Source organism: Hyperolius riggenbachi, chromosome 11 (genome assembly GCF_040937935.1).
Source record: "Hyperolius riggenbachi isolate aHypRig1 chromosome 11, aHypRig1.pri, whole genome shotgun sequence".
Classification (NCBI taxonomy): Eukaryota; Metazoa; Chordata; class Amphibia; order Anura; family Hyperoliidae; genus Hyperolius; species Hyperolius riggenbachi.
In genome coordinates this window covers 54,329,206-54,401,294 of record NC_090656.1, presented here as the reverse complement: position 1 = coordinate 54,401,294, position 72,089 = coordinate 54,329,206, and the positions used below count along the sequence as shown (strand labels likewise).

Below are 72,089 nucleotides of genomic sequence, written 5' to 3'. Positions count from 1 at the left end.
CATCTTTAGTGAATTTTTGGGATCTTTGCTGATAACTTGATGTAGTTTTCTGCACATTAATGTCAAAGCATGACCACAAGGTGGTGCTATTTACAGTTGTTTTTATATATATAAAAAAGTTTAACAAACAGTTTCTTGTGTTTGTTTATTTCTTGAGAGTTCTAAAGCTGTGTGCAAAATCTGTCCAGTTACCCTTAAGGTAGCCATACACTGGTCGATTTGCCATCAGATTCGACCAACAGATAGATCCCTCTCTGATCGAATCTGATCAGAGAGGGATCGTATGGCTGCCTTTACTGCAAACAGATTGTGAATCGATTTCAGCCTGAAACCGTTCACAATCTGTGGTGGTGGTGGTGGTGCTGCCACTGCCCCCACCCGCCCGCATATATTACCTGCTCCGACCAGCGCGACTCCCCCTCTGTCCCCGCAGCTTCTTCTCCGCGCTGGGTTCCGGACCGGCTGTTGCTTCATTGAACTCCCTGCCGGGTAAGTTTAAACAGTAGAAGCAGCAGCCGGTCCGGAACCCAGCGCGGAGAAGAAGCTGCGGGGACAGAGGGGGAGTCGCGCTGGCCGGAGCAGGTAATGTATTGCCGCTAGCGCCGGTCATCGGGCATTCGAATGCCGCTATCGACGCACTCCCGACCACCGCAATCGAGGGAAATCTTCCGCACGGACGGATCGACGGGAATCAGCGGGAACGATTGATTTCGGAAATCGATCGTTCTGTCAGCGTTTGCGTAACGATTTCATAGCAGATTCGATCACAGTGATCAAATATGCTGTATATCGGCGGGAAAATTATTAGGTGTATGGGCCCCTTTATGGACACTCAGGTTGAGCTCTTTGCAAAGCAAAATTTACTGTCTGGTAGAGATGGGCTGGGAAGGATGGGGTAGGAAGGGAGAGCTTAAAGAGAACCCGAGGTGGGTATTACAAATCCAATTAGCACACAAAGGCTGGTTTGCATATAACGCCCAGCCCTCTGTTGCTATATTATTTCCCCCCAGGCCCCCCCGTGCTCTGCTGTGCCCCCAAAGTAAATCACCATGCTAGTGACACACAGCGTGTTGCCAGCAGGCTGTTTACACGTACACTTGTCACTCTCGCTGCTCCCCCGCCTCCTCTGTCACCGCTCCCCGCCCACATCCCTTCCCTCCAATCAGCGGGGAGGGAAGGGACGCAGGCAGGGAGCGGCGACATAGAGGAGGCGGGGGAGCGGCGGAGAGTGACAGTGTATATGTAAACAGCCTGCTGGCGACAAGCGGTGTGTCACTAGCATGGCGATTTACTTTGGGGAGCACAGCAGAGCGCAGGGGGGGGGGGCTTGGGGGAGATAATATAGCAACAGAGGCTGGGCATTATATGCAGAACCAGCCTCTGTGTGCTAATTGGATATGTAAAACCCACCTCGGGTTCTCTTTAATGGCCAGTTAACACTAGAGCAGATGCAAAACGGAAATGGTAAGCGCATCTGCAAGGCGGATGCATTACGTCTGTTTTGCATCCACTTGCAACAATTTTTATCCATCCACGTCAGCCTGTACGCATCACTGCTCACCTGTCACACCGCCACTGTTTGGTCCATCTATTTAGCCTGGCGGACAGCAGAAGCCTGGGGCTCTCCATAGGCTGCATCAGGCCAATTCTCCCTAGCAACAAGGAGAATTTTCATTGGTCCAACATGAACCAATGAGAATTCTACCTGTTGCTAGGAATTCCCATTGGTCTTTTGCAGCCCAATGGAGATCCCCATGCTAATACTGGCCACCGGGCTGTGTAGGAGGGACCGGGCGGCGGCAATGGGCGGCGGGACACGTGAGTATCACATCATGGCGGCGATCTAAGCAGGCGACACAGATGCAGCGACTAGCTTTGAGAAAACCAACAGCGTCTGCTCTCATAGGCTTTTATTGGATACATTTTCCTGTCCGGCCTGGGAAAATGTGGCAAGTTGGGAATTCTGCATTCTGTCTACCGTTCCACAGCAAGCAGATATTTTTTTAACAGGTGGAAGCGTTTTTTTTATCCTAGGATCCACTTCCTGCGTTTAAGCTGAGCTTACAAAAAACGTCTCAAATGGGTATGTTTTAAGCAAGTGTGAACCGGCCCTAAGGGCCAATTTCCACTAGGATATATTATTTTGCATATGTTTTTCCATATGCGAATTTTCGTGTTTTAATGCAAATTTTCGTATGTGTCTAACAATCATTACATGAGAAACAGAATCGTGGTGCAGAAAGCTACAGCATGCCATCCATATTTTTTCAGCATCCTACCCCGTGAAAAAAATTTGCATTCAATGGAAATGACTCCACTGACATCAGCGGTTACATTTTTAATTCACATTGCGAATTTGCACTTAGTGGAAATGGAAGTGACTGAAGTGAGAGGTATATGGAGGCTGCCATTTTTATTTCCTGCTAAATAATACCAGTTGCCTTGCAGATCTATTTGGCTCCAGTAGTGTATGAATCACACCAGGAACAAGCATACAGCTAATAGACAAGTGAATGTACAGAGGCGCCAAAAGGATAAAATATGCTAAAAAGTTTAAAATATTCGAGTGGCGGTGGTGGACCGACCACTCAAAATAGACACAATGCTGTCACTTGAGATAAAGACAATTTATTCACATACTCCACGAAACAACTGCAACGTGTTTCACGGGCACAATCCCGCTTCATCAGGCATTAAACAAACGGAGTATCACACAGCTGAAGGTCCAATAGACGCTCGGCACCTCTGCATACAGCTAATCCAGTCAGATCTGACAATAATATCAGAAACACCTGATCTTTGCTCGTTCAGGGTCTATGGCTGAATGTATTAGAGGCAGAGGATCAGCAGGACTGCCAGGCAACTGGTATTGCTTAATAGGAAATAAATATGGCTGCCTCCATATCCCTCTCGATTCAGTTGTCCTTTAATGTTTATGCGGAGGAGAGGTTCAGTGCTAACTCATATGTGTAAAATCCCCAGCTTGTAATTGTCATAGGTAAGGCGTTTGCATCTTTATCTCCCCCGCTGCACTGCCATTCTGACACGAAGCTAAAGCTACAGACACACGCTGGTCTGAACTCACCATGGCAGATGATAATGACTTCCAAGGCTGAGAATCGGGCATCAGACCAGTGTGTGTACAGCGGCCGTGCAATGATCGCATCTTTAGTGATGCCCGGCTTTCAAACACGACCTGATCGCATTGTTGTCTAGGTTTCCTCGCCCTTCAAACGCCGTTCCGTCACACACTGCTCAGCGTCTCTCCGCCCCCCATTCTGTAGCAATAAATGTCTCGCCAGCCAATAGCTGCTGTCTGTACAGGGTCGTCAGTGCTCTGACCCGTAAGGGAACAGTAAATGATTTCTTCGGTGACAGAGATCCCAGAAGGATCATCTATATGTATTATCTAGGGATGGGACGAATCCACAATTTCTTCGAATCCGAATACAAATCCGAATCTAAAAAGGTTCTCGAATATCTCGAACCTTTCGAATCCTGAATCTAACAACCCTGCACATAAGAATTGTGCAATCTGTGGTATAATTGCCCGCAGTATAGGTACCCAGGCATAGGTACCCACAGTATAGGTAGCGAGGTAAAGGTGCCTTCAGTATAGCTAGCTAGGTATAGGTGCCTTCAATATTGGTAGCTTTCAGTATAGGTAACAAGGTATATGGGTCTTCAGTATAGGTAGCAGGGTATATGAGCCTTCAGTATAGGTAGCAAGGTACGTGTGCCTTCAGTATAGGTAGCAGGGTATAGGGCCTTCAGTATCGGTAGCAAGGTACGTGTGCCTTCAGTATCGGTAGCAAGGTACGTGTACCTTCAGTATCGGTAGCAAGGTAGGTGTACCTTCAGTATAGGTAGCAGGGAATAGGGGCCTTCAGTATAGGTAGCAAGGTGCATGTGCCTTCAGTATAGGTAGGTAGCTAGGTATAGGGGCCTTCAGTATAGGTAGCAAGGTACGTGTGCCTTCAGTATAGGTAGCAGGGTATAGGGCCTTCAGTATCGGTAGCAAGGTACGTGTGCCTTCAGTATCGGTAGCAAGGTACGTGTACCTTCAGTATTGGTAGCAAGGTACGTGTACCTTCAGTATAGGTAGCAAGGTACGTGTACCTTCAGTATAGGTAGCAGGGAATAGGGGCCTTCAGTATAGGTAGTAAGGTGCATGTGCCTTCAAGAGACACTGAAGCGAAAAAAAAATGATGATATTATGATTTGTATGTGTAGTACAACTAAGAAAAAAAACATTAAGATCAGATACATCAGTCTAATTGTTTCCAGTGCAGGAAGAGTTGAGAAACTCCAGTTGTTATCTCTATGCAAAAAAGCTATTAAGCTCTCCGACCAACTTGGTCCTGGAGAGGGCTGTTATCTGACTTTTATTATCTGAACTGTAATTGAACTGTTTACTTTTCCTCTAGCAGAGAAGAGTTTATTACTTCACAAACTGCTCTGAAAGACTCATTTTGAATGCTGAGTGTTGTGTAATCTGGACATATTATAGAGTGATGCAATGTTAGAAAAAACACTATATACCTGAAAATAAAAATATGAGAATATTTTCTTTGCTGCTAATCTTCTAGTAATTATTCATAGTACACAACCAATTCATTATATCATATATATTTTTTCGCTTCAGTGTCTCTTTCAGTATAGGTAGGTAGCTAGGTATAGGGGCCTTCAGTATAGGTAGCAAGGTACGTGTGCCTTCAGTATAGGTAGCAGGGTATAGGGCTTTCAGTATAGGTAGCAGGGTATAGGGCCTTCAGTATCGGTAGCAAGGTACGTGTGCCTTCAGTATAGGTAGCAGGGAATAGGGGCCTTCAGTATAGGTAGCAAGGTGCATGTGCCTTCAGTATAGGTAGGTAGCTAGGTATAGGGGCCTTCAGTATAGGAAGCAAGGTACATGTGCCTTCAATATAGGTAGGTAGGTATAGGGGCCTTCAGTATAGGTAGTAAGGTACATGTGCCTTCAGTATAGGTAGGTAGGTAAAGGGGCCTTCAGTATAGGTAGCAGGGTATAGGGCCTTAAGTATAGGTAGGTATGTAGGTAGGTATATGGGGCCTTCACGTTGGTAGGTAGGTATATGGGGCCTTCACGTAGGTAGGTAGGTAGGTAGGTATATGGGGCCTTCACGTAGGTAGGTAGGTAGGTATATTGGGCCTTCACGTAGGTAGGTAGGTAGGTATATTGGGCCTTCACATAGGTAGGTAGGTAGGTATATTGGGCCTTCACATAGGTAGGTAGGTAGGTATAGGGGCCTTCACAAAGGTAGATAGGTATAGGGGCCTTTAGGTAGGTAGGTACTTCCCTGTTCCCTCTCGTAGCCGCACCGGCTTTTACTGATGACGTAATAGTAAAAACCGGTCACTAGGGGGAACCAGGAGGTCGGCGAGAGGCCTGCCGCTTTGCACTCCGCTCTTGATAGGTGAGCGGATACTATTTTAACCATGCGGGGGGCGAGCGGAGGAGGCACGGGGGGGGGGGCATTTGGAGGAGGACGATGGCGAGCGGGGCGAGCGGCGGATGCGCGGGGACCAAGCGTCGGGATTCGGCGAATTCGGGGAGCGGTAAATGGCGTCGGGATTTGAATCCACGAATCTCGAATATTTCCAAATATTCGAGGGATTTGTGGATTTGCTGTCCCATCCCTAGAGTTATCTCTAGTCCTGCAATCACAGTCTAAATAGACTAGCATTAAAGAGAAACTCCAACCTAGAATTGAACTTTATCCCAATCAGTAGCTGATACCCCCTTTTACATGAGAAATATAATGATTTTCACAAACAGACCATCAGGGGGCGCTGTATGACTGATTTTGTGCTGAAATCCCTCCCACAAGAAGCTCTGAGTACCGCGGTACTCTGGGCAAACTGCCACAATGTAACAATGTTCACAGACAGGAAATAGCTGTTTACAGCTGTCTCTAACAGCCAAAACAGCTAGCAGCAGCTACATAACCTGCCCACAGTAAAAATGTCACCATGTAATAAACGTCAGAATGTAAATCGGGGAGAGTCAAGATTTTACAATGAGCAAACACTGACTAAATCATTTTTACATAATTATGGTAAAAATGAAGCACTTTTTTTACTACATTATTTTCACTGGAGTTCCTCTTTAAAGTAATAATGAAGTAGGAGGGATATGGAGGCTGACATATGTATTTCCTTTTTAAACAATACCAGTTGCCTGGCTGTCCTGCTGACCTTTCATGCATCTGTAGTGTCTGAATTACACACCTGAAACCAGGGGAGGACTGGGACCTTTAGACCTGGGGGGAAAACACAACCTAGAGGCCCTTTCACGACAGTCCCAGCCCCAATCCATATCTTTCTTGAGCCCAAATGTACAGTATATAGTGCTCGTACACTAATTGATTTTCCACAGCAGATTTGATCACTGTGATCACATCTGCTGGAGACTGATGCTCCATCATTGCCGCCACTCAATCATATTTTAAATCGATTTTTCAGTGAAATTAAAGTTATTGATCGATCCAGACGGAATATTTTGCTCAAAAAGGGTGGTGGACGGCGCTATGAAACTTGAGTTCCAAGGTCCCCAGAGCCAATGATGGATCCTCCAGATCTCCCCCTCCACAATATTTTTCTCCCTACTATTCCACCCCTGCAGAATGCTGGCAGCGGAGCACACTCACCTGTCTGGCCAGCATGCTCCCTCCTGTGTGCTCTCGTCTTTTTCTCCAGTGTATGGTCTCAGTGACCCCAGGGAAAGTGAGTATCGTATATGCCACCAGGTGATGGAAAACTGGCACTGGGGAGATTACAGCAGGGAGACTGATGTGTGCGCTTCACTGCCAGTACTCTGCAGGGGCCCTGAGGGAGAAATATTAATTATGGGAGACCTGGGGGGCCTGTCAGACAAATTTGGGACTACAGTGGGAACAAAGGGGATCAGTGGCCACAGTCCTATTGATTTTTAATAGATTTTATGCGGTTTTCAGTGAGTGACAGTATATGATCCCTCTCTGATCAGATTTTGATCAGAGGACAGTGTATGCCACCAGGAACGGGCTCATGAGTGCTTACTCGTGATTCAAATGAGCCTTAATTGCCGCAGCTGAGCGGCTGGATTACAAGGAGTTATTTACCCATAATTCCACTGTCCGCCCTGCGTTCCAAACAGCTTGCACATGTCCTATTGGTCATTTTGCAAGCCTCACCACGGCGCATTTCCTCCTTCAAGCCAGAAGAAGGAAGTGCGCCATGGTGAGGCTAGAAATGCGACCAATAGGACACGTGCAAGCTGTTTGGAAAGAAGGTCGGACAGTGGAATTATGGGTAAATAACCCCTTATCACCCAGCCGCTCAGCTGGGGCAATTAAGGCTCATTTGAATCACGAGTAAGCACTTGTGATTACTAGTGAGCTATGCCTGTATGCCACCTTTAAAGCCTCATCTACACGTTACAATTCTTTATACGATTCGATTACGATTCTATTTACGATTCAATTAAAGCGAACATGTCCGATCGGGATTCGATTCGATTCAGTTCGATTTGCCATTGTTTAGCAATGGCAAATTGAATTGAATCGAATCCCGATCGGACACGTTGGATTTAATCAGATCGTAAATAGAATCGTAATCGAATTGCATCGTGTAGATTGGGCTTTAGTCAGTGAAACAAACATATTAAACTTATGTCCTTCTTACTTTTCAAAAGCTGCAGTGCCAGCAGTAATGGCCCATACTCACGGGCAACATTTCTTTGGTACTGTCGCTAGCACACGGGAGCGCGTGCATGACAGTTCGGTGACAGCTCGTCGCCACGTCCCTCCGCGTACACACGCAGAAGAGGGATCAGCGGTGCGACGGAAGCTGTCGCCGACGTTCCTCCTCCTCCCGCCGGAAGCTCCGTGTTGAGGTTAGAGGTTGCTGTCGCTAGTCCGCATACTCACGCGGACTAGCGACAGTTGCAGCGAAGTTGTGGCGGCAACTGTCGCCAGGCGATTGACCGCGCCAATCGCCTGGCGACATCAGCGACGAGCGACGGTTCGGGGTGCGCGCCCGTGCAACGCCTCATACTCACGGGCGACAATTGTAGCCCGTGAGTATGGGCCATTAGACTGTGCTGTTACTTACTGGTGATGAGCCAGGTCAGATCCATATCACCAGTGCTGGGGGAGGGGTGCCTGGAAGTGTGGCACTGTGTGTCTGGCACTGAGTGACATTGTGCAGCCTCCAGTGTAGAGGATTTCCCTGTCTGTCTCCTCCATTCTGCATGTCTCTGCACTTCTATCAATGCTGGGCTGATCCTCAAAGCAACGAACAGCTTCTGTGCTGCTGGTCTGCCCTCAGCTGCAAATTGCAGCCTGCAATATGATCAAAACACACAGTGCCTGCTCCTCAAGCCACAGGATGCTTCAGCAGAGCCATTAGCCCAGCATTTCATTCTTCCCTCTTCTTCTCAGTCCTCAGCGTTACTGCCTCGCAGCCATCAGATGACTGCTGAGGCGGCTGCTGATTGGTTGTTGTGCTCTGAGGAGTAATGGGGAGGTGGAGCTGCATAAGACAAACAGGAGTTCCGAGGTGACAGCTCTGTTTTTCAATCTGTACCCCTAAAATGCATTTCTCTGCCACAACAATATATACAGCTCAGTTAATCATGGGGCCCCTGTGCTGCAACACAGCATCATAGCCTTATCCCTTATGTCCTCCACTGAACTGAGCCACAGCCAGAGTGCCCAGGTTCACTGCGGGGGGTGGGGCTTAACAGTACAGTGACCATATTTTGATTTCCAGAAAAGAGATCAATCACAACAGCATGTGGGCGTGGTCATGGGTGGGGCCAAATATACAAGACCTTAGCAGGGTGCTGTCCAACTTCGCGAGCATGGAGGGACGTTTTTTTTTCCAGACCAAATGGTGGAGGGCCGGCCGACCACAAAATGCAATCAGATTCGCAGAAGATTTCCCCACAAAATGCAATGAGATTGGCATCAGATTTCCCCACAAATGGAATCAGATTGACAGCATATTTCTCTACAAATGCAATAAGCTTGGCAGCAGATTTCCCCACAAATGCAATGAGATTGGCAGCACATTTCCCCACAAATGCAATGAGACTGGCAGCAGATTACCCCACAAATGCAATGAGATTGGCAGCAGATTACCCCACAAATGCTATGAGATTGGCAGCAGATTACCCCACAAATGCTATGAGATTGGCAGCAGATTACCCCACAAATGCTATGAGATTGGCAGCAGATTACCCCATAAATGCTATGAGATTGACAGCACATTACCCCACAAATGCTATGAGATTGGCAGCACATTTCCCCACAAATGCAATCTTATTGGCAGCACATTTCCCCACAAATGCAATCTTATTGGCAGCAGATTTCTCCACAAAGTGCAATTAGATTGTCGCCAGATTTCCCCACAAAATGCAGTATATGTAGCCAGGTCTATAGTGGGCTAACATTAATTACCTGGAGGGAGGGTGGTTGGGCAGGCTGGCACGCTATTTGCGGTGCAGGCACTGCACTGGGTAGACAGTTAGGAAGCTGGGTGGGAGGGTAGGCAGATAGGTAGACGGGTGGGAGGGTAGGCAGATAGGTAGACGGGTGGGAGGGTAGGCAGATAGGTAGACGGGTGGGAGGGTAGGCAGATAGGTAGCAGGGTAGGCAGATAGGTAGCTGGGTGGCAGGGTAGGCAGATAGGTAGCTGGGTGGCAGGGTAGGCAGATAGGTAGCTGGGTGGCAGGGTAAGCAGATAGGTAGCTGGGTGGCAGGGTAGGCAGATAGGTAGCTGGGTGGCAGGGTAGGCAGATAGGTAGCTGGGTGGCAGGGTAGGCAGATAGGTAGCTGGGTGGCAGGGTAGGCAGATAGGTAGCTGGGTGGCAGGGTAGGCAGATAGGTAGCTGGGTGGCAGGGTAGGCAGATAGGCAGCTGGGTGGCAGGGTAGGCAGATAGGCAGCTGGGTGGCAGGGTAGGCAGATAGGCAGCTGGGTGGCAGGGTAGGCAGATAGGCAGCTGGGTGGCAGGGTAGGCAGATAGGCAGCTGGGTGGCAGGGTAGGCAGATAGGCAGCTGGGTGGCAGGGTAGGCAGATAGGTAGCTGGGTGGCAGGTTAGGCAGTTAGGCAGCTGAGTGGGAGGATGAGCAGTTAGGTAGCCGGGTGGGAGGGTAGGTAGACGGGTAGGTTAGTGGGGTAGGGGCCCGACTCCTATCCTCCCTGCCTCACCTGGGGGTCCCCCTCTTTTTATGAGCGGCGGGAGAGCAGCATATACCGCAGGCTCCGGCGGGGTAGCTGGGTGGCAGGGTAGGCAGTTAGGTAGCTGGGTGGCAGGGTAGGCAGATAGGTAGCTGGGTGGCAGGGTGGGCAGTTAGGTAGCTGGGTGGCAGGGTAGGCAGTTAGGTAGCTGGGTGGCAGGGTAGGCAGTTAGGTAGCTGGGTGGCAGGGTAGGCAGATAGGTAGCTGGGTGGCAGGGTAGGCAGATAGACAACTGGGTGGCAGGGTAGGCAGCTGGGTGACAGGGTAGGCAGCTGGGTGGCAGGGTAGGCAGATAGGCAGCTGGGTGGCAGGGTAGGCAGATAGGCAGCTGGGTGGCAGGGTAGGCAGATAGGTCGCTGGGTGGCAGGGTAGGCAGTTAGGTAGCTGGGTGGCAGGGTAGGCAGATATGTAGCTGGGTGGCAGGGTAGGCAGATAGGTCGCTGGGTGGCAGGGTAGGCAGATAGGTAGCTGGGTGGCAGGGTAGGCAGATAGGTAGCTGGGTGGCAGGGTAGGCAGATAGGTAGCTGGGTGGCAGGGTAGGCAGATAGGTAGCTGGGTGGCAGGGTAGGCAGATAGGTAGCTGGGTGGCAGGGTAGGCAGATAGGTAGCTGGGTGGCAGGGTAGGCAGTTAGGTAGCTGGGTGGCAGGGTAGGCAAATAGGTCGCTGGGTGGCAGGGTAGGCAGTTAGGTAGCTGGGTGGCAGGGTAGGCAGATATGTAGCTGGGTGGCAGGGTAGGCAGATAGGTCGCTGGGTGGCAGGGTAGGCAGATAGGTAGCTGGGTGGCAGGGTAGGCAGATAGGTAGCTGGGTGGCAGGGTAGGCAGATAGGTAGCTGGGTGGCAGGGTAGGCAGATAGGTAGCTGGGTGGCAGGGTAGGCAGATAGGTAGCTGGGTGGCAGGGTAGACAGATAGGTAGCTGGGTGGCAGGGTAGACAGATAGGTAGCTGGGTGGCAGGGTAGGCAGTTAGGTAGCTGGGTGGCAGGGTAGGCAGATAGGTCGCTGGGTGGCAGGGTAGGCAGTTAGGTAGCTGGGTGGCAGGGTAGGCAGATAGGTAGTTGGGTGGCAGGGTAGGTAGATAGGTCGCTGGGTGGCAGGGTAGGCAGATAGGTCGCTGGGTGGCAGGGTAGGCAGTTAGGTAGCTGGGTGGCAGGGTAGGCAGATAGGTAGCTGGGTGGCAGGGTAGGCAGTTAGGTAGCTGGGTGGCAGGGTAGGCAGATAGGTAGCTGGGTGGCAGGGTAGGCAGTTAGGTAGCTGGGTGGCAGGGTAGGCAAATAGGTAGCTGGGTGGCAGGGTAGGCAAATAGGTCGCTGGGTGGCAGGGTAGGCAGTTAGGTAGCTGGGTGGCAGGGTAGGCAGATAGGTCGCTGGGTGGCAGGGTAGGCAGATAGGTAGCTGGGTGGCAGGGTAGGCAGATAGGTAGCTGGGTGGCAGGGTAGGCAGATAGGTAGCTGGGTGGCAGGGTAGGCAGATAGGTAGCTGGGTGGCAGGGTAGGCAGATATGTAGCTGGGTGGCAGGGTAGGCAGATAGGTCGCTGGGTGGCAGGGTAGGCAGATAGGTCGCTGGGTGGCAGGGTAGGCAGATAGGTCGCTGGGTGGCAGGGTAGGCAGATAGGTCGCTGGGTGGCAGGGTAGGCAGATAGGTCGCTGGGTGGCAGGGTAGGCAGATAGGTCGCTGGGTGGCAGGGTAGGCAGATAGGTCGCTGGGTGGCAGGGTAGGCAGTTAGGTAGCTGGGTGGCAGGGTAGGCAGTTAGGTAGCTGGGTGGCAGGGTAGGCAGATAGGTCGCTGGGTGGCAGGGTAGGCAGTTAGGTAGCTGGGTGGCAGGGTAGGCAGATAGGTCGCTGGGTGGCAGGGTAGGCAGATAGGTCGCTGGGTGGCAGGGTAGGCAGTTAGGTAGCTGGGTGGCAGGGTAGGCAGTTAGGTAGCTGGGTGGCAGGGTAGGCAGTTAGGTAGCTGGGTGGCAGGGTAGGCAGTTAGGTAGCTGGGTGGCAGGGTAGGCAGATAGGTCGCTGGGTGGCAGGGTAGGCAGTTAGGTAGCTGGGTGGCAGGGTAGGCAGTTAGGTAGCTGGGTGGCAGGGTAGGCAGATAGGTAGCTGGGTGGCGGGGTAGGCAGATAGGTAGCTGGGTGGCAGGGTAGGCAGTTAGGTAGCTGGTTGGCAGGGTAGGCAGTTAGGTAGCTGGGTGGCAGGGTAGGCAGATAGGTAGCTGGGTGGCAGGGTAGGCAGATAGGTAGCTGGGTGGCAGGGTAGGCAGTTAGGTAGCTGGGTGGCAGGGTAGGCAGTTAGGTAGCTGGGTGGCAGGGTAGGCAGATAGGTAGCTGGGTGGCAGGGTAGGCAGATAGGTAGCTGGGTGGCAGGGTAGGCAGTTAGGTAGATGGGTGCGAGGGTAGGCAGTTAGGTAGCTGGGTGGGAAGGTAGGCAGTTAGGTAGCTGGGTGGCAGGGTAGGCAGTTAGGTAGTTGGGTGGGCGGGTGGGTAGTTAGGTAGCCGGGTGGGAGGGTAGGTAGACGGGTAGGTTAGTGGGGTAGGGGCCCGACTCCTATCCTCCCTGCCTCACCTGGGGGTCCCCCTCCTTTTATGAGCGGCGGGAGAGCGGCATATACAGCAGGCTCCGGCGGGGTAATCAGTCGCTAGATGTCCAGCTGCCTCCCGGGCTACGGTGTCTCCTCTGTATGCTGCTCGCAATAAACCAGGAAGCAGTGCGAGCAGCATACAGAGGAGACAGCGTAGCCTGGGAGGCAGCTGGACATCTAGCGTCTGATTACCCCACCGGAGCCTGCTGTATATGCCACTCATAATAGCAGGGGGGCCCCCGAGGTGAGGGAGGGGGGGAAATCGGAGTCGGGCCCGGGGGTGAGCGGGGAGAAAAAAAAAAAAAAAAGGTGGTGGTCCGGCCCCGGACATTTCAAAAACTCGGGAGGACGGACCTGTCCGGGCAAAAGAGGACACCTGGTCAGCATACTTAACAGTATATCGAGTGGCTATGGAGAACTGGCTTGGCTGGCAGCTGTGATGACTAATGCTGCCCCACCGGCTCTCCTTGTGTGAGCAGGCGGCGGCCGGGGGGGCAGTGCCGGCGCTACCATATGAAAAAATGGGCAATTGCCCCAGGGCACCAGAGCCTGTAGGAGGCCCCCAGGTGTCCCTCCCCCATCTTAACTGTTGCTCCCCAGGGACTCTGCAGAGTCTTTGGCAGAATAGCGTCTCATCTGTGCTGGCGGGCAGGTGAGACACTACACTGACTTAGACGCTGCAGGGCCCCAGGGAGCGCAGTTAAGTTCGGAGGTGATTGGGGGAGGGTCGCTAGCCAGCTTAGGGGCCCAGGAGGGAAATGTGGCTGCAACAAAGGGCCCCTAATGATGCTTTTTGGTCGTGGGGCTGCACATGGATGCTGCACATGGATGGAACACATGGAAGAGGGGCTGCACATGGAATGGGAGGGGGCTACTGTACATGTATGGTACACATGGAAGAGGGGGCTGCACATGGAATGGGAGGGGCTACTGTACATGGATGGTACACATGGAAGAGGGGGCTGCACATGGAATGGGAGGTAGAAAGCGTATAGGAGGCTGGCACTTCCAAGCGTGAAAAAAGCTCTTTTATTGAAACATTAAAAAGTGGTAATACAGCGACAGCCCGCTGTTTCAGGTATCAGCCTTTCTTCAAGCTGTTTCAACTGGTTGAAACAGCTTGAAGAAAGGCTGATACCTGAAACAGCGGGCTGTCGCTGTATTACCACTTTTTAATGTTTCAATAAAAGATAAAAAGGAGAGAAACCGAGAGCCCAATATGGTGTAGTATGTTTGATACAAAGAGGAAATGTGACATGTAAGTATTATACTCACAAACATGGGTTACCTCTCAGGTAACCACTGTATAGGCAGGTGGGGAGATTAAACCTGTCCCCACTCAGGATTAAGAAGTCGCTCTCTGAAGAAAGAAGAGGGTTTGTCACCCTTCCACCCAGGGTGGTAATCACAATTTGACGATGTACAGAGGCGCCAATAGGATAAAAGATAATTAAAAAGTTTAAAATATTCGGGTGGCGGCGGTGGACCAGCCACTCAAAAATGGACTTGATGCGTCAGTCAAGAAACATAAAATTTATTCACATACTCCAAATGAACAAAATCGCAACGCGTTTCACGGGCAAACACCCCGCTTCATCAGGCATTCAATAGTAGGAGTACAACACTGAAAGATGACAGAGATAAAAGGCGTATCAGAGTTCTGCACAAGTATTTGTTGTAGAAAATATAATGATATAATATAGCACATATGGTGTATGGCAGCCTTCCTCAGACTATAAAATAAACCGTGGGGCATACAATATGGTGACAGTTGCAGATCACATAATAGTGGCCAGTGACTTTTATGACTATATATATAAAAAAAAAAAAAAAAAAACATGCCAAGAAGTGGAAAGTAGGTAGCTTGGGGTGTATCAATATATTGAGCAGTTCTCTGTCTAGTGAAAAGTGTAGTTTTTGAGAGAGTGAGGGGTGCTGGGGAAAATGAGAGGTACGAGGGCTGATAATAGGCAGGGATGCAGGGGACTCTGGGGGAGAAGAGGGATTGCGTGAGGAGAAGGTATTAGGTGAGGGGAAATAAGCGGAGTAAATGTAAAAACAAATAGACCTTCATGCTAGAGAAAATAGAAAAAACCCTTATTTATCTTGAACAGGTCCAGTATACGCTTGGCACCTCTGTGCCTTAGTGTCAGCGTAGGACCTTTAAATAGAAATGTATGGAGCGAGGACCTGCGGGAGGGGGGTGTGGGAATGCGGAGGGTACTGGCCAATGAAAATCCGTGTCTAGGGGACGGTGGCCAATGAGGGTAGGTGTGGGGCGGGGTTTTGCTATTTGTATAAACGGGTGGGGGATTAGGCGGCAAGGGTAGGGGCGGAGTATCACGCACGCTGCGTCATGTGTGAGGCAGGCGCCCGTACTGATTGTGGAGGTGTACAGGCGTATGTAAGGACGCATGCGCAGACACCATATGCGTGTCACTGATTAGGGTGGGACGCACCGCGGGTGTACTGCGCATGCGCCCGCACATGTGATGCAGTGCACGCCATGTTTAGTAGGGGAAGAGAATCCTCCAGCATTAGTATTGCTGGTGACAACAAAGGGAAACATACTTGTAACATAGAATAGATAATATACATAAAAAGAATATAAATGTTGGTTAGTAGACAGCATTAGAATAAAAACATGTGTAAAAGCAGGAAAAACATAGATAGCAAGGTAAAACAGTGGGCTGATGCCCTCTGGTGGTATATATGTATATTGCACGTCTTTCACATTGATCAGACTAATGTAATGCATTGTGTGATGAGATTGTATACTGTTGTCTAGGACAGTGTTTCCCAACCGCTGTTCCGCGGCACACTAGTGTGCCGCGGAACGTTGCCTGGTGTGCCGTCCTCTTCTCCCCCTCCCGCCCGTCCCTGCGGCCGCCGCTGTTATTACCTTAGCAGCGGCCGCTCTCCCCTCTCCAGACCATGTATATGCTAGCAGCGTATCTCCGGCTGCTCTGTGTGATGCACTGATGCGGAAGGAGGCAGGGCTCGGTTACCATAGTAACGGCGATACATATCGCCGTTACAGGAAGCCGCTGCCCTCCTTTCTTCCGCATCAGTGCATCACACAGAGCAGCCGGAGATACGCTGCTTGAATATACACGCGCCGGAGAGGGGAGAGCGGCCGCTGTTAACAAGGTAATAACAGCGGCGGCCGCGGGGACGGGCGGGAGGCACTAAACTGGCTATACTGGGGCACTATTCTGGGGTACTATACTGGCTATCCTGGGGCACTAAACTGGCTATACTGGGGCACTATTCTAGCTATACTGGGGCACTATTCTGGCTATACTGGGGCACTATTCTAGCTATACTGGGGCACTATTCTGGCTATACTGGGGCACTATACTAGCTATACTGGGGGGCTATACTGGGGCACTATACTGGCTATACTGGGGCACTAAACTGGCTATACTGGGGCACTATTCTGGGGCACTATACTAGCTATACTGGGGCACAATACTGGCTATACTGGGGGGCTATACTGGGGCACTATACTGGCTATACTGGGGCACTATACTGGCTATACTGGGGCACTATACTAGCTATACTGGGGGGCTATACTGGGGCACTATACTGGCTATACTGGGGCACTATACTGGGGCACTAAACTGGCTATACTGGGGCACTATTCTGGGGCACTATACTAGCTATACTGGGGCACAATACTGGCTATACTGGGGGGCTATACTGGGGTACTATACTGGCTATACTGGGGCACTATACTGGCTATACTGGGGCACTATACTGAGGCAACTAAACTCCCTACACTGGGGCAACTATGCCAGCTATGCAGCCGCACCCCAGCCCCCCCCCCCCCCATAGCGGCACTGTCCACTAGGTCGCGCAAACAACCGGGGGCCGCATCGCCCCCACCGCGCGCGCGCGCCGTTCCCCGGAGAAAAATTTGGTCAGACAGTGTTCCCCGGGCCGGAAAAGGTTGGGAAACACTGGTCTAGGAGATTGCCTATTATCAGCCCTCGTACCTCTCATTTTCCCCAGCACCCCTCACTCTCTCAAAAACTACACTTTTCACTAGACAGAGAACTGCTCAATATATTGATACACCCCAAGCTACCTACTTTCCACTTCTTGGCATGTTTTTTTTTTTTTTTTTTATATATAGTCATAAAAGTCACTGGCCACTATTATGTGATCTGCAACTGTCACCATATTGTATGCCCCACGGTTTATTTTATAGTCTGAGGAAGGCTGCCATACACCATATGTGCTATATTATATCATTATATTTTCTACAACAAATACTTGTGCAGAACTCTGATACGCCTTTTATCTCTGTCATCTTTCAGTGTTGTACTCCTACTATTGAATGCCTGATGAAGCGGGGTGTTTGCCCGTGAAACGCGTTGCGATTTTGTTCATTTGGAGTATGTGAATAAATTTTATGTTTCTTGACTGACGCATCAAGTCCATTTTTGAGTGGCTGGTCCACCGCCGCCACCCGAATATTTTAAACTTTTTAATTATCTTTTATCCTATTGGCGCCTCTGTACATCGTCAAAAAGTTTCAATAAAAGAGCTTTTTTCACGCTTGGAAGTGCCAGCCTCCTATACGCTTTCTACATTGATTTGATCCAGAGGTGTGAGGATCTTTTGAGGCTTGGGCACCCTTATCCCTACTTTGGAAGAGTGCCACTCTTTTTACCAGTGTCTTTACCATGGAATGGGAGGGGCTGCTGTACATGGATGGTACACATGGAAGAGGGGGCTGCACATGGAATGGGAGGGGCTGCTGTACATGGATGGTACACATGGAAGAGGGGGCTGCACATGGAATGGGAGGGGGATACTGTACATGGATGGTACACATGGAAGTGGGGGCTGCACATGGAATGGCAAGGGGCTGCTAAACATGCATGGTACTCATGGAAGAGGGGGCTGCACATGGAATAGGAGGGGGCTACTGTGCATGAATAGTACACATGGAATAGGAAGGGGCTGTACATGGATGATACACATAGAAGAGGGGGCTGCACATAGAAGTGGAGGGGGGATGCTGTACATGGATGCTACACATGGAAGAGGGGGCTGCACATGGAATGGGGCTGCTGCACATAGATATTCTCCCTGCCTTGTGTATCCACCTTGATTAGCACCCTTATTGTGTACCTATCCCATTGAATGACTCTATTAGGGCTGTGCGACCTAGAGCGCTTCTGAGCATTTTTTAAAATGCTAGCGCTTTGAAAAATGCTTGGCTAATGTATCTGAATAGGATGGATCACACCAGAGCAATGTGTTAAGTATAGGAAAGAGGAAAATCTCTCTAAAAAAGCGCTAGAACAGAGCAATTTTCCAAAAGTTTAAAAAAAAAAAAGTTGTACACTTCCAGCACTACTGTACAAAAAAAACAAAATCTCTGCTCCAAAAATCACTAGGCATACCTAGAAAATCGCCAGGCAAATGCCTGAAATCACTCTGAAAAATCACTTTAACAAATGCTTACCACATTTACGATTCTGCTAGAGCTTTTAGGTGTGCACCAGCCCTTACTTGGTTTCTAAAGGCTCGTACACACGCCTGATCAAAGGCAACGACGGGTCCGTCGTCACCTCCTGCTGGGCGTGTTTTCAGCAGACAGTACAGCGTGTGTAGTCTGTCGGTGGACTGATAAAGCTGTTTCTGAGCGATCCGCCGGGCGAATCGTTCAGAAACAGCCTTACCAGTCCACCAACAGACTGTACACATGCTGTAGTCTCCTGAAAACACGCCCAGCGGGAGGTGACGACGGACCCGTTGTTGCCTTCCATCAGGCGCGTGTACGAAGCTTAAGACCCTCACTCCAGTGACTGCACAAGCATTGCCCCGCACCCTCACCATCCTTCTAGGCTGTATGATCTTGTACTCTTGTTTTGATCTAATCTTGTCTGTTTCCCCTAATTATTGATGTCTGTTACCCTATTTATTGTCCAGCACGGCAAAATGTGTTGGTGCTTTATAAATAAATTAAATGATAATAATAATATTAATGGCACACATGGAAAGTGTAACTACACTTGGAATGGTAGAAAGGCTGCTGTACATGGATGTTACACATGGAACACTGGGCTGCACATGGAATAGGAGAAGGGCTGCTGTACATGGATATTACACATAGAAGAGGGGGCTGCACGGGGAATGGGAGGGGCTGCTCTACATGGATATTACACATGGAAGAGGGGTCTGCACAGGGAATGGGAGGGGCTGCTGTACATGGATGTTACACATGGAAGAGGGGGCTGCACAGGGAATGGGGGGGCTGTTGTACATGGATGTTCCACATAGAAGAGGGGGCTGCCTTAAATGCCATATGCATCACTAGTTGGGCATGTAGCATACCATTATCACCAGCCTGTGCATCTGTAGTGATTGCATGCGCTCGCTAGGGCGCACAGTTTGGGGACCTCAGTACTGTATAGATTTATTGCTAGGCAACAACATTTCAGTGCATCTACAGTATATAGCGTTGGGTCCCGAGCTGTCACCCTAGTGATCGTATCTGATCGCTATGGGCGGCACCCATTACAGAGGTCCATGAATCTTAATGCCAAGTATAGGTGACAGAAGGGGTTTATTAGTCTGTTAGGGATTAAAGCTAAAAAAAAAAAAAGAAAAACACCACACTTTTTTCATGGGTTGTCACTTTAAAAAAACAACAACTTTTTTTTTTCACCTAACTTTATGTGAGGGCTTGTTCACACTGCAGGTGTTTTAGGCTTTTTTTCGCCCGCCCGCGGTTTTTCAAAATGCCCCCCGACTGCATGGCCAAAGAATGTCTCCGAGAAGGTTCATATCAGCGCGGGTCGTGCGTGGTGCGGCTAGGAAAGCGGTGCGTGTTCCATTTTTGGTCAGATTCCTCCTCAATGGAAGATATAGGAAAATCGGCGAACGGAGATAGTACTGTATATACTCGCATATAAGCCTAATTTTTCAGCACAAAACATGAGCTGAAAAGTTACCGCCTCGGCTTATATGCGAGCCAGTGGAGCAAAACAGATGGTGGAGCAGGTTTTGTTACTGGAACAGGAGCGTAAGGATTATGCACTAGTAATCCTGCTCTTACCAGTTGGCTCCCTGCTGTGTCCGGGCCCCCCCATCCCTGCAACATGAAGTGTAGAGTGCGCTGCTCAAGACTTCCTGTAGAGCAGAGCATGCAGGCAGTGTGTCAGCGGTGCAATGATTGGGGATGCTTCCTCTGTGGCATTTGCTGTCTCATATCCATGACCCCATTTAGTGGCGTCTTGAGACACAACTATCATCCTTGTGGCACATCTGGCTATAGGGAGGGGAGCTGACTTGTACTGGGGGCACATCTGGCTACTGTGGAGTCCGCTATACTCGGGATGGGGCTTATACGCGAGTCAATCACTTTTTCCTGGTTTCTGAGGGAAAAGTGGGTACCTCGGCTTATACACGGGTCGGCTTATATGCGAGTATATACAGTAATTTATAGTGCATTTTAATCTAGGAGAAATGTATTTAAATATGTTACAATTACAATTTTTCGCAGTAGTGGTCCTTAAAGCCTATGTAGATAGGTGCATAGCTTAAAGGGTTTTTCAGTTTGGGGGGGGGGGGGAGGGGTCGGGGCAAATGAGTTGAACTTACCCGGGGCTTCTAATGGTCCCCCGCAGACATCCTGTGCCCGCACAGCCACTCACCGACGCTCCGGCCCCGCCTCCAGTTCACTTGTGCAATTTCAGACTTTAACCTCCTTGCCGGTTATCCCGAGCTCAGCTCGGGGTAACCTGCCGAGGCGGATTCCTCAGGCCCTGCTGGGCCGATTTGCATAATTTTTTTTTATACACGCAGCTAGCACTTTGCTAGCTGAGTGTCACTTACGATCGCCGCTGCTCCGCGCCGATTCGCCACTACCTGACGCATCAGAGGGTGCCCCCCCCCGAGACCCGTGCGCTACCTGGCCAATCAGTGCCAGGCAGCGCTGAGGGGTGGATCGGGACTCCCTCTGAAGTCACTACGTCGATGACGTCGGTGACGTCATCGCGCCCGTCGCCATGGCAACGAGGGAAGCCCTCATGGAAATACCGTTCAGAACGGGATTTCCGGATGGGCATATGCGCCGGCGGCGATCGGCGCATACGGGGGGACACCGCAGGGAGGGGGAAGCATGTAGCTAGCGCTTGGCTAGCTACATGCTTAAAAAAAATCCCTGCCGCGCGCAGCAAATAATTAGAACAGCAGAGAGGTTAAAGGCTGAAAACCACTGCGCCTGCATTGCTATGTCCTCAAGCCCGCTGATGTCACCAGGAGCGCACTGCGCAGACACAGACCATACTGGGCCTGCGCAGTATGCTCCTGGTGACATCAGCGGGATCGAGGATACGGCAACGCAGGTGCAGTGGTTTTCAGACTTTAAAGTCTCAAATTCCAGAAGTGAACTGGAGGCGGGGCCGGAGCATCGGTGAGTGGCTGCACGGGCACAGGATGTCTCCGGGGGACCATTAGAAGCCCCGGGTAAGTTCAACTCATTTTTCCCCGACCCCCCCTACAGTGTCCCTTTAAGTTTCATATAATTTACAATAGTCTACATCAGGGGTCTCAAACTCAATTTACCTGGGGAGCCGCAGGAGGCAAAGTCAGGATGAGGCTGGGCCGCATAAGGAATTTCACAATCGCGGCGCATCGCCGCCTCTGCCCGCCCCTCTCACTCTTCCTTCACAGAGAGGGGCGGGGAGAGGCGGCGATCCGTGTGGCGATTGACGTCACGAGGGGCAGAGCTGAATCTGAGATCTCTGCCCCTTCCAGGAAATGCCGGCGGATTGCCCCCCGGGCGATTTGGGGGCTCTGCAGCCCTCATTTAGCGGCGGGGATGCGGCGGATTACTTGGGAGCACTGAAGCGAACTATAAGGAAGCTTTTGCCAGCGAGGACCACAAAATATTCTATCGAGGGCCGCAAATGGCCCGCAGGCCGCAAGTTTGAGACCCCTGGTCTACATGATTACTTTGAAAGTTTGCATGGTTCAATCTTGTGTTTAGTTGCAAATTAAAATAATGTTCTGTTAAATGCATATTAAAAAAAATAAAAATAAACCCCACAAACAAAAACTCAAGCTAAGCCTGCACTTTGCAGTTCCACTGTTAAAGGGGTCCATGAGCAGTAAAAAAAAAAAAAATCCCTGAATTCTGGACTTACCTGGGCCTTCCTCCAGCCCCCCCCCTCAGGGCGGAACTGAAAGGGAACTGAAGAGAGAGCTATATAGAGGCTGTCATGTTTATTTCCTTTTAATCAATACCAGTTGCCTGGCAGCCCTACTGGTCTATTTCTCTGCAGTAGTATCTGAATAAAACCAGAAACAAGCATGCAAGCTAGTCTTGTCAGATCTGACTTTAAAGTCTGAAACACCCGATCTGCTGAATGCTTGTTCAGGGGCTACAGTTAATAGTATTAGAGGCAGAAAATCAGCAGGGCTGCCAGGCAACTGGTATTGCTTAAAAGGAAATAAACATGACAGACTCCATATACCTCTCTCTTCAGTTCCCCTTTAAATAAGTGCTGTATTGTAGAATGCAGTAAATTATTCCGGATACCCTGAATTATAGTGGTGTCAGCGTCGAGAACAATCCCTATATCTACTGTATATATTGCTTTATATTGGTATATAGCCACGGACTCCCAGTTACACTTAGCCTAAGCTGTTTACCTACGCCACGTTCTCCTCCAAGAGCGTTCTAGGAGATCAGGCATAATTTTAATTGGTGTTGGAATTCTCAGAAACAAACATTCCTCAGAGCTGCACCTGACAGGACTATAGATGTCATCACCTGTGACACATTTCAGAATGTAAATCAGGGAGAAGAAAGATTTTACAATGGGCAAACACTGACTTAATAATTTATAAAGAAATGTTGTATAACAATAGAGAGTTTTATTCATTATGCTATTGTCACTGCAGTTCCTCTTTAATGCTGTTTTGTTACTGAAAAGCAACAGCATTCCTTCAAAGCCTGCGACTTTAAGCCAGGGATCGCAGCAGCCAATCAGAAGCAGACAGCCCAGTAACTGTTATTAGAATGATTTCCTGTAAAGCCATAACTAGGCACAGGAAAGTGACACTGCTTGGTCGTCACAAGATGGGCGGAGACCTCAGACGAGGCAGAGGGGAAGTTTTCTCAGCTGAAATTGAGAAAGAAAAACTCACAAGGGACCTATGAAACTGTTTTGGAGAAAGAGAGAGGAGCTGTTTTGTCCCCACTAACAGCCTGTACAAAGGTGAGTGTATTAGCCATGGCATTATAGGGAACCTAAACTGAGAAGCATATGGATTTTTCCATTTAAAATAATACCAGTTGCCTGACTCTCCTGCTTATCCTGTGTCTCTAATGCTGGGCATACACGGCGTTGAGGGAGGCTTATCAATCGAGCCCAATGGCTCGATTGATAATATCCAGCATGTCCGATCACCGCGGGGATCGATTCCGCGCTCGATACCCGCGGGCGGACAATAGCGGCGAATCGAGCGGAAGATAAGAAGTGCCGGTAGGGATGAGCGGGAATCGATCCAGGCAGCTAATCGGCCGCCGGATCGACCTGTGTAGCAACAGCCCCTGAATAAGCATACAGATTGGGTGCTCTGACTGAAGTCAGACTGCATAAGCTGCATGCTTGTTTCAGGTGTGAGATCCAGATACTACTGCAGCAAAGAGATCAGCAATAACAATAACAATAACATTTATACAGCGCTTTTCTCCCTGGGGATTCAAAGCGCTGTGACCCTGCATTATGCAGTTTCAAAGGCTCGGGAGAAGAGGTGGGTTTTTAGCCTTTTTTTAAAGCTGTCCAGAGAGGGAGCCTCTCGTACTGATTGTGGAAGTGAGTTCCATAGAGTAGGGGCTGCGTAGGAAAAGGCCCGAGCACCAGATGTTAAGTGTATCCTGGGTATAATTAGCTTCATCTTGTTGGCAGAGCGGAGGGTGCGTGGAGGGGCATAAAGTTCCAATAGATCTGCTATGTATTTGGGTCCCATGTGGTGTAGAGCCTTGAATGTCAGTAGATCTTAAAATTGATTCTCCATTTTATTGGCAACCAGTGAAGAGTTTGCAGTACTGGGGTGATGTGTGAACTGCGGGGGGCATTGGCTAGGAGTCTGGCTGCAGCATTCTGTACTAGCTGTAGGGGGTGCAGAACCTTTTCTGTAGATCCGATAAACAGAGCGTTGCAGTAGTCTAGGCGGGAGGATACAAATGCATGAACCAGGGCAGGTAGGTCTTCAGCTGGGATAAGGTGTTTGATTTTCGCTATATTTCTTAGATGGAAGAAGGAAGACTTGACGACAGCTGATATCTGCTGTTTGAGTTTTAGATTTCCATCCAGGATCACCCCAAGGTTTCACACAGAGTTTTTGTACTGTACAGTATCGCCCCCAATTGCTAGTTTGAGGTGGTGAGCGTTTTGAACTTTATCCATCTTGTGTGGGCCACCTACCACCAACACCTCTGTTTTGTCAGAGTTCAGCCTCAGCCAGCTGGTGTTCATCCAATTTTGTAAATACACTAGACACGCATTTATGGTTGCTGATGGGTCTTGGGTGCCAGGCTTGAAGGACAGATACAGTTGTGTGTCATCGGCATAACAATGGTATCCTAGGCCATAGTTCTGGATTATTTTGCCCAGTGGGAGCATGTAGACTGCAAAGAGTAATGGTGATAGTACAGAACCCTGTGGAACTCCATAGGGAAGTGGCACTGGATTAGAGAGTAGTGTGTGCCCAGACATACTTGCGTGTCCTGCCAGATAGGAAGGTCTGAAACCAGCTAAGAACAGTACCCCTTAGGCCACAGTAATTCTTCAGTCGCTGGATTAGTATTTCATGATCCACAGTATCAAATGCTGCAGACAAGTCAAGAAGAATCAGAATTGAGCAATCACCCTTATCCCTTGCAGTAAGTAGATCATTCATTACTCGGACTAATGCCGTTTCAGTGCTGTGCCTTTTCCTGAATCCTGACTGAAAAGTATCAAAGATGTTGTTATCTGTAAGCCTGGCTTCCAGCTGGTTGGCGACTGCTTTCTCGATAACTTTTGATAGGAATGGTAAGTTCGCCACAGGTCTGTAGTTGGTTACAGAATCAGGATCTAGTGATGGTTTCTTCAAGAGGGGTTTTATGATTGCTTTCTTTAGTTCTTCTGGGAAAAGTCCACTTTGCAAGGAGCACTGAGTGATTTTGTGAAGTGCTGGCCTGATCAGCTCTGGGCACTGCATTAAGGATCCAGTTGGGCCAGGATCCAGGTCGCAGGTAGTAGGGCGAAGACTTTGAATGAGAATTCCAAAATCTTCTTCACTCAGAGTGTCAAAGACTTGCCATGGTGGTACGGTAGTAGGCAGATGCAAAGTCCAGTGGTCAATTGATGTTGGTAAAATGCTGGCACGGATGGCAGACACCTTGTTTGTGAAGGCAGAGAATTCTTCACACCTTTCCCTGGAGAATGTGGTTGGGGCTTTTAGGCAGGAAGGATTGCAGAGTGATTCCACTGTGTGGAAGAGTTGACCAGCTCTGTTGTTGGCTGTAGATATTTTGTGAGAGATAAAGTCTGATTTTTTTTCTTGGTTATTGCTTGTTGGTATTGTCTGAGGTGTTGAATTAGGCTAGATTTGGGCTCCTCAGACCCTGATTTACGCCACTGTCTTTCAAGTCTGCGCCCTTTCTTTTTTAGATCCATGATGGTTTTGTCAAACCAATTAGCTTTCTGCTTTTTAGTTGATTTGGTGCGCCATGGGGCAATACTGTCAAGTGTTTCATATATCGTGTTGTTGCTGGGTTACTAGAGTGTTTGGGTCCATTTGACTGTGGAGCAGATTTGTAAAATCCAGGTTGGCAGTTATCCTCTCCGGTGTTAATTTATTCAGGGGATGGATTTTGATTGTTTCTTTAGGGAGCTGCTTGATAGGGTGATGTTCAATAGTAAACTGTATTATGTGATGGTCTGACCACACCACTGGGGTTACTGTTATGTTACTAATGTCCATTCCAAGGTGGAACAGTAAGTCTAGCGTATGCCCTCCTCTGTGGGTAGCAGATTTTACAACTTGTGTGCAGCCTAGTCCACCCATGAAATTTATTAGTTCATTTGCATTTTGTGATTGAGTGTCATCAGCCCAGACGTTGAAGTCACCAAGGATGATCCATCTCGGATAAGACAGAGTTAGCATTGCCAGAAGTTCCGAGAATTCCTGTAGGAATGGGTCAGCATCTCCGGGGGGACAATAAACCATTAAAATTTTGAAGCCTTTACCAGCTGAGATCTGGGCACCTATACATTCAAAGGACTTTGTTGAGCCAACATTCAGGGCTCTGAGCTGCAGAGTTGTTTTGCCACAAATTGCTACACCCCCTTCTCTGCGGTCTCGTCTTCCCTCACTTAGGACTGAGTAATTGTATGGGATGGTTGCCTCCAATGTGGGGCCCGCATTGGCCTCAATCCAGGTTTCAGTGATGCATGAAAAAATCGCATGTCTGAATAAGGTCCGCAATAATGGCTTTCTTATTGTTTATAGAGCGGGCATTGCAGAGCAATGCGGTGACTGCATGGGGCTTAGCATTGGCGACTGTGTTCACTGCCGGGATGTTACTGCATCTCTGACTAGGGGCACATGGTAACTTCTGCTACTTTCAGCCTCTGATTTCCAGTAAACATCACTGGAGATCGCTGGAAAGTTCTTTCCCTTGAATGGGCCTGGGTCCCTGAAGTTGGACTGAATCTGAGTGTGGCATTTTTTATGGGCCTGGCCACCTTTTTTTCCTCTGTGCGTTTTATTTAAAATCCCTAGAGATTCCAGCAAATTAGCTTGTTTTTTCCCATTGTGAGATGCAGCAGGACTGACAAGCAACTGGTATTGTTTAAAAGGAAACCTCCATATCTCTTTCAGTTTAGGTTCCCTTTAAAGAGAAACTGTACTGAGTAAAATTATTTAAAATAAACACATGAGGTAACTTCAAATGAACATTACATAGTTACCTTGCCATCAGTTCCTCTCAGAAGCTCACCATTTTCTTCTGACAATAATCCCTTTCAGTTCTGACAATATTTTGTCAGATCTGAAATATATCAGTTGCTGTCAGTAAAATATCAGTTGCTGTCAGTTATAGCTGAGTGGTAAACTGCTGTACCAGGTAATGTCCATGTTTCCCTATGGCTCAAGTGGGCGATGTTACAGTTTAACTGTGTGCTGACCAGGATGCTGTTATGGGTAATGGCCATTTTCAAAATGGAGGACGATAAATTCCCTTGATCACAGTGAACAAACAGGATGCGGGACAGGAGAAAGACACTGAGGAGTAGACTACATGGAAGGTAAGTATGACTTGTGTATGGTTATTTTGACTTTTAATGTTCAGTTCAGGTTTTCTTTAAAGATGGCTGTATAGTGTAATGGTTAAGGGCTCTGACTCTGACACAGGAGACCTGGGTTCGAATCTCGGCTCTGCCTGTTCAGTAAGCCAGCACCTATTCAGTAGGAGACCTTTGGCAAGTCTCCCTAACACTGCTACTGCCTATAGAGCGCGTCCTAGTGGCTGCAGCTCTGGCGCTTTGAGTCCGCCAGGAGAAAATCGCGATATAAATGTTCTGTGTTTGTTTGTTGTTGTTGAAGAGAACCTGTACTGAGTAAAAATATTGAAAATAAACACATGAGGTCCTTCAAATGAACATTACATAGTTACCTTGCCATCAGTTCCTTTCAGAAGCTCACCATTTTATTCTGGCAATAATCCCTTCCAGTTCTGACAATATTTTGTCAGATCTGAAATATATCAGTTGCTCTCAATAAAATATCTGTTGCTGTCAATAAAATAACAGTTGCTGTCAGTTATAGCTGAGCGGAAAACTGATGTACCAGGTAATGTCCATGTTTTCCTATGGCTCAAGTGGGCGATTTTACAGTTTAACTGTGTGCTGACCAGAAAGCCGTTATGGGTAATGGCCATTTTCAAAATGGAGGAAGGAAAATTCCCTTGATCACAGTGAACAAACAGGACGCGGGACAGGAGAATGACACTGATGAGTAGACTACATGGAAGGTAAGTATGACTTGTGTAGGCTTATTTTTACTTTTAGTTTTCAGTTCAGGTTTTCTTTAAGTCTACATAGTTGGAAGTTTTGAATCAGGATCGTACCATTTATTGACCAGATTAAAGTGACTCTGAATGGACCTAACAATGCAATACTGATCTTACCTGGGGCTTCCTCCAGCCCCTCGTAGCCCACGAGGTCCCCCAGCATCTTCTGTTCTCCTGCTGGCAGCTCCGTTAGCTGCGTGACTTGGACTGGAGTCGTATACAACTGCGCATACGCGTCCCGTCAGCGTGCCCGGCTCAGTCGCACGCCTGCTGCTGAGAACATTCTGTGCAGTTCACTTCTTTCAGAACCGCGCTTGCACAGAATGCTCACAACGACGGGTGCGCAGACAATTACGCACAACTCCCAGCCAAGCATGCAGCAGATCAGGTGTTTCAGACATTATTGTCAGATCTGACAAGATTATTTCTTGTGTATTCAGACTACAGCAGCCAAATAGATCAGCATGGCTGCCAGGGAACTGGAATTGTTTAAAAAGAAATAAATATGGCAGCCTCCATATCTCTCTCACTTCACTTGTCCTTTAAGGTGTTTGGGGCCCTGGGGTGCCTCTTATGCTAGGAATACACGGTACGTTTTGTACCGTGTAATCGAGCTGCTGATGGCTCGATTGATAAAATCTGACGTGCCCGGTCACCCACCGGATCGATTCCCAGCTCGATACCGCAGGCAGGACAATAGAAGAAAACGAGGAAAAGATAAGAAGCGCCCGCAGGGACGAGCAGGAATCGATCCAGGCGCCTGCGGGGACGAGACGGAATCGATCTGTGTATTCCTAGCATTATGCTGGGTTTACACCATACAATTTTCTGTAATGCTGGGTTTACACCATACAATTTTCTGTTAGATTCTTCTGTTATGCTGGGTACACATGTTGCATTCCCACACTCGATTCCCGTCGATGCGCCGTTCGATTCCTGTCAATTCGTTTATTTCTGACATGTCCGATTCGCGGGTCGATGGATCGTTAGGTCGATTTGCCATACTTTACATGGCATTCGACCTAGAAATCATCGAAATGCACTCGGAAATAATCGAATCGTCGGGAATCGAGCGGCGTATTTGACGCGGGAACGCCACGTGTGTACCCAGCATTACATTTTTCTGTTAGATTTTCTGTTAGAAAGCAGAATTAGATTATTTTCTGTAGAGAATGGTCATTATCTCTGGTGCATTGTCTTCTGTTTATCTGCTGCTTAGTAGAACAATGCCTAATTGCTTGGCAGATAGATCGTAAGATAGATACATTTCCAACATGTTGAACTTTATCTATCTGGCAGGTAAATCTAATGCTGGGTTTACCCGATACAATTTTCTGTTCTGTTGGGCATATACGTATACAATTATGCGCCGGATCGAGACGCTGGCTAGATGCCGGCGCATCCCCGCTTGTCCGTCATCGGACCTGTCGGATATTATCAATCGAGCCATCAGCGGCTCGATTGATAAGGAAAAGAAAGCCCGTGTATGCCCAGCATAAGATTTACTTGCCAGATAGATAAAGTTCAACATGTTGGAAATGTATCTACAGTATCTTACCATCTATCTGCCGAGCAATTAGGCATTGTTCTAATCAGCAGTAGAGATGTGGCGAACTGTTCGCCCGGCGAACATCTCTGGAGCTCTTACTACTTCCGGGTTGCACTGACCCGGAGTAGTACGCCTGCGCTGCCCAGCTGAGCGCGTCCTAGATCGCGCTCCTGTTGCCGGGCACTCTCTGCGCATGAGCGTGTCGTCATTCATGACGTCACGCACACGCGCAGAAAGTGCCCGGCAACAGGAGCGCGATCTAGGACGCGCTCCGCTGGGCAGCGCAGGCGTACTACTCCGGGTCAGTGCGACCCGGAAGTAGTAAGAGCCCCAGGGATTTGGAGATGTTCGCCACATCTCTACTCAGCAGCAGATAAACAGAAGACAATGCACCAGAGATAATGACCAGTCTCTACAAAAAATAATCTAATTATGAATTTTAACAGAAAATCTAACAGAAAAATCTAACAGAAAATCGTATGGTGTAAACCCAGATAACTATAGAGATTAAGGTGTTGGGCGCCTAAGGCGCCTCTTATGCTAGGCATACATGGTTCGTTTATGCGCCGGTACCGAGCCAGCGGCTCGATGCTGGCGCGTCACCGCTCGTCCGCGTGTGCTCGCGGATAGATTCCCGCGCGTCCCCGCGGGCGCTTCTTATCAGCGCTTCGTTTTTTTCTATTGTCCGCCCGCGGGGATCGAGCGAGGTATCGATCCGCCGCGGTGATCGGACAAGTTGGATCTTATCAGTCGAGCCATCAGCGGCTCGATTGATAAGAACTATCTAACCATGTATGCCCAGCATTAGTCTAATAGCAATCAGTGTGTGACGGCTGGGGTGGGAGGGATGTAGGGGGGCACTTTGGTGTCTCTACCTTAGGTGCTGGAGGACCTTGTCCCGGCTCTGCCCTGTTGTGGTACGTCATCTTGCTGGGTGTATTTGTTAGGAGGGTTTTCATGATAGTGTATAAATGATTCCCATTTATTTGTGCTTTTAATTAACTATAAAATAGTAATTCTGGTCTGTTAGTACACCACGGGACACTGTAATGCAAAAACTCATTGTAAAAAGTGTTAAAGGGACCCGAGCAGTACAATAAAATGGGCAAATGAACTTACCTGGTGCTTCCTCCAGCCCCTCGATGTTGATGAAGTCCCTTAGTGTCCTCTGGGCTCCCTCCTTTCTGCCCCCTCCGTTACAGCGGCAACTTCAACTGAAGCCATGGTCCACTGCACATGCGCGGCCCCTCTGTGTGCCTGTCTTGTTTGCGCGCCTGTCACTATAATCGTTCTGCGCAGGTGCAGTTCTTGAAAGAATGAACGACGCATGTGCAGAACGCTTATGGTGGCGGGCGCGCGGAGGGGCCGCTTATGTGCAGTGGACCACTACTTCGGTTGACGTTGCCGCTCTAACGGAGCCGTCGGGGCAGAATGGAGGGAGCCTGGAAGACGCTAAAGGACTTCATCAACTACGAGGGGCTCAAGGAAGCACCAGGTAAGTTAATTTGCCCGTTTTATTGTACTGCCACTTGGCATCAAGTCCTGGGGCTGCAGTTTGCAGGAGATCGCATGCAGGCTGCGCGCGCATCTCCTGCTTGGGGGGCGGAGCTCCGCCCGGCCTTCAGTCTCCGAGCAGCGATCGCCGCTTGGGAGACTGTTACAGCGTAATCCGCTGTCTTTTCTGTTAGTACAGCGCTGTGATCAGCAGCAGCACTGTAATGAGGACACCCGTGTCCCCCTGGGGCACTCAAGAGCCATCGGCTCTCATAGGCAGAAGCCTATGACAGCCGATTGCCAGTATTGGCCGGCTGGGGGGGTGGGAGGGGTTTTTGAAGAAAAAAAAAGCATGCGAAATGTATTAATAAAAATGTAACGTAAATATTTAAGAAAAAACACTGTGGGAGGGATCAGACCCCACCAACAGGAAGGTTTGTTGGTGGGAAGAAAAGGAGGGGAATCACTTGTGTCCTGAGTTGTGCGACCCTGCATCTATGCCTTAAAGCTGCAGTGGTCAATTATGTAAAAATTGGCCTGGTCTTTAGGAGGGTTTAACAATGCGGTCTTCAAGTGGTTAAAGTAAAACTAAAGTGAGAAACTCAAATCAGGTATGATACTTGGAAGCCTCTGGATACCATAGAGCCTTCTTCGTCCTCAGTCTGTTGTTCCTACACTTCCCCCCCCTTTGAAGTTATTTGACCTACTAGATCTTCAGCACTTCCTGGGAAGCTTATGGGAAGCCTACTCCCGACCCTGAGTCCTTGTGAAGATGAATGCATCCATACTACGCATGCAAAAGTCAGGACTCGTGTGTGCAGTATGAATGCACTTGTCTTTGGAAGCACTCAGGGACGTGAGGAGTTCTGAAAGTTGTCCCAGGAGTACCAAAGAGCTATTCGACCTAAAAGGTCAAGTGATTCAGAAATGACTCAGGAACAACCAGGCCCGGATTCACATTACAGGGGCCTATAGGCACAGATGCCCTGGCACCCTAGACATCGCCTACAAACCAGCCGCACCAAACTGCAAGGCAAGTGTGCTGGCTGTCCTCCCTTACTTCCCTTGCCCATCATAGCTGCAGGTGCCCCTTAGTAGTAGGTAGCCAGAGGTACCCTCTGTATTATGTAGCTAGTGGTGTCCCCGACTGAAGGGAGATCTCGTCAGTGGAATGCCGAGAGCTGGGTGAGTAACCGCTCATTTATGCTCTGCTTGAGACTCTGCATAGAGAAGAAAGGAGGGAGACACTAGGGGAGGGGAGTGAGCTGCCTTTCTATTATCAGACGCCTGTAGGCTTGTGCCTACAGTGCCTTATGGTAAATCTGGCCCTGGAAACGACGGCTCAAAACGAGGACTGCGAAGGCTCTATACAGCATCCACAGCCTTCTCCATACTTCATAACTTTCTGAGATACAAAAGAGGGACACCTTTAGATATACCCCTTTTGCACCTTCAGCTCTAGGCCTGAAAGATAAATCGAATTTAAATCGAAATCGTGATCACCAAGATCACAATTTCGGAATCATCAAAGCAGCGATTTCCGTGATGATGTCATTTCCGCATGGGGACGTTTGAACAAGCGGCTTCAAACTTCCCCCAAGTGCGGCCTGCAGCATCAGCAGTGTTGGACATACCTTCCTCACGAGTCCAATGCTGTCCGTCCCCTCTCGCTGTCTGCCGACTCTTGTGCAAGGCATACTTCCTGGTTCCTGTATGTCACATGGAACAGGGGGACAGAGAGGCACAGAGGGAGAGCAAAGCTTGATTTGAAGGAAATCGTGAATCGAATTGAAATCGCGATTTCAGACAGAAATCGCTGAATTAAATTTTTTCCTAAAATCGTTCAGGCCTATTCAGCTCCGCCCCCAACATGCCCCTAGTCATGCATACCATGAATATTTTAAAAGAATAAAAGGCATAAAAAGGATCAGAATAAAGCTTGGAGTCAATGTTGGCACATTTTAGAAGAGAAATACATGAGTACATTTGAAATCGGCGCCGGTAGACTTAGGCGCAGGATACAGCGCTATATGGCTGATCCTGCTTCTGCACAAGTCCGGGCCGATTTAATTACTATTCCCCCTCCAGGCCGCCATGGATAGTGGGGGAATGAAATAATTCGGCTTCCAGCGATTGCTGGAGGCCGAATTATTGTGTTTTTTAAAGGACTTACGAGGCCTGATTTTTAAAAAATAAACAAAAAAAGTTAGATACCTGTGTGTTTTTGTAAGGCACGGAGGACGCCGTCCACGCTCTCCGTGCCGTTCCGCCGGGTCCCCGCTGCTGAATATCCCCCCGAACGACCCCCGACCGCACGGCCCGGGTCGGGCTCTCCAGCCTTCACCAAGATGGCCGCCGGAGCTGGTCGCGGCTGCGCAGTCCGCATAGCCGCGAGTGCGGCTGCGCAGCTCTAAGGCTCCCCGATCCACGCTACTGTTACGTGGATTGGGGGGTTGGCCTTAGAGCTGCGCAGCCGCACCCGCGGCTATGCGGACTGCACAGCCGCGGCCAGCTCCGGCGGCCATCTTGGTGAAGGCTGGAGAGCCCGACCCGGGCCGTGCGGTCGGGGGTTGTTCGGGGGGATATTCAGCAGCAGGGACCCGGCGGAACGGCACAGAGGGCGCGGACGGCGTCCTCCGTGCCTTACAAAAACACACAGGTATCTAACTTTTTTTGTTTATTTTTTAAAAATCAGGCCTCGTAAGTCCTTTAAGCAACTTCAGCTCTGTCTTCTGATGGAGCCGACGTTACTCACTGAGCGCCGCTATAGACTGATTCCCATTACAGTCTATGGCGGCACTGGCAGCGCTGGCTGCGCCCAAATCTAGCAGCGATGAAAAGCACTGCTCCGAAATACATATATCTGCTTGCCTGCAGTATGAATGTGGTCAGGTATGTAGATTTTAGTGGTAGGTGGTTGGCAGATTTTCTAGTGCCGAGTGGGTAGTGATATTTCAGAATCTTGTGGTGGGTAGATAGTAATCTGTAGTGAAAGTTATCCACCAATGACGATTGGTAGGGAGCAGTAGATCCTAGTGGCAGGCAGGAAGTAACAGGCAGTGGATACAACAAGTGACACATACTGTGGGAGACAAGCAGTGGGTGAGGTAGTGTCAGGTTGCAGTGGGTGCTCAGCCACAGTGATTGCAGAGACTAGCTGTACAGTCGTGAGTGGTAATGTATGGTGTGTGTGCTGGTTTCACTTACCCCTCTCTCCTCTCCCTGTGCTCTCTTACACGTTGCCATCCTCCCCTCTTTCTGGCTTTCCTCCAGCCTCCTAGGCTCAGCAATGCAGGACAGCGACATCTACGGCTGGCAGGAGAGGTGCAGCTTCACACAGCCATCCTCACTGCTGCCACCTGCTGTCCATACAATGTAGAGCTGGCCAGCCAGCCTCTGATTGGCTGCATGGACGCTCCACACTAGAAGTGGGCACAGGAAGCAGTGTGAGTGGCTGCAGTCGGTTCTACCTCACTCTCTGGTGAGTAGCTGTGCATTCAAGTACCCCTGACCCAATTTTCACCGCCAAAATACTTTTAATATTGTTTAGTTAGTGGTGCTGTGAAGTCACAGCACCATCCTCCCCTTCCAGCGCCCCCAGTGGCGAAGCAGGTTCGAGCGCAGATGCTGGGCGCTATCATAGCAGCAATGCCATGATGCGCACCCTGCATAGAGTGACCAGATTTTTGTAGGCTCAACCTGGGGGGGGGGGGGGTGAATTGGGGGGGGGGGGTGCGCCACGCCGAAAAATTTGGTGTCTGCAGCGCGCGCGAAAAATGGGCGTGGTCATGACATTCTATGGGCGGAGCTCACAGAATGATGCAACAGCGAGGCATAAGAAAACAGTGTTTACGCCGTGATGTGGTCAAACGTGGATTTACATCATAGGTGTGCAGAAACTGTGTGATGCTATTTAATAGTATGCCATAACCCCAAAGCAGCAAACACAGCCAACTATGACCATTAAATAATAAATGCAGCAACAGTTACCCCAGACACCACAAAATAAACGCAATGGGCAACATTTCAGCACAAAATAATCGCATTGCGGGCAACATGTCAGCATAAAATAAACGCAATGGGGGCAAACATGTCAGTACAAAATGAACGCACTGCGGGCAAACATGTCAGTACAAAATAAACGCACTGCGGGCAAACATGTCAGTACAAAATAAACGCACTGCGGGCAAACATGTCAGTACAAGATAAACGCACTGCGGGCAAAAATGTCAGTACAAGATAAACGCACTGCGGGCAAACATGTCAGTACAAGATAAACGCACTGCGGGCAAACATGTCAGTACAAGATAAACGCACTGCGGGCAAACATGTCAGTACAAGATAAACGCACTGCGGGCAAACATGTCAGTACAAGATAAACGCACTGCGGGCAAACATGTCAGTACAAGATAAACGCACTGCGGGCAAACATGTCAGTACAAAATACACGCAATGCGGCCAAACATGTCAGTACAAGATAAACGCACTGCGGGCAAACATGTCAGTACAAAATACACGCAATGCGGCCAAACATGTCAGTACAAGATAAACGCACTGCGGGCAAACATGTCAGTACAAAATACACGCAATGCGGCCAAACATGTCAGTACAAGATAAACGCACTGCGGGCAAACATGTCAGTACAAGATAAACGCACTGCAGGCAAACATGTCAGTACAAGATAAACGCACTGCGGGCAAACATGTCAGTACAAAATACACGCAATGCGGCCAAACATGTCAGTACAAGATAAACGCACTGCGGGCAAACATGTCAGTACAAAATACACGCAATGCGGCCAAACATGTCAGTACAAGATAAACGCACTGCGGGCAAACATGTCAGTACAAGATAAATGCACTGCGGGCAAACATGTCAGTACAAGATAAACGCACTGCGGGCAAACATGTCAGTACAAGATAAACGCACTGCGGGCAAACATGTCAGTACAAGATAAACGCACTGCGGGCAAACATGTCAGTACAAGATAAACGCACTGCGGGCAAACATGTCAGTACAAGATAAACGCACTGCGGGCAAACATGTCAGTACAAGATAAACGCACTGCGGGCAAACATGTCAGTACACAATACACGCAATGCGGCCAAACATGTCAGTACAAAATACACGCAATGCGGCCAAACATGTCAGTACAAGATAAACGCACTGCGGGCAAACATGTCAGTAGAAAATACACGCAATGCGGCCAAACATGTCAGTACAAGATAAACGCACTGCGGGCAAACATGTCAGTACAAGATAAACGCACTGCGGGCAAACATGTCAGTACAAGATAAACGCACTGCGGGCAAACATGTCAGTACAAGATAAACGCACTGCGGGCAAACATGTCAGTACAAGATAAACGCACTGCGGGCAAACATGTCAGTACAAGATAAACGCACTGCGGGCAAACATGTCAGTACAAGATAAACGCACTGCGGGCAAACATGTCAGTACAAAATACACGCAATGCGGCCAAACATGTCAGTACAAGATAAACGCACTGCGGGCAAACATGTCAGTACAAAATACACGCAATGCGGCCAAACATGTCAGTACAAGATAAACGCACTGCGGGCAAACATGTCAGTACAAAATACACGCAATGCGGCCAAACATGTCAGTACAAGATAAACGCACTGCGGGCAAACATGTCAGTACAAGATAAACGCACTGCGGGCAAACATGTCAGTACAAGATAAACGCACTGCGGGCAAACATGTCAGTACAAAATACACGCAATGCGGCCAAACATGTCAGTAAAAGATAAACGCACTGCGGGCAAACATGTCAGTACAAAATACACGCAATGTGGTCAAACATGTCAGTACAAGATAAACGCACTGCGGGCAAACATGTCAGTACAAAATACACGCAATGTGGCCAAACACTTCAACTGTAAGAAAAGGCATTTACTCACCTGGCAGAAGACGTCCCCTCACGCAGCCGGCCTCTGGTGCCTCAGGTGCAGCTCCCCCTGGCCTGGACGATGTTCAATCTCCCGCTCAGCCTCTCACAGGCAGAGCAGGGCTACGGCAAGATGGCGTCCGGAGGCGGAGCCCTGTACTGGAGACAAATAGTCTCCAATACAGGGCTCCGCCTCCGGACGCCATCTTCCCGTAGCCCTGCTCTGCCTGTGCCTGCCGGAGGAGAACATTGCAGGTTGGAGCGGGGCTGCGGGGAATGAACTAGCGCAGCGTCTAGTAGACGCTGCGGCTAGTTCATTGTACGGTGGCCAGAGTCCCGAGGCCGGGACGTCCTGCTGCTAAAAGCGGGACGTTTCCCGGGTCCTCATGCAGCCTGGGACAGCGCCCCCCGAAGGCGGGACGTGTCCCGGGTAAAGCGGGACGTATGGTCACCGTAACCCTGTGCAACATTAATTTGGGAATCAGGCGATCGCTAGACTCCGAATTACACCTCCCTCTGAGCTGCTACAACTCCGAGGGGGAATAGTATATAACGGCAGCGGGGAGTTTAGCGGCAGCAGGGAGAGCTGTCATTCTGCTCTCCCAGCACCCAACTCACCGGTGGCCTAATCATACGTACGCCCCAGTGGCCCCCGTTTAGTTCAGTCGTAATCTTCGACTGAGCAGAATGACGATTTGGGCATGGAGGAAGTGGCCTCTCTGCCAGTCCTTAATTCCGCTCCCTCCACTCGCTGCTTTAGTTCCCGATATGGGTCACTGCACGCAGCATGCAGGGGAGCTGCGCTCTGTGCAGACTTGTGGTAGTTGAGGTTGGAAGGATAGTACACTACACACATTTTCCATGTTTACTGCCTCTGACTGAAGCCAATCCTGATGAAATTTCCTCCCCTACACTTTTTTTCTCCTGCCTGAAATGGTGAATGCATTGCCAGACCTCCCCTCCACTGAGCTCTGTACTAAAAACTGCACTATCATATCTAGCATGCTTTGTAAACACATATGAGCACTGCATAGATAGTATTTCAGTAGCATTTGCAGAGAGGTGTATTTCTCTTCTCAGCCTCCTGTCACACTGAACTGCCCTCAGCCAATCAGTGAGGGGCAGGAATGTGGGAGGGGAGATAACAAGCTTCCTTCTCCTTGGCAATGTACCAGAAACGAGCCAGGCTGACTGAGATAAGATTCATTACAGCAGAAACATTTATGATTACATTGGAATGCTTGCAATGCAGGGTCAGGATGTAGACTACTGTAAGAAGCCCCAGGTAAGTCCAAATTCCATTTTAATCACCGCTCAGGGTCCTTTTAAGTGCCTAACCTTAAACCTTCCATCCAATTCCTAACCCCCCTGAGGTGAACACTAATTTAAACTCAGAAACCCAAAGTATTGATAGTTGTAGCCGATGGGCTACAACCATTAAATTCTATGTAGTACCTGATCAGTTACTACTCGCATGAGGCACCCGAATGACCGGCGGGGCTCTAAATTGCCGAAATTTAACACAGGCATCTATGAGATGTCTGCTGGTCATGGCGCTGAAACAGCTGGATTTGTACAGTTTAATGGTACAGTAACAGTAGTATAAATGTCCCATCCCAGCATGCTAAGGGGTTGAGAGATAGAACAGTAGGTGAAGGGGAAGCTGTGTTCAATATGGGGGTGGATGGAAAGTTAAATTGTCTTTGGTTATATGCTTGCCTGGAGAGGTGTGTTTTCAGGTCATGCCTAAAGATGGCAAGTGTGTGTGTGAGACTATGAGATTGTAGAAGGAGTTCCAGAGAAGTGAGGAAATTCAAGAGAAATATTTTATGTGAGAAGAAGAAGAGGTGACCAGAAAGGAGGAGAGGAGAATGTTGTTAGTAGAACGGAGATTTAGTGCATTGAGGTATCTGGAGACGTACGGAGGGGTGAGACTTTAGCATGCTTTTTAGGTGAGGGTTAGGATCTTGAATTGTATCCCTTGTGTGATAGGCAGCTAGTGAAGGGACTGACAGGGTGGGTTAACATTAGAGGAGCGAGAGGAGAGGTGGAAGAGACGGGCCGCACGGGTGAGGCCAGCCACAGAAAAGGGAGACCTGTCTCCTGGTTTCCAGTCCCAGAATTCCTTTAAAAGTACAAGCACAATAGGCTCGTTCGTTGCTTAGCCACCCTCTGTGGTGGATGGCCAGACAAAACATACATTCTCTGCCGAACATCCCTATTGGCTAAGGTGCCTTTAGCATGTGTACATGGCTTAAAGAAAACCTGAACTGAAAATTAAAAGTCAAAATAAGCATACACAAGTCATACTTACCCTCCATGTAGTCTACTCCTCAGTGTCTTTCTCCTGTCCCGCGTCCTGTTTGTTCGCTGTGATCAAGGGAATTTTCCGTCCTCCATTTTGAAAATGGCCATGACCTATAACAGCTTTCTGATCAGCACACAGTTAAACTGTAACATCGCCCACTTGAGCCATAGGGAAACATAGACATTACTTGGCACAGCAGTTGTCCTCTCAGCTATAACTGACAGCAACTGATAAATAACTAACAGCAACTGATATATTGCAGTTCTGACAAAATGTTGTCAGAACTGGAAGGGATCATTGTCAGAAGAAAATGATGAGCTTCTGAGAGGAACTGATGGCAAGGTAACTATGTAATGTTCATTTGAAGTTACTTCATGTGTTTATTTTAAATATTTTTACTCAGTACAGGTTCTCTTTAAAGCAGGGGTGTGAAACTCAAATACAAAGTGTGCCGAGATGGAACACTTGACCAAGTCGCGGGCCAACCTCAATGTCTAGTGGCCACCTCCCTCCCTTATAAAGTTCCCTGGTGTCTAATGTCCCCCCTCCAGCTTCTATATATGTCCCTAGTGTCTAGTGCCCTCCCCCCCCATACAGTTCCATAGCTCCCAACTAGCCCTCTTTTGGAAGGACAGTCCCTCTTTGGGAACCCAGTCCCTCTGCCCCTCTTTCCTCCTCATTTGTCCCTCTTTCAGGACTGATGTACAACTCTATGTAAATATACTGTATGTATTTTTCTACTAAAAAAAATAGTGTTACTTGACTCTAAACTTTATTTCCATCCTTTAAATTGATATACAGTATCTCTTATTTTCAAATGTTAATATGAAGGAAAATAAACCAAGATAGAAAAGACCAGTGTGGTTTAAATACAGCAACATCATTTTCTTATAAAATCTTTATAGTTTGTGTGACTTAGATTAGAGGTTTGACAGGGGTGAGGTTTCAGTGTCCCTCTTTCTGATCTCACAAAGTTGGGAGGTATGCAGTTCCCTGTTGTCTAGTGTTCCTTTTTCTCCCCTATACAGTTCTGTGGTGTTTAGTGATCTTCCCTCCCCTATATAATTCCCTGATGTCTAGTGACCACCCTCCCTCCCCTATACTGTTCCCTGGTACCCGAGGCTTTCCCTCTTCCTCCTCCATATGGCTTTCCTGGTGATCTAGGGCAGGCCTGGGCAAACGTTGCATGGCCTAGGCCGCATTCCTATAATTCCTGGCCTCCTCCGCTCTCCCTCCCCGCAGAATCGTGAGCGGGCGATTAGCGGGATTAAAACTCACCTACTCTATGCTTCCTGCGTCGCGTCTCCATGGCAACAGTATCACGTGACACACATCACATGACATGCCAGTGTATCACACGCTGGCAGCCAACGTGTAGTACCCTGTCACGTCGGCGTGTCATGTGATGCCCTGTTGCCATGGAGATGCTACGCAGGAAGCATCGAGTAGGTGAGTTTTAACCCCCGCTCGCGATTCTGCAGGAAAGGAGGGGTAAAAGAGAGGAATCGCTCCGCCTATCGGTGGGCCGGATGTACAGTCTAATCCTTTCCCTGGTGGTCTAAAGTGGACCAAACGTAATGCAAAATGGGGAAACCACTTGTGGTCCAAATCTAATGCCTCTGTGGACCAAATTTGGCCTAGAGGAGTAAGTTTGACATGCATGGCTTAAAGAGAACCCAATGCGGTTAAACAACAGAAATAAAATTAAAAAAAATTAGATATTTTCTGAAGAATGGATTATCCAGAGACTCCCCACATCTTGCTCCAGACCACCACCTCTACCCGGCACCCTCTGGAAGTACATGGCGTGAGTACGACTGTGCCTGCACAGCTGCACAGTGTCGCTTGTGGTTGAGTGGCTTTGGCTTACTGCACAGATGTGGTATGTCCACACGCGTAGAGAAAGAGGAGCGTGGCCACAATAACTTATCCAACAAGCTCTTGTTGGATATATTCTGAGGGTCAGTGTGTGGCAGTGGTGGGGGGTGAGGAGGACACGAGATTATGGAGTATGCAGAGGCTTCCCTTTACCTGGCTAAATATATAACCAGTTGTTCGCATAATTTTAATGGGTGACACAGTGGTGGACCGAGAGCATGGAGAGAGGACCAGGAAGGCTCTATGAGATCCAGAGCCTTCTCTCTATATAGGTGACTATCTGACTTTTTTCAGGTGGCTTCAGTTTTTAAAGTGGACCTGAACTCAGAACTTCAGCATAATAACCTTCAAACAAAAAAACATGTATGTGTTACAGCTAATCCAAATCCTAAAATAAATCTGCACAGTTTCTACTTCCTGATTCATGAAAGCAGACATTGTGTACAGCCTGTGCTTTCAAATGGGCTTATCTGCTTATCTGCCATAGGCAGTCATGTGACACAGGGGAGGATCAAATTACAACTAATTAGACACAAATGAGGGGGAATTACACAGGCTAAACTCTCTAAATACATGCAGGGCGCATTTCTCTACATTTTCCTACTGTTCTGTGCAAGAGTTCAGGTCCAGTGAAAACTATATCTAGTCCACTCCTAACCTTTTGGTGTCTGTGTCTCATTTAGGAAACAGAGATGGAGGTAGCCGGAGAGGTACTGAAATCCCTATTCAGTATCAGTAAAGCCATCTACAGTCAGTGTGACCAAGCTAAGACTAACAAGAAGCTCTGCATCCGCCTGAAGCAGAGGATTACGCTGCTGATGATTCCTGTGGAGAAACTGCAGAGACAACAAGACAAGTGTGAGGAACTGAGACCTTCATTGTTGTCCTTGCAGTCTAATCTAGTGATGGCCAAAAACTGGGCAGAGACGTACAGCAAACAAGACTGGCTGAAGAGCTTCTTCCTTGCTATGAGCATCTACAAAAAATTTGAACATATCAACGACCAACTGAGTGACAATGCAGAAGCGCTGCTAGTCCTCCTGCAGGTGGACCAGAGGGTGACATTTCTAAAGGCTCTTAATAAGAACTGCTGGAAGTCTGCTGAAGAGGATTTCAAGCAGCTACTACAGAGTCAGTCCCACCAGAACCACACCAAGCACTTTTCTACTTGTTGAATATGACATTCTGGCTTTCACACAGATTTCTTACAAATTGGCAAAAAGTACATTATGACTAACCAAACAACACACACAATTGTGAGATATCAAACTTCCAAAATATGCCCCATATCATCTAAATAAAGGATAGTAAATTAGGATAATTAGAGAGCCAAAGGGTAAGGAAATAAAATGGTAAAATTTATTGCCCATACTTCCAGACACCAACAAAGACATGTATAACCCTCATAAAATCAAAATTGGCATGCCAACCATACTAGCCAGATAGCAAGGTAGTCCTTCAAGTGCACTTAAAGTAAACCTGAGATGGTGCCAAAGGAAAAATGTATACATACCTGGGGCTTGCTCCAGCCCCCTTCGGCACGTTTCGGTCCCTCGCCGTACTCCTCCTCCTGGATCCTCCACTACGGCTCCTGGTACTCCAGCCAGTCGGCGCAGGCCAGCCATGTGCGCTCCCCCAATCTGGGAGCATTCTTTGCCTAGGCTGTACTACTGCACAGACGCAGAACGCTCCCAGTCATGGGAGCACAACGGGCCACGCACTATGCCCTGACTGGCTGGATTACCAGGAGCCGTAGTGGAGGATCCAGGAGGCGGAGTACAGCGAGAGACCGATCAAGCCGAAAGGGACTGGAGCAAGCCCCAGGTATGTATACATTTTTCCTTTGGCACCATCTCAGGTTTACTTTAAATTTCAGGTACCATATAAACGTTCGGGCCCATTAATCCTACTTTGGCTGGGCTTGTAGGGTCAGAAATAATTGAACACTACAGGTATGAAGCATGTGTGGAATGTTTGTTGCCCCTCGTGCTGAGCAGCCTCTAATTTACCAGGAGTACGCCCTCATTACAGGCACTGTTGACGGGCCAAACCCCTTCCACAATAACCAGCCTGATGATGTTTACTGGAGCATACCCGCGGACTCATGTGACCCCTAGCTCTGTTCAGATTCCCCGCATACTGGGTGGATAATAGTGGTCCACTAGCTGGGATAGTAATACAATGCAGCGCACGTCCTGCGGTTCGGGAAGAGGGCGGAGGCAAGCGGGGTGGAGCTTTCTGGCGTCAGTGTCACCAAGGAAGTACATTATGGCTGGCCCAGTTCCAATCTGCATGCAATTTACATTAAAGTGAACCAAAACTAAAAATGAAAATGAGATACCTCAGAAGAGGTAAGCCTCTGCATAATCTAGAGGCTTCAGCAATCCTCCTGCAGCCCACCAGTCCAGTGCTGGGTCCCTCTAAGCACATATAAGAGCTTGTTAGGTATGCTCTTGTGGTCACTCTTCCATCCGTATATGAGGAACTGTGCATGCACGAGTGTGGTTTGCCCCGCCCAGTAGCATGAAGCCACTTTGGCAATTGTGCTACTGGACGTGCACGTGCACTGTGGTTACGCTCGTACATGGACAGAAGCACTGTCACAAAGAAGAAGCTTTCCTCTACACAGGTAAGTATCTTTTTTTTTTCCTCACAGGTTTGCTTTAAAGATTAATCTTGTTGACCTGTCTATTTTCAAATAAGGACTGTCCTTCCAAAAAGGATGTGTGAACCAGGCACTAGATCTGCTCCCGGATTGTTTCATGGCTTTTCAGTGGGCTGGTTCACACGTCTGTTGAAACTGTCTTTGGGTTTATCCACTGTGTTTCTGCAATACGCAATCACTTCCTGCAAGATGGTGGATACACACCATTGCTTCAACAGAATAGGGCCCATCCACTCTGCAAGTGCAGAGGACTTCTGGAGCAGTATGGTGTATCTGCACTATACAGTGTATCCGCACTATACAGTGTATCCGCACTATACGGTGTATCCGCACTATACGGTGTATCCACACTATACGGTGTATCCGCACTATGCGGTGTATCCACACTATGCTGTGTATCCGCACTATACGGTGTATCCTCACTATGCGGTGTATCCGCACTATGCGGTGTATCCGCACTATACGGTGTATCCACACTATATGGTGTATCCACACTATACGTTGTATCCGCACTATACGGAGTACCCGCACTATACGGAGTACCCGCACTATACGGAGTATCCGCACTATACAGTGTATCCGCACTATATGGTGTATCCACACTATATGGTGTATCCGCACTATACGGTGTATCCGCACTATACGGTGTATCCGCACTATATGGTGTATCCACACTATACGATGTATCCGCACTATGCGGAGTATCCACACTGTACGGTGTATCCGCACTATGCGGAGTATCCACACTATACGGTGTATCCGCACTATACGATGTATCCGCACTATGCGGAGTATCCACACTGTACGGTGTATCTGCACTATGCGGAGTATCCACACTATACGGTGTATCCGCACTATATGGTGTATCCGCACTATGCGGAGTATCCACACTATACGGTGTATCCGCACTATGCGGTGTATCCGCACTATTCGGTGTATCCGCACTATACGGTGCCAACGGATCTCTCTCTGACCAGATTCAATCAGAGAGAGATTTGTCTCTTGGTTGCCCATACATCATCTATGTATGGGCACCTTTACTCACAATTTATCTCTTCTTAACTGACTTAACTCATGGTTTACCTCTCTCCATGGAGGGGGGCTGGGGTCTCTACCTGTGAGGAGGTGACCCATCATCTCAGCCTCACAATGCATGCTTGATGACATAATACGTTATTATGCGGCACAGCGTGATGCCAGAGTAGATGAATATGTCAGACTTAATCAGAGGGGCCTGACAGTGTGTAGTGTGTTGGACTAGTTCCGACGAGCCACACAATATTTATATTGTGTGGCACAGCGTGTTACTGGTGGCGCGGCCAGCGGCACCCCAAATGCTTCTCATCGGAGATAGTCCAACCTCAGGAGCTGGGAGGAGTGGGAAGGGTTAGAGGAGAAGAACTGATTAGAGATGGGAATGGTTCTGTGTGATCTGTACAGCGCTTCGCAGTAGGCTGGTGCTATAATAATTTGGGAAAACTTAAAGTGATATGTTAGAGCCCACAATGACCTTCCATAACGTGGTCAAAACAGATGATCGTCATTATAATCATTATAATCACGTCGATTATAACTCCAGCTGGCATGCAAATTTAATGCAGCTTGGAATGAGACCAGTCAAACTCATCAGGGATGGTATTTTGTTGGCCCAATTCCAACCTGCCCTGAATTTGAATGAAATCTGTGTGCAAGCTGGGATTCCCAGCATCTCATTGGCCTTCTCAGACGGCTACCCACACGTAACGTTTACACGTGTTCTGGCAGCACAAATCACGTGTGAATATTTTTTCTGCACAGGTGAAGCAGGAAGATTGAGCGACAAGGTGGACTCTTTGAGTGACCAGATGCAGCAAGTGCTAAAATTATGTAAGTTCAAAGAGATGGTAACGTTGATTTTGGGTGAAAATGTTCTGCGATTGGCGCTAGTATGGTTGAGGTAAGCCAGGGAGGAAGTCCATAGGGAAATTCTGCTAACAAGATTGAGTGGACAGCCCCCTGTTGAACTGCTGGCCTTCAAATAGCTTGCAGTAATAATATACCCACACTATTTAGCCAATTAGAATGCTTCAAGTTGAAGACGTTGCTGTGATAGAACTGTTCACTATGGAATTTCTCGCTGGGTCACCTCAACCACACTAGCTTCTACCGATCTGCCAAATTGGATCCTCATTGGCTGACCACTATGGGACCTGTTTCCAGTAAGGGTAGGATATCTCTTGCTCAGGTATTCCTCTCTATTATTAGAAGGTTCTTTACTCACTATAGGACATTTTTACCTTCTTAGTAACGCCTCAAGTCCTCAGACCTTGGGACATCAAAGAGATTCCAGCAGCAGACCTTCGTAGAGAACCATCACCACTGATGACCACTGAGGGCCACAGCCTGTATGTAGGAGAATACTTCATGGATCCAGTACTCATCAAAGTCCTGAGGGGCCAGATCAACATGGACAATAAGTAAGTGTGTCAGGAAAGAATCCGCCAGCTGTACAGTGCAAGAAACATGCAAAAAAAATAAATAAATAAGCGAATGAAACTACTCAACTTAATGTTAACCGGAAACACATAGATGACTATGCTTTGACTTGTTGAGTTGGACGCGACCCCTGAGAGTTCAGCAGGGTGGTTTTGGTCCCCCAACTCGAGGAGATCTGCTCCATTCGAATTATAACTAATCTCAAAACAACATAGCCAATTAATCATTTATCTATGAAAATATCATAATTCTTCTTACTATGAAACATATATCTAGTAACAGGATTAGCAACAATATGTTGCGTAAATACTTATGTGTTAAGTACACCAATTCGATTATTATGTATGACATATAAACAAATGTTACTATCACTATGAATACTGTTTGATCTGGAAGGAAGCAATGTTATTGTTACCAATGTGAAATTTTTATAGACAAATGCATACAACTGCCCATTTGGCTGTACTGTTTATTTTCTTTTTTAAAAACCCCAATAAAAACTATTTTAACATCTATAGATTATCAAGACAAGGAGAAGGTCGCCGGCTCCCTTTTCCATGCTTGGAAATTTATGCTACAATTTTGGAAAGCTGAAACTCCTCCTACTCTAAATAAATGAATTGTTAAGATGAATTAGGGATAAGGGAGATTCATAATAGTGTGTGCCGGAGGGCGGGGCTAGAATAAACAGCATTATTTACATATAAGGGCTGCTCCTCTGCCCCCCCATTCATTTGCTGCAGATGCCTGACTGTGAACTATGTGTCTGCATTCCCCTGTGTGCACATTATTTTGCATTGCTTACCTTGATAAAAGGGAAATTGTTACCCTGAAACATCGGATTTATTGAGCAGCAATAAATAATTGGAGTGCCAAACTTTTCTTTCTTCCATCCATATGGGATTTGCCATTTTTTCGAAGGAGAGATTGCAGGGTGCTACAGTTTCAGGAACCGGGCAGTGCAGCGCGCCTCCGACCAGCGCAATGCATGCTGGGAGATGTAGTTTATTTATGTGGATTAGTATTAGTACAAGTGTCCTCTGGGATAAATTTCAGAAAGTAAATTTGTGAGAGAAAGTTTTTTCAATGGCCAAACGCTGACTAAATAATCTATATATTAATATAGATCAATATTTTAAACAAAACAAAAAAATAACTTTATTCATTACGTTATTGCCACTACAGTTCCTCATTAACTGTTACAAGGGGCCTCAGATGAGCTCTTGGTAGGATAGGTACTATGTGTACCCATGTGTAACTCATCGTGTCACTTCAGGAACACTTCAACAGATCTGATTTTTGATTGGTTGCTGACTTGGGGTTCCAGCACTCTGAACAGCATCATTGTATCCTAATTACCCAGAGTTCAGTCAGATGTGTTCTTTCTTACAGGTTTATTCGGAAGACGTTCGAGTCTGAGTGTAAGACCATGAAGAAGTATGAAAGTCACAACATTCTGCGGCTTTATGGCATCTGTATTGATGAATCCGGTGAGAATAATATACTAAAAGGCAGAGTCGGGACAGCTCCCAAGACTGAGAAACCAAAGTGCGCCCCTCCATCCCCCCCACCCCAGCCATCACACACTAATTGTTATTAGACTAAGAGGCGCCCCAGGGCCCCCAACACCTTAATCTCTAGTTATCTGGCTTGCAGTCACTGCCATGTATCTTCTTTTGTTATTTCTCTCTGCTTCAAACACGATAGGGGAATGATAGCTGAGTGAGTTGTGCACCCCCCTCCTACACTGCACCCTGAGGCTGGAGCCTATCTCGCCTCTGCCTCAGCCCGGCCCTGCTGACAGGAAGTAGCGCCACAGGAAGTCCTACTGTCTGTGTTCCTGTCTGCCTCTCTGTTGCAGAACCTGTGACATTGCCTCGATCGCCTCTTTAGTCCTTCTGCTTTCTTGTCTTTCCATCTTTTTCTTTATTCCTATTTTTGTTCCCGCCCTCATCATTTCTTCCACATTTCGTTTCTACAAGTCTTTGTCCTAGTTTTTTGTATTCTAATTGCTATCCTTTGTTTCAGGCTCAGAGCCCTGTTACTCTCTGGTGACTGAATACTGTGAAAAGGGAACACTACGTGAACTGCTGCAAAGAGAACCTGACCTGAGTTGGGAGCGGAGAGTTGTAATGGCACTGGATGCCTCCCGGGCTCTGCATCGGTAAAGTATCACTTTATGTATGTTTGAATGTCGAAACCAGAATAATTTAACGCAGCTACAAACATGGTATCTAACCCCAGGGCCTGTTACTTTGTGCAGAACAGTATCCACGGGTTACATTCCGACAGGAAGTACTGTGGGATGGACCATCATTTTAAACCCATACTTACCTATGTAGAGGGAATAGGGATTTTGGGTGTTGGGGAGGTCCCCAATGTATGAATATTCATTACCCACAATTCTGTGACATACATTTGACCTAACGATACTGCACCATTGGGCTCCTGGTTTCCCCTCATCCCACAGGCTCTGGAATTCCCTTCCCTTTGGTAGAGAGAAATCTGTGGAACCTGACCCACAGATATATGTAGAGATAAGGCTCTGGATCCCACTGAGCCTTCCCAGTCCTCTCGCTGTGTCCTCGGTCCATCCTGTGCTGCCTGTGAAGTTATTAGAACCAACTGGTTAAATGTGCCTTCTGGAGTACTCACGACCCTGAGTATTTCTATAGATAATTGGGTCCATACTGTGCACTGGCAAGTTTGCACATGTAGAATATGAATGTGACCGTCTGCGGAAGCACTCAGGGATGCGAGTTCAACACTTCCTGCTGAAGGCTTCCAAGGAGTCCCGAAGTCACAGAAATTCAACAGGGGACACTGGTAAACCGAAGGCACAGAGAAAGGACTGGGAAGGCTCTGTGGGATCAGAAACTTCCCTCTACACACTATTCAGTAAGATCTGGCAGTCATCAGTTCAAATTGAAACCATCATTGGACAAAATTTATGAATCATCTGATGAACAGTTCAATGGTCAGACAGCTCAGGTTGTGGCCACCTTAAAATAACTGCAGTAAACCTGAACAATATAAACAGGTCATGTTGGGAAACTAGAGGCCAGTGAAAATGAGATTCATCTGACCAGGTCCACCTTCCTCTGTTTGTCCCTTTCCGATCCTCACAGGCCCATTGTAGGTGCTTTTGGCAATAGACAAGTTTGTGGGTACGCAGCATGCTGTGATGCACTGTGTGTTCTGACAGCTCTCTCTCAGTCAGGGCCATATTTAGGTACTGCATATCAGGAACTTCACACAACTCCTGTCATTTGGGAGATACTATGGCTTTTGCCAGAATCACTCAGATGCTTTCACCTGCAAATGTTTCCTGCTTCCAAAAAATCACCTCGAAGAACTAACTGTCCACTTATTGACAAGCCGTTGCCAGTGTCCATCCTTGCCGGTTACCTCTCGGGTTTCACTGTGTCACAATTGTGTCATCATTAAATGAATGGGAGCGTACATAGTGTTCATCTTACACCATTTATGGTCGATTGCCATTGTTTAGTCAAGGGCTGTGGTCTATGAGATTTCCCAAACGCTACACGCAGCTTCGAGCATTGGTGGCTATCCCCCTAGGGCTGAATCATAACAAGGTGACAAGTTGTCGGCAAACTATGCAATTGTGCAGAAAAGTGTTTGGCCACGGTGAAACGTAAATGGGGTGTAGATTTCAATGATCCTGGTCCAAAATCGGTTAAAATGTAAAGATATATTTTATGTAGGAAGGAGAAGAGAAGCGCCGGCACTGCTGTCATTCACTTTTATTCATAATTCCAACGTTAGACATACATGCTAGCAGCCTCCGTAGAAGCGCATAGCGAGAAACGTCTGTAAGGCTCCTCTCCCTCTGCACCCACCGCACCTTATCCACGTCCACCTCGGGTATGTGCTCTTTTCTATATTTATATGCAAGTTTTTAGCATGTATGTCTAATGTTGGAATTATGAATAAAAGTGAATGACAGCAGTGCCGGTGTGGTGAAATTTTTTGCAACTTTATCAGATTTTACAACCGGTTGCACTTATTTATAGGTATAGCTATCAGAAAGTGCAACCTAACCATTGACTTTAACCTATCTGTATCAGAAAATGCAACCCAACCAAACCCTATTCTCACACAGAACCCCCCCTCTTGCTCAACTAATAACCCCCCCTGGAGGAAACAACCCCCCCCCCCCCCCGAGGGAACAGTCCCCCTCTTGCTCAACTAATAACCCCCCCCTGGAGGGAACAATCCCCCTTCTAGCTCAATGGGATCTGTGGTTGCAAAAAATTACAGGCGTGTTAACAGAGAGGAGCCACGCCTACACAGTCATACACTGTCCTCTATGGCAAGTTGCAAAATATGATGGGTAGCAAAAATTTTTCACTACACCGGCACTTCTCCTTCCTACATGCAGACATTACCCTGCCTGAGCACGCTGAGGATTCACACCACCCATGCCCATTTGTGTGCGACAGTGCCGCTTCCTCCCCCCTCCTCCCATCCCTTTTAGAGGATTAACTCAGCGTTTCTATACCATATCTCTCCATAACACAAAGATATATTTTAATAATATCAAATGTACAGCATGTTTATAACGAGAGTGACATTTCCTTATGATGATTGTCTTTAGAATCCACCATACGGAGAAGAAAGCCATTCTTCACGGGAGTCTGAGTAGCCTGAAGTTCCTGGTGAATGACTCGTATTGTCTGAAGGTATCATAAGGGGGGGGGGGGGGTGTGTGTGTGTGTGTGTGTGTGTGTGTGTGTGTGTGTGTGTGTTAAAACTCAAACAACATATAACCTATCACTATAGCCTATTACCAGGTATATCCAGGACAAGGTTTGTAAGTTTTTCCCTTTTGGCCAACTATCTCTTGCCACCTCTCCTGCACTGCAACACATCTCTTCCATCAGCCTTCCTTCTGAGCCCCCTCCTACTGTGTGCACATTCATTCACACACAGAGAAGCACACACACTACACACACACAAACAGGAGCAGACAGACACAGAGACAAACAGACAGACACACACATACACACCTCAGACAAGAGAAGCTTACCAGGAGATGGGGCCAGACAGAAAACCAAATAATTAATAGGCGGGATGCACACACTGGCAGCACTTCAGTCCATGTGCGAGCAGCAGAGGGAGAGTGTTTGAGAAAGATTGTCAGATTTACCAGTGATCAGTGCTGCTGCACCCTAGAGTTTGCTGCCTGAAGTACATGATTCAGGTTTGCATGATTACAATTCAGGCAGCAAACTCTAGGGGACAGCAGCACTATCCCACTGTTCTCCCATTCTGCTGCTGCCAAGTGGGACCAGAGAGCTGCGAGTGTGTGATCCCACCCCTTATTATTCACCGCTCTGCTGGCTGGTCTCACCTGGGTTGGCTTCCTTGATAAGAGAGCCATGACAGCCGGGCGCTCACCAGAAATAGCCAGGCAGAGCACTGAGCTAATTGGGTTTGGGGAGAACTCTGCATCTGTAGCAATCCTTCATAGGTAGTACCCCTTCCTTCCTTCCCTTCCATGTACAGCCCCCCACTAGGTGCGGAATTCATCTCTGAGGAAACCAAACTATATCTCTTGCTAAAGTGGATTCCCAGCCTATTTTTCTTTCTTTTTTTTTTAGTACAGTGGAAAAGGAATAAAACTTCTGTTAGAATATTTTTATTACTGCTTGTGTCTCCCAGTGGGAAGGTTTTTTTTCCCTTACATCCGGTTTCAGAGACAGAAAAGGAAGTTAGAGGAACTCTCTGCCACAAGAAGGGCAAAGTCCAAATTTTTCAAAGAAAACAAATGTCTCCATTGCCTGTTTATTTTCAAATCATGCTCAGAGTCTTAAGCCTGGTACACACTTTCAATTATGATTGGCCAATCATTGACCACTTTTACCACCTCCATGTAGTATGAGGGTTAACAGATATTGAATACTATGAGCAGGTTGTGTAGGTAAGCTCTAATACTACATGGAAGAGTTAAGGTGCGTACACACATGCGACTATAGTCGTTTGTAACGATCGTTCCCCGATCTTTACCAACGACGATCGTTACAAAAAACGAACCAACGACTATTAAGGAAAACGACGAACGAGGCAAATCGCTACAAAACAAAGTTCTGTCTTGGCGGATTTTTACCACCAACGATCGTTAGCAAAAGTGGTACATCGTTGGAAACGATCGTTCGTACCAGGCTGGACATGCGTATTTCACTTTTTCTCCAAGGAACTTCACAATTTTATGCGCAGGCGCATTAAGTGCTTTTACGTGGTGTAACGTTCGTTCTAACGATGTGATCGTTACACACTTTTTACAACTAACTTTACTTCGGTCGTTCTTTCGTCAATTAAAAGTTCGTTCGTCGTCCTCAACGAACGATCGTTGTCGCATGTGTGTACGTAGCATTAAAATTGGTCAGTGATTGGCCAATCATAATTGCAAGTGTGTATCGGGCATTAGGGTGCATACACACATATAATTTTGCATGCCCAATGATTGGCCAATTTTAACACTTCCATGTATCATGAGGATCAACTATGAACAGATTGTGTAGGAATATTACACGGCAGTGGGAAAATTGACCAATGATTGGCCAATCAAAATTAGATGCTCAGTGAGGCCTGGTGCACACCAAAACCCGCTAGCAGATCCGCAAAATGCTAGCAGATTTTAGAAATACTTTTTCTTATTTTTCTGTAGCGTTTCAGCTAGCATTTTGCGGTTTTGGGAAGCGTTTTTGGTGTAGTAGATTTCATATATTGTTACAGTAAAGCTGTTACTGAACAGCTTCTGTAATAAAAACGCCTGCAAAACCGCTCTGAACTGCCGTTTTTCAGAGCGGTTTGCGTTTTTCCTATACATTACATTGGAGGCAGAAACGCCTCCGCAACCCAAAATCTGCAGCAGCCCGGGAGTATGCGTTTCTGCAAAACGCCTCCCGCTCTGGTGTGACCCACCCCATTGAAATACATTACCCAAGCGTTTCCACATCCGCAAGCGGATCGAAAGACGCTCCCGAACCGCTCCGGTGTGCACTAGGCCTAAAAGCAAGAAGCAGTTTTTTCTCTATGTTAAGAATTATTATAAGTAATAGGGTTAAGCCTGGTACACACTTTCAATTGTGACTGGCCAATCACTGACCAATTTTACCACCTCCATGTAGTATGAGGGTTAACAGATATTGAATACTATGAGCAGATTGTGTTGGTAATCCCTTATACTACACGGAGGTGGTAAAATTGCTCAGTGATTGGCCAATCATAATTGAAAGTGTGTACCAGGCTTTACTGTTGTTTAGCTGCAGGTGGATCTTTTTAGTTCTGTGTTAGCCCAGTCAATCTCTGTGTGCCCCTCTACCAATATCCGCATCTACTGTACCCAATGGAAAACCAGTCCCTGCACATTGTAAAACATCCTCCAGATTGGCAGACCCTTGTGTGGTGCATCTTAGTCTGATGTTTTTAATTCTGTGTTTTTTGCAGTTATCTGGATTTGAGTTATCTAAGACAGAGTCTTCCATGAGACGGAATCCCATAGACCGATCTGAGCCGAGCCTGGAGGTGGCGTACATGCCTCCTGAGACATTGGAGAGCATTAACGCTTATGACACACATAGCGAGATTTTCAGGTGAGCCACAAAGATGACCTTTCTTGGTCATGAGACTGTGTCTCCACCCAAACCTGATTCCATCTAGTACCAAATACATGATAGATGCCCTCTGTGCCAGTTAAGAAGACAAATTGCACTTGGCTCTCATCTACATTAAAGTCAGAGGTCTTGGCTACATGAATTTACCAACTGGTGGAAGTGGCACAGCTGGACAAGACAGTATACTCTGTGCAGCGCTGTGGAAGATGTTGGCGCTTTATAAAATAATAATAAATGGTCTGTTGGTTATGACAGAGTTCCCCAGCCCTGTACTCAAGGCCCACCGACAGTGCATGTTTTGAAGAACACCACGAACATGCATAGGTGGGGTTATTAGTGTTTCAGTAGAGCCGATTAACTACCTGTGTGGATTTCCACAAAACATGCACTGTTGTTGGGCTTTGAGGACAGGGTTGGGGAACACTGGGTTAAGGCAGACATGCTGACACCAGAATTACCATTTCTGAAACCAAACCAATGCCCCCCTGTTCCAAAACTTAATACTTATACCTCAAAGGCAAAAAAAGTATTTTGTGGCTGGTGTTTTGGTGTGCCAACTCTGGTAATATGACTGTTATTGGTTGTACAGTGGTGTATTAACGGTTGACAAGATCTTGAGTATTTTGGTGGAGGGGAGGTGATTTTACCCTCTTTCCCTGAAAATATGACCTACCCTGAAAATAAGCCCTAGCTGGAATTTTGAGCATGCTTGAAATATAAGCCCTACCCCGAAAATAAGCCCTAGTGGAAGCTAAAGAGGAGGAAGAGGCAGCCAGTAAGTGGGGACACAGTGGTGCAGTACACTGATTCTGTCATCCCAGCACACAGCAAGGTTATAAGCTGTGTGCAGGGAAGACAGGGCAGGTGCCTGATCAGTACAGCAGCATACTTTCAAATCCATGAACATTACAGTACAAAGGAACAGGAAATGTTCTGCTGAGAGACACTTCCTAATAGAAATATAAGACATCCCCTGAAAATAAGCCCTAGCACATCCTTTTAGAGCAAAAATTAATATAAGACACTGTCTTATTTTCGGGGAAAGATGGTAGAAGTGGTGCTGAAACTGAAATGAAGATAAAAGGTTTGGGCCATTTTCGACATTGGTATGTTTCTCCACATATAGTTGTATGCAAGCCCCTTTCCATGTCTATCTGCATGTGTGGATAAAGTAAGGCAAAGTGGAAAGCTATATAATTGTAAATGGACCTCCTGGAACAATTAATGATCCTCTGCATCTTCTTTTTCAGCCTTGGTGTGGTGATATTTGAGATTGCTACGGGCATCCTTCCGCTGAAGGGTAAGTCCTCTGCCGAGTAGTAATTATAATGGTGTCACCATATTGGTGCCCAGTGTTGTGATGAACAGGAATGAGCCAATCAGTCTACTCAAACAAAGGTTTGCTGTGGATTAGGCCAACACACCAATCTGCTCAATGTAAAGGATCAAAAGCAACCCTGTACTAGTTCACCAATGGACAGATCAGTTTGTTTAGAAATAGATCAAGTTAATTTTTATTACCTGCCTCCCAGTCAGAATCTGTAATGGGCCAAAAACTAGCATCTGGAAGAGTTTTAATTGGCTACTAGAAATTTTTCATATACGTGAGAACAAGTTGACAAAAACACTCAAATGAACCAATACGGTGGTGTTAACTTGAGTGTTGATCCCAGAATGTAATGTCAGATGTTGGCTGACATGTCATGACTACGCCATACTTTTATCATACCCAGGTCTTGCTCTGACTGATGGATCTTCAGACTCTCTATATGAGAAGTTGATTGGAGAGGTGAAGGATGGACTCAAGGATACCTGTCCACCTGTTCTATGCAGTATTATACATGACTGTCTACAAAGAGATCCACAGAAGCGCCCAACTGCTCAAGGTCTGTATATCGAGATACCAGTTTACAGTTAGGTCCAGCGACAATGTCTGCTTAACATAAACTGAGATATTGTGTGTTGTCAGCACTCTACCTCAATCACACCTCATTCACCTCTCCTCCCGCCCTATCCTCCTCTGCCACTCCCTTCACTGGCTTCCAGTCACACCTCATCCACCTCTCATCCCACTTCTCCACCCCTATCCCCCTCTGCCAGTCCCTTCACTGGCTGCCAATCACACCTCATCCACCTCTCCTCCTGCTTCTCCAGCCCTATTCCACTCTGCCAGTCCCTTCACTGGCTGCCAATCACACCTCATCCACCTCTCCTCCAGCCCTATCCCACCCTGCCAGTCCCTTCACTGGCTGCCAATCACACCTCATTCACCTCTCCTCCAGCCCTATCCCACCCTGCCAGTCCCTTCACTGGCTGCCTACATCACACCTCATCCACCTCTCCTTCAGCCCTATCCCACTCTGCCAGTCCCTTTACTGACAGCAATACGGCCTGCAGTCCACAGCCTGTGGCCCGGGCCAGTTTAAGTTTGCCCAGGCATTGCCTTAGACTGTAAGGCCAACAAGCCAGGGCTCTCTTTCCGTTTTGTTTCTCAGTGTTGTGTAATGTGTGTGCATATCGTCCACCATTATGTAATAATCTGTGATTTGTTCACTGCATAAACTGTAATCCATCTTTGGCTTGTACGGTTAACTGTAACGTTTATATAGTAGTTATACTCTATTTTCTTTTGTACAGCACCATAGAACATGATGGCGCTATAAAGTTATAATAATAAAATGCAGACTGCACCTGCATACACTGCAATCCGTTACAAAATCTTTTCTTGTTTATTGAGTGTATAAAAGTGTATTCCCGACCTGGTTTTCGGCAGTTGTCTTTGTCAGGGGTTCAACAATACATTTCTGCTGAAACCTGTAGAAGCTGAGTTTGTGGTGTGGCGTAGCAATCGATCACTAATTAAAGTGAACCTCCAGACTAAAAATTGACTCAGCAGCACTGGAAAGGCCTGGTGTTTCTTTAACTGTTTCACAGCATCATACAAGCCTCATTTTTAGCTGCACAGAAAAAAACTGCCCGGGCATTTTTCTCCTAATGCTGTGCAAAGCATGATGGGATTTCTGATGTTGTTGTTCTCGTTCTGCTGTTTTGGTGCATTTTTTTTTTTTTTTACATTTTGAATTTGACATTTGAAGCCTAGCACGTGCAGCTGGGAGGGGTGATCATGACACGGGACAGTTGGAACTGTGTCTCCTGCTCCTTGTCACCTCCTTTCAACCAAAAAGATGACTGCCCCCATGACAAAGATGGCAGCCCCCATCAGGGGCGTTTCTAGGGTCCTTGGAGATCGGGGGCACTTGTGGGCACCAGGCGGGGCGGTATATGGCGTGGCAAAAAATGGGCATGGCCATGAGGTGAGTGGGCGTGGCCATGGGTGGGGCCAAATGTACATGAACTTAGCAGCGGTGTAAGCTACAGATAACGGGCCTGCCCATCGAAATATTGGCTGGAGCCCCCTGTCCTTTATTTAGACAATTTACAATCAGTATAGGCATAGATCAAAGATGTATACGCACATACAATTTTGATTGGTGAATCACTGACCCCCAATTTTACCACCCCCCCGTGCAGTAAGTGGGCCAACAGACAATGAATTTTAAGAACAGAGCTAAAATTGGCTAATCAAAATTGTATGTGTGTACCAGGCTTTACAGCTAGTACTGTACATACTGAAAGTAGCAGGGATCAGCATACAATATAGCTGGTTTACAATCAGTAAAGGCACAGAGTAACACCTTACACTGTACACACTGGAGGTAAATCAGCACACAGTGCAGGCACTAGAGAACAGCGTATACTGTACATACTGTAGGCAGCAGAATTCAGCACACTGCAGCTAGCGTGCAAAAAATATGAGGATCACGTTGTGCGGCGTGCTTATCGTGCCGCACCGAAAAATGGGTGGGCCATGGACCAGAATATAGGTGTGGTAACGGGTGGAGACAAATTTACATGAACCTAGCAATGGTGGGACATTAGATTATGACAGTGGTGGCGAACCTTTTGGAGGCCGAGTGCCCAAACTGCAACCCAAAAGTCACTTATCTATTGCAAAGTGGCAACAGCAATTTAAACTAAATAATCTACAAACGTTTTAACTCATACATGAACATTATGGAAAATCCAAGTTGAAAATAAACTGTGAAGATAAACAATTTCATCCATCCTACTCCTGAAAAATGTATTCAATTTTTTAGAACCTCCCAGTTTTATTTTCTGTTTTAAAAAGCTAAAAAAAAGTAAGTTTAATGCTATTGTCTCATATAAGGATTCAGCTTTTCCCATAGTCTCGCAGTTAGCAATCATGTGACCCCCATCAAGACAAATTCAGCAATCATGAGGCCCCCAACAAATCATGAGGCCCCCAACAAGACAAATTCAGCAATCATGAGGCCCCCAACAAATCATTAGGCCCCCAACAAGACAAATTCAGCAATCTTTAGGCCCCCAACAAATCAGAAGGCTCCCAACAAGACAAATTCTGCAGTCATGAGGCACATAAATAGACAGCATTTCACATAAATAGGCAGAATGCCCCCTTAATATGGTAGCCCCCAAGTTAGGTAGTGAGTGACAGGGACCCCCAGGTTAGCTAGTGAGTGACAGGCGCCTCCAGTTAGGTAGTGAGTGACAGGAAGCCCCTTTAGTAGTGAGTGAGTGCCAGGGAGCCCCTTTAGGTAGTGAGTGAGTGCCAGGGAGCCCCTTTAGGTAGTGAGTGCCAGGGAGCCCCTTTAGGGAGTGAGTGCCAGGGAGCCCCTTTAGGGAGTGAGTACCAGGGAGCCCCTTTAGCGAGTGAGTGCCAGGGAGCCCCTTTAGGTAGTGAGTGAGTGCCAGGGAGCCCCTTTAGGGAGTGAGTGAGTGCCAGGGAGCCCCTTTAGGCAGTGAGTGAGTGACAGGGAGCCCCTTTAGGCAGTGAGTGAGTGACAGGGAGCCCCTTTAGGCAGTGAGTGAGTGACAGGGAGCCCCTTTAGGCAGTGAGTGAGTGACAGGGAGCCCCTTTAGGCAGTGAGTGCCAGGGAGCCCCTTTAGGGAGTGAGTGCCAGGAAGCCCCTTTAGGCAGTGAGTGAGTGCCAGGGAGCCCCTTTAGGCAGTGAGTGACAGGGAGCCCCTTTAGGAAGTGAGTGAGTGACAGGGAGGCCCTTTAGGTAGTGAGTGAGTGCCAGGGAGCCCCTTTAGGGAGTGAGTGACAGGGAGGCCCCCCTCTGGCCGCCGCCGCTCCCCTACCTTACCTCGCAGCAGACCTCAGGATCAGCGGCGACCCGACCAGTACCAGCGGGCGCCGGACGCACCCGCTCGATATGTGGAAGTGATGTCACTTCCGCATATCAGTGCGGGCGTTGGGTCCTAGCGCCCGCACGATTGGTCGCCGGCTCGCCGCCTGATCCTGAGGTCTGAGTGACGCGGCGGCGGCTGGAGGGAGGGAGCCGCTGAGATCCGTGGCACCCCAGGACAGATTGGGGGCACATGCCACCCCAAAATAGGGCTAGCGACGCCCCTGGCCCCCATGAATCACAAACATTTGCCTGTTCTTTTAAAATGGGGTGGGTAAGCAATTATATTACCTATCTATTCTAATTAACATAACTAATGTAACTTAATGACAGTATGTTTGTTTAGGCTGAAGTTCCCCTTTAAATTCCAGTTGCGGAGAGATCATCCAGGCAGACAAAATAGGCTGTAATCAGCTCTGTAATCCAAGCCTTGCTTTTGGAATCCAGAATAGTTCGTCCTTCAGATCCCGTGATAAATAAGGCCATTTGTGTCTGTGGTGGAGCTGCATTGTAAACAGAACCAAACTGCCCATGGATGATGGTGACTCGATCCATTCTCTCTTATCAAAAAAGTGATTGATAGCCATCATTGAACCCTTATCAGATTTTGGGTGAAATTTGATGGAAATTTGGTCAGCCTACCACACTGATTATTTTTTCGGCTCAAAGTAATCCACAAATCTGTGATTGTCAATTGGCCTGCCTCCTGCTTGACTAAAATTTACCATCGCTCCCAATCATGCTAGCAATTATTATTTAGTATCTATATAGCGTAGAGATCTTCCGCAGCACTGTATAGAGTATATTGTCTTGTCACTAAGGGCTTGTGCACACCTAGGGCGTTTTCGTGGTTTTTTAAGCGCTGGCGATTTTCAAAATCGCCTTAAAAGCGATAGTGCAATGAATCCCTATGATAGTGTTCACATCTAAGCGGTTTAATTCTGATCCGCTCAACAAAGCGCTGCCTGTACCATTTTTGGGGCAATTTGCCTCAATGGAAGGTTTGGAGAAATCGCAAAATGCTTGAAAAAGCGCTTTGTATAGCGATTTCCCCAGCGCTTTTAAGAATAAGTACATTTTATTTATTCTTTACCGGGTGAAAGAGTTCACTTCCTGACTTGCATCAGGAAGTGAATGAAAAAAAATCGCACTAGAAAAGCTCTTAGAAAACCGCTTTACAAAAAAAAGCGCTGGGAGGCACACAAAATCGAAACCGCTGGCGTCAGCAATTTCGATTTTTAGATGTGAACAAGGCCTAACTGTCCCTCAAAGGGGCTCAAAATCTAATCCTTACCACAGTCAAATGTCTTATGTATGTATCGTGTAATGTATGCATCGTAGTCCAGGGCCAATTTAGGTTGAAACCAATTAACTTATCTGTATGTTTTTGGGAAGTGGGAGGAAACATAGGTGCCAGGAGGAAACCCACACAGACATGTAGAGAACATACAAACTCCTTGCAGATAGTGCAACCCAGCGCTGTAAGGTGAGAGTGCTAACTACTACGGCACAGTGCTGCCTATCAATAAACTATTTAAAATTGAATGGAGGACTGTGAAAAGATTACTGGCAGATTCAATCAAAGTGATCACATATACTTGTAAAGAAGTACATTGCATGATTATATAACTATCCCTGATATCTGACCACTTTGTGTTTTTAGTGATTGCGGATCGGCTGATAGCTGCTCCACAACCTAAGGAGACATCGCTGTGAGGGTGACTGTGATAGCTGTGCCATAGGAAGCTGTACCCCGCTGTGGCTGCACATCATGGAGTTCTAAACATTAACTATGGATTCCTGTAATTCTAATAATCCAGAATGGCTGCTACAGAAAACAATGACCATTATATGAACAGGAGAATAATTGGAGGAGGTCACCAGAGGGCGCTGGAGGATGAGGCTCACTTCCTTTATCCTCAGCAATTTGGTGTACAGACCGCCAGAAACTCAGCTCTCATCCTAAACTTCAAGTCCACATTTATATCGGAGGAGAGGAAAATAAGGGACAATATCTGACTGAGATGGATATATTTTGCTACACAATTTTCCTAGAACAAAACCCTCAAATGTTTACGTTATTGAAAAAATGGATTTCTGTGCTCAGTCACCCCTGGACTCATCCCTGAAGGCTGTAAAGGTGAGGCAGGTTATTTGCGTGCCCACATTGGTAACTGCATAATAGACCGCAATGTAAATTGGGTGGTGGTGGGTTGGGCGTCCGATAGTAGTCGATCAGCTATTAGTAGACCATCGGTGACAGCCAATCAGCTAGTACTTAATACAAGAAATGTTATTAGTAGTTGGGAAGGGGGGGGGGGGGGGGGGGTTCAGCATTATTCTTTAGGAGGGGGTTAGTTTTAAAGCAGATCAGAGATGAAAAACTATCTATAACAAGTAACTTGTCTATATATCTTATCTGAAGTTTAGATAGTTTACACAGCAAATCTAGCTGCAAACAGGTTCAGCAGTTTATGATTATTTATTCCTGTGATGAAATGAGGGCAATTGCATACAAATCCACAGCGCTTGGTACTCAGATCGGCATCTGCAGTAACCCCACAGTGCTCAAAATCATGTTTCCATAGTGACCATCACCAGAAATAAATCGAGAAAGGTCATTTCTCCATCCAAGAAACATATAAACATTTATTAGAAGCTGAATCTACATCACATATACAATGACTTACTTCCAGGGTCCTTTTGACAGGGACCCTTAGTAGTTAAAAGCATATAGTGTAACCCAGTACACATTTAAAATCCAAAAACGATCTCATATAAGTTGCCCAGTCTCCAGTTCCTACCGGTTTCGGCCTTGCGCCGTCATCAGGGAACAAGAGTGTTCCCTGATGACGGCGCAAGGCCGAAACCGGTTTTTTTTTTACTTAAGTGTCCCTTTAAGGCCCATATATACGGGGCACAACTGTCGCCACAAACACGTGGCACACGCATGTCTGAGCGACAGTTGCCTTGTGTGTATGACGCGCGCGCCACGAACTGTCGCTGGACAGTAAAGTTGCCGTGCGATTGAAAAGTTCAATCGCCGGCAACTTCTGTCTCCGCAACGGTCACTAGTCCGCCACGCGTACTGCGTGTGTATGCGGACTAGCTACAGGAGACAAAGGCAAGTGAATGGAGTATCTGGCCAGGGGATGCTCCCTTCACAGACAGCTTCTGCCATGTCTCTGCCTTTCTGGCAAGACGTGTGGATAGCGGTCGCCACCAGGGAGCCGACGCTCCCTGATCTCTTGTCTGCTGGCAACAGCAGACAAGAGTAGCCTGTGTGTATGAACCTTTAGAGTTACAAATGTCTCTCACATGCAGAGATGTCCTCGTGTGTAAAATGTACTGCGCTGTTATTATTACATGTTTTTGTTATTACAAGTTGCAGAATTGTATAAACTGTATATACTGTTGTACGCTGTTTAAAGCACATTGAAAACAACCAGAATAAATTGTTTATTTTGTATGTTCAAACCTAGATTTGTTCTGAAAGTACCATATTTTTCGGCATATAAGACGTAGCTAGGTTTAGAGAGAAAAAAATATATACTAAAGCTGGTGCGTCCATGTTCCAGGAGCATCCTGTAGATGTTCTCCCCCATTTATTGTGTCCCCCTTGTACCTCATGTGTCCTCCTCTGCCTCCTTGTGTTCTCCTCCACTCCCCAAATATAGTTATAAGCAGCGGCAGCACAGCTCACCTCATCCATCGGAGCTCGTGGCGATCAGAAACCTCTTCTCTCACTCGCTGTTCTTCTAGTGCCGGCCTCTGCTGATGACACGATCAGCAAAAGCCGGCACCAGGGGAACAGTGATGGAGATGAGAGGGCTACAATAGATTTTGTGAGCCTTGCTGCTGCTGCTGCTTATAACAAAGCACAGAGGAGGGAGAGGAGGAGACACCGGCCCATATGCAATTGACTTTTTCTCCTGAATTAACTCCTAGGAGATCATTTTCATCTTCTCCTTAAAATAACTTTTCAGCATTTTATAAATTGAAAAATTGCCCAAAAGTTAGTGAAAAAGCCGAGTCAAAATTATTCTGAGTATTTTCTTGCTTGCTTGCTTCTGGTTTAATTTTATGACAAGGTATGAAAAGATCACCTAGGAAAAAAAGGTGAATTGCATATGGGCAACGGAGAGAAAAAGTGCATCTTATATGCCGAAAAATATGGTAAATCATTTAACCACTTGCCGACCGCACGCTTATACCGTGCGTCGGCAAAGTGGCAGCTGCAGGACCAGCGACGCAGTACTGCGTCGCCAGCTGCAGGCTGATTAATCAGGAAGCAGCCGCTCGTGCGAGCGGCTGCTTCCTGTCAATTCACGGCGTGGGGCTCCGTGAATAGCCTGCGGGCCGCCGATGGCGGCTCGCAGGCTAAATGTAAACACAAGCGGAAATAATCCGCTTTGTTTACATTTGTACGGCGCTGCTGCGCAGCAGCGCCGTAAGGCAGATCGGCGATCCCCGGCCAATCAGCGGCCGGGGATCGCCGCCATGTGACAGGGGACGTCCTGTCACTGGCTGCACAGGACGGATAGCGTCCTGTGCAGCCCAGATCTCCCGGGGGAGCAGGTAGGAGAGGGAGGGGGGAGAATGTCGCCGCGGGGGGGGGGGGGGCTTTGAGGTGCCCCCCCGCAACATGCCTGCAGGTAGGAGCGATCAGACCCCCCCTGCACATCATCCCCCTAGTGGGGAAAAAAGGGGGGCGATCTGATTGCTCTGTGTGGCCGCGGATCTGTGCTGGGGGCTGCAGAGCCCACCCAGCACAGATCCAAACAAACAGCGCTGGTCCTTAAGGGGGGGGTAAAGGGTGGGTCCTCAAGTGGTTAACCACATACACCAATATATACTATACATGCAAAATGGATTTACTAAGAACAGAACCTGTTGGTAGATAGGGGACAGACTGTACTGTACTTCTATGCTGCTGCTAATAACCACATCACACTAATAGCCTCGTGTAACTGAACAGACAGATCCATGTCTTCGCCACAAAGTTGCTCATGTGCCACGGCTCATCCAGAGACAGATGTAGGCCCTTATTCAATTCACATTAGTCAGTAGCGATAGAGGTGGAAATTAATTTTAGATGCTAATTATTATGAAACCCCATTGTAAAAATCAAATCTCGCAGTGAAAGCATTTCATTGGTACATTTTCAAGCTGCATAGATTTGCAGTAACATTTGCATAATCGTAATGTGCCAATTACGATATCACAAAATTTCAGGTAATTTCTGTGAGAACGATCGTAATGGAAACATTGTAATTAGAAAATTAAGAGAAATTTTACATACTGCATTTTTCAGACTGTAAAGATCCGTACACACGCCGGACTGCAGGCAACGACGGGTCCGTCGTCACCTCCCGCTGGGTGGGCGTTCCAGCGACAGTCCAGCGTGTGTACAGTCTGTCTGCAGACTGATACGGCTGTTTCTGAGCTATCAAAACAGCCGTATCAGTCCGCCGACAGACTGTACACACGCCGGACTGTCGCTGGAACACCCACCCAGCGGGAGGTGACGACGGACCCGTCGTTGCCAGCAGTCCGGCGTGTGTACGGACCTTTAGACGCTCCTGACACAAGGTTTAGAGGACAAAAAAACAGGGGAAAAAAGACAACTTTACTTACGGTAACGTCTTTTCCAGTAGTCAGAAGGACAGCACCCCTGGATGAGACCTGTCTCCCTCCCCACCGTGGACAGGAACTGCAAGATAAAAGATTTGCATAACAGATAGGCAGCAGTATAAGTAAGAGTAACCTACCCTAAAGCCTCAGTTAATACAATAGATGACACGGACCATAGCCCATTACTTACATGATAGTTACTCCACCCAAGAAAGGGCGGGTTGCAGGGGTGCTGTCCTTCTGACTACTGGAAAAGACGTTACCGTAAGTAAAGTTGTCTTTCCCAGAACGTCATTGGACAGCACCCCTGGATGAGACGATATACAAGATATTAGTCTTAGGGAGGGACCACTGCCTGCAACACCTTCCTTCCAAAAGAAAGGTCTGTTCCCGCCGATACATTCAGGCGATAGTGTTTTACAAAGGTATTCTGATTCGACCAGGTAGCAGCTCTGCAGATCTGATCTATAGAAGCCCCTGCCCTCTCTGCCCAGGAAGTTGATATTCCTCTTGTGGAATGTGCTTTGATGGGACATTTCAACTGTTTCCCCTGCGTCTGATATGCTGAAGTAATTGTCTGCTTTATCCATCGTGCCAATGTTGCCTTTGAAGCCTTGTTTCCTCTGAATTTTCCGGCAAATAGAGTAAACATAGTCTCTGTTTTCCTCCAGTGAGCTGTTCTATTCAGGTAATGTAACAGGCATCTCCTGACATCGAGACAATGCAATTTCTTCTCCTTATCATTGGTAGGATTCTCACAGAAGGAAGGTAAGAAAATTTCCTGATTCCTGTGGAAAGAGGAGACTACCTTTGGTAGAAAAGCCGCATCAGGGCGAAGCGTAATTCTATCTTCCGAGATGATACAGTAAGGTTCTTTAATTGATAATGACTGAAGCTCACTTATTCTTCTAGCTGACCTAATTGCCAATAGGAAGGCTGTCTTTAAAGTGAGGAATTTGTCTGAAATTTCCGTTAAAGGTTCAAAAGGGGACTCCCATAACCCCTGTAATACAGTATTTAAGTCCCAAGCAGGAACTCTGCTTCTTATTATAGGTTTTAGTCTTTTTAAGGCTTGAAAAAAACGTATCACTAAATCTTCCTGAGCAAGACGTTTTTCTAGATAAACACTGATGGCGGACACCTGAGCCTTAAGTGTACTTATACTTAGGCCTTTCTTATATCCGCATTGCAGGAATTCCAAAACTGATGTAAGCGAATCCCTGTCACAAGATCTTTCTAAACACCACTCACTAAATACCCTCCAGGCTTTTTGATATATTGTACGCGTAACTTTCTTCCTACTCTGTATCAAAGTCTCTGATAGGCCATCTGAGAACCCTTTTGCTTTCAGCATGCCCCATTCAAGTTCCAAGCTGAAAGGTGTAGTCTTGCCAGATCCGGATGCTGGACTGGACCCTGCGATATTAGGTGTGGAAGAAGAGGAAAAACAATTGGATCTGAAACTGCTAATTTTTTCAGATATGTGAACCATGGCCTCTTCTGCCAAAGTGGAGCTATTAGGATTACTCGGGCCTGATCCTGGACAATCTTCTTTATCACTCTTGATAAAAGTGGTATTGGCGGAAAGGCATACATCCTTGCAATCCCCCAATCCACCGTAAAGGCGTCCAACTTCCATGGGAGATCCTTTGGAAACAGAGCACAGAACTGATGACACTTTGCATTTCCCCTTCTTGCAAAAAGGTCTACTTCGGGATATCCCCACTGTAATGCCACCTGGTGGAATATTTCCTGATCCAGAGACCACTCGTTCGGATCCAGTTTTTTTCTGCTTAGGTAATCTGCCACCTGGTTCGATGTACCCTTCAAGTGTATTGCTGTTAGAGATCTGAGATTCTTTTCTGCCCAAAAAAGGATTCTCGCTGTCGTTTCCCATAAGCTTTGACTCCTCGTGCCTCCCTGCCTGTTTAAGAAGGCTACCACACTCCTGTTGTCTGTCTCTATTTTGACATGGCAGTCTGTGATCTGATGGTTGAAACGACAATGCTTGCCATACTGCTCCCAGTTCTCTGCTGTTTGAAGATTGTGACCTCTCTGCAACACTCCATTTCCCCTGAGCTGGTTGAGAGTTGAAGTGGGCTCCCCAACCCCACAAGCTGGCATCGGTTGTAATTGTAACTTGTTGTGGATAATTCCACAGACGACCTGGGGAAAGGTGTACTGCTTTCTGCCACCACAGAAGAGAGGCCTTTATATTCTGTGGAATGATGAGCTTTTTGTCTAGAGACGCTAGAGACCTGTTCCATGACCTTAGAATCCACGACTGGAGAAATCTTGAGTGGAACTGGCCCCATTGTACTGCCGGGAAGGAGGAAGTCAGAATGCCTAGCACTGCCATAGCTTTCCTTAAAGATATGCTCCTTGATTTCTTCCCTTCCATCCACACGGCAAACCTCAGATACTGTTGAGAAGAGAGGTGGATTGGTAGATGTAGGTAAGCATCCTTTAGGTCTATGGTTGCTAAATAATCGTTGCTCTGTAAGAGATGAATCACAGATCGAATGTTGTCCATTCTGAACTTTCTGTATTTTACAATTAGATTCAGAGTCTTTAGATTTAGAATAAATCGATAATCCCCCTGAGGTTTTTTTACCAGAAAGACTGGGGAGTAAAACCCCTGTTCCCTTTGAACTCTTGGAACCTCTCGTATTACTCTTTTTTGAAGGAGTGACCTCACTTCTGCTTGGAGTGCAATTCTTATGGATTGATTTCTTGGGCAAGGAGTTAGGACAAAGTTGTGAGGGGGGGGGTTGAGTGAATTCTATTCTGTAACCTTCTAGCACGATATTTAGTAGCCACTGGTTCTGAAGAAGTTGTTGCCATTTTTCGAAAAAATGTGACACTCTCCCCCCCACCGGAGTGATGGCGTCATTGTTTGTCTGTCTTTTTGGCACTAGTGGTGCCAAAACGCGGTTTTTGTTGTCTATAAGGGTCCCATCTCTTATTTCTGGAAGACTTGTTTTCCGGCACATTTTTTGAGGGGGCCCGAAATGGCCGTCTATTCTGAAATGGCCGCTTCCTAGGAAAATTTTTCTTACTGTCTGCTGTACGATCTAGAGTGTCATCCAATCTAGACCCAAACAAAAGCTTTCCTTCACAAGGGATACCACAAAGTTTAGATTTGGACGAGATATCTCCGTTCCAGGTCTTAACCCATACACCTCTTCTAGCAGAGTTAACTAACGCTGTGGTCCTAGCAGTCAGCTTTACGGTATCATCCGACGCATCAACCATATAATTAGATGCATTCATAATTTTTGGGAAGTCCCCGAGCATTTCTTCTCTAGAGGCTCCATTAGCGATTTTAAATTGTAAGTCTGAAAGCCCTGTTTTTAAGGATCTACTAACTGCTGTAGATGCTATTGCTGGTTTGAAGGTTAATGAGGAAGATTCCCAGGCTCGCCTCAAAACGTTATCCATCTTTTTATCTATCGGGTCTTTAAGATTCCCGAAATCCTCAAACAATAAGTCAGATCTTCTAGACACCCTAGAAAAAGATGGATCCAGCTTTGGCGGAGGACCCCAGCATTCCTGGTCTTCAGGAGAAAAGGGATAACACCTGGATAAGGACTTAGGCCAAAAGGCCCGCTTCTCAGGATTATCCCATTCCTTCTTAATCATAGTTTTTAAAGTAGAATGGACCGGAATATAATGTGACTGGGGGTCCGCCAAACCTTCATACATCTGATCCAGGGGAGTTAATGGTTTCTGTTCAGATTTTATGCCCATAATTTCATGCATGGAGGACAAAAGGTCCTTCATTAAGTCAGGGGAAAAGGCAAACTTCTGAGGCCTATCTGTACCCTCTATTCCTTCCCCTTCAGTTATCTCCTCTAATTCAGAAATTTCTCCTTCTGAAAGTTCTGAACCTTCTGCATCACTATCTCTATTACCGCTTGCCCCTGCCGGCTCTGTATGCGGAGTTGGGACTAGAGGAGGTGCAGCATTGATATTGGGCACAATAGGAAGCATACTGCTGGGGCCAGGCATATCCGCAGAGCTAGGAGCTGTGGTTTGAGCCGAAATACCAGAATCCTTAATTTCCTTAATGGCAGTAGACATTTCTGCCCTCATCCAGCCCATCAGATCCTTAAATATAACTGGGGATTCATCCTTTACTAGCTTATTAGTACAGTCCTGACAAAGCTTCTTTGAAGATGAGGATGACAAACGACTAAAACAAATGGCACATTTCTTCCCAGATTTGCTAGACCCACTGGATCCATGACTAGATTGCCCAGTAGCTGCTTTATCCGTTTTGTCATGTTTTTCAGGCTATAAAAAACAAATAGACAAATACTTCCATTAGTATCCCCTATATATATATATATATATATATATATATATATATATATATATATATATATATATATATATATATGTATATGTCCAGCATGATAACATAAGTACTTGCCAGAGAGGGGTCTTGGGCAGGCCTGGCAGACTGCGCAGGAGCTGACCCAGCTGCGTCCTCCATGCTCACAAACAAACAGAGTGAGAAAGGGATCTTTTAGCATATATAACCCTGAGGGTTCTGACATCACCTGAGGGGCGGACCTGCTGCTTTACATAATTAATGATCCTTAGCGCCCAGCTGCGGCACCTGCCGACAACAAACATTGCCCCCAATAAAATACCTGAGTGAATCAGCTGCAGCTGATTCACCATCACCGCCGCAGCCCCTGCCGCGTCTTCTGAGTCACGCTGGACGCACTTGCGTGACTACTTCCGGGTTGACCCGGAACTTCCTCCTTCTTCGCGCGCATGCGCGTATATGTCTGCTGCCTCCGTCGGAGAAGCCTCCCACACGCTGCAGGACTCTGGCTGTTTCACTGCACAGCTTGTTTCCTAGAGTCCTGCTAGCCGCTGCCCCCGAACGCCTGCCGTGGATAGCACCCTGGAGACCTCTCCCTCCGCATCCCGTCCGGGACAGGAAACTGAACTGAGGCTTTAGGGTAGGTTACTCTTACTTATACTGCTGCCTATCTGTTATGCAAATCTTTTATCTTGCAGTTCCTGTCCACGGTGAGGAGGGAGACAGGTCTCATCCAGGGGTGCTGTCCAATGACGTTCTGGGAAAATATATATTCTAAACCTGGTGCATCCATGGTGAAGGGGCATTTTGTGGATTATACCCCTTTGTGTCTCATGCCCCCTTGTATCTCTCTGTGTCCCTCTGTCCCCCCATGTGTCGGCCTCTGTTCTCCTTTTGTATTCCTCTATGCCCCTTTGTGTCCCACTGTGTCCTCCTCTGCATGGGCACAGTACAGGGAGTCCCTGACATTGCGGCGGGTTGGAGGTTTGTACTGGCAGGTGTTCACAAGTCAGGAACGATCTACCTTTGGACTATAAGACAAGGTGACTCCCCCCACACACACACACACACACACTTAATTATTTTTTCTTATCATTCCCATTAAAATGTATCTAGAATAAAATAATTCTTAGCATAATGTACCACCCAAAGAAAGCCTACTTGGTAGCAAACAAAACAAGAATATAGATCATTTAGTTGTGATAATTAGTGATACATTTATTGGCGAATGAATGAAAGGAACGCTGAAAAGTGAAAATTGCTCTGTCTTCAAGGGGAAAAACCCCTCAGTGGTCAAAAAAGTTAAAGTTAACTATTAATTAACTAGTTTATTCGTACGCGAACAGAAAGTAACACGTGTATGTGTTACTTCGTTTGTTACAATGACCGCAGGCATCTCATTCATGCCGGCAATCATTGACTGCGTTCCCACACACTGATCTCCCCACTAATGTGCAGTGATGAGAACGCGCGCGGGATTGAGCGGTGGCTGTTCGAAACAATAGACGTGTCCCTATCTATGTCCCTGGGTAGGAACTGAAGTCCTGCATGGATGTAGATATACTGAAAATTATTAAGTGGTTAAATGCCTTATATTGAAGAGTTGTGAAAATATCACCTTGGAGAAAACTCAGGAGAAAAAAAACTTAATTTCATATGGGCCATAGAGTGCTGGTGACAGAACAAGGGTGGGAAGGAAGGGATGTGTAAGAATTTAGGGATTGGATTCTTGCAGTATAGAACCTTTATATTAGAGTACTACTGTGCAGCAAGAAGACTGGATTTGCAGAGTTCCCCTTTAAAAGACATTTATAGAGAAGAAACACTTCTTGGGTTTTAGCAGAATGTTTTGCTTGAAGAAGGACATAAAGCAATTTATCAGCTCAAATGTGCAGACATCTAGGCAGGCAGAGCATAAACTCGCCTCAATTCCAAAACATGAAAACACAAGAATTCCGGAAGCTCCAATTTTAGTATAGGTCATGGGGCACACGTAGTAAGGACTGTGCCTGTCACCCCATCACCTGCTCTGACCAGCCAATGGAAAGCTTAGGATGTGATGGACAGTGGACTTCAACCCCTAAGGGTGGAATCCCAAATTAACCCTTGACTGGCTGTTTATAAGAAGCAGACAGTCAGGAGGAAGCTTACTTCACTTTTCTCTCTACTTTCCACTACATCTTAGCTTGACTTCACTTTGTATATATGCTGTATTAGTCTTAGGGTAACGTAACATAGAGCAAGGCCAGGCAGAGGCGAGAGAGGCTCCAGCCTCGGGGCACAATTTAGGAGGGGGCACACAACTCACTCAGCTATCATTCCCCTATTGTGTTTGAAGCAGAGAGAAAAAAGAAAAGGGGATACATGGCAGTGACTGTCAAGCCAAGTAACTAGAGATTTAGGTGTTGGAGGGCTCCTCTTTGTCCAATAGCAGTGTGTGATGGAAGGGCAAAATCTGGTCTCTTAGCCTGGGGTGCTGAAGGACCTTGTCCCGGCTCTGACAGTAGAGTGTTCTTGAAGGATACCAGAGCCGAAATAAGCTAGAGAAACGGGGAGCAGGCATATACTGTGACCTGATGTTAATGGGGCTGCACGTGTCCTACAACATACGCCTGTGGCTGGGAGCTCTCTGCGCATGACATCACTACGTCATGTGCATGACGTCATATGCATGTGCAGAGCACTCCTGGCCACAGAGAACAGAGCGGTAGGTATCAGGTCAGGTCACAGTATATCCCTGCTCTCATTTCTCTAGCTTATTTTGGCTTTGGAATCCTTTGAGTCGTTCACTAGGACTAACTCAAGAGCAAGATGACTTCAGATTCGTGCTTTGCTGAGGCACCCTTAAAGGAACCCTAAACGGTAATTAAAGGAATTTGGACTTACCCATGAGGTCCTCCGGAATCCTCTTCTTCGTTCTCCTTGTCCCGCTGGTGGCTCCGGTAATCGACAACTTCAGGTGAAGTCGCACCACACACCTGTCGCATCATCACACCAATCGTGCATGCAGGGTTCTCTAAAGACTGAAGTACCCGATTACCGGAGGCACCAGGAGACCATAGAAGAG

General features: G+C 47.4%; 2 protein-coding genes across 2 annotated transcripts in view; both read left to right on the top strand.

The window, feature by feature from the left end:
* PDP2 (pyruvate dehydrogenase phosphatase catalytic subunit 2) overlaps positions 1–130 on the top strand; it is an 18,477-nt gene extending 18,347 nt beyond the window's left edge. The window contains exon 2 of the mRNA XM_068261418.1: positions 1–130. This exon is cut by the window's left edge and continues 2,368 nt beyond it. The gene's annotated coding sequence lies outside the window, so the exon portion shown is untranslated.
* A 22,800-nt stretch (positions 131–22,930) lies between these two features.
* LOC137538685 (mixed lineage kinase domain-like protein) lies at positions 22,931–61,334 on the top strand. Its single transcript, XM_068260974.1, has 11 exons — positions 22,931–23,058; positions 41,725–42,172; positions 45,504–45,572; positions 45,991–46,162; positions 47,574–47,671; positions 48,210–48,345; positions 50,800–50,884; positions 53,655–53,800; positions 55,072–55,121; positions 55,555–55,707; positions 60,716–61,334. Exons 2-11 carry the CDS (start codon positions 41,734–41,736, stop codon positions 60,766–60,768), a joined length of 1,401 nt encoding a protein of 466 aa, XP_068117075.1. The 5' UTR covers positions 22,931–23,058; positions 41,725–41,733; the 3' UTR covers positions 60,769–61,334.
* Positions 61,335–72,089: the final 10,755 nt, after the last annotated feature.

What these genes read in the sequence shown, in the direction of transcription:
- LOC137538685 (XM_068260974.1), top strand. Translation starts at nt 41,734, where the DNA reads ATGGAGGTAGCCGGAGAGGTACTGAAATCCCTATTCAGTATCAGTAAA. An exon ending in GCAGCAAGTGCTAAAATTAT is followed by an intron (nt 45,573 to 45,990) that starts GTAAGTTCAAAG and finishes TTACCTTCTTAG; the next exon opens with TAACGCCTCAAGTCCTCAGA. An exon ending in CAGATCAACATGGACAATAA is followed by an intron (nt 46,163 to 47,573) that starts GTAAGTGTGTCA and finishes TCTTTCTTACAG; the next exon opens with GTTTATTCGGAAGACGTTCG.